Source organism: Astatotilapia calliptera, chromosome 6, assembly GCF_964374335.1.
Source record: "Astatotilapia calliptera chromosome 6, fAstCal68.1, whole genome shotgun sequence".
NCBI lineage: Eukaryota > Metazoa > Chordata > Actinopteri > Cichliformes > Cichlidae > Astatotilapia > Astatotilapia calliptera.
The window spans coordinates 21,085,609-21,146,556 of record NC_137427.1 but is presented as its reverse complement, the minus strand read 5'-3'; the positions used below and the strand labels follow the sequence as shown (position 1 = coordinate 21,146,556).

At 41.9% G+C, this 60,948-nt stretch overlaps 4 protein-coding genes across 6 annotated transcripts; 1 reads left to right on the top strand and 3 right to left on the bottom strand.

Annotated features, from left to right (window-relative positions):
- Nucleotides 1–2,260: 2,260 nt before the first annotated feature.
- On the bottom strand, nt 2,261–22,846 carry LOC113024188 (uncharacterized). Of its 2 annotated transcripts, none has more exons than XM_026171050.2 (9): nt 22,682–22,846; nt 14,114–14,208; nt 13,739–13,820; nt 12,751–13,120; nt 10,860–10,931; nt 7,479–8,623; nt 5,882–6,711; nt 5,488–5,724; nt 2,261–4,108 (listed from the first exon to the last, which is right to left on the bottom strand). In XM_026171050.2, the coding sequence occupies exons 1-9, from the start codon at nt 22,774–22,776 to the stop codon at nt 3,855–3,857; spliced, it is 3,180 nt and encodes a 1,059-aa protein (XP_026026835.2). In that variant the 5' UTR covers nt 22,777–22,846; the 3' UTR covers nt 2,261–3,854. The 2 variants fall into 2 exon arrangements, with proteins under 2 accessions (XP_026026835.2, XP_026026834.2); XM_026171049.2 differs by lacking the exon at nt 22,682–22,846 and adding an exon at nt 17,330–17,499.
- Nucleotides 22,847–42,071: 19,225 nt separating this feature from the next.
- Nucleotides 42,072–46,893, bottom strand: cntf (ciliary neurotrophic factor). Its single transcript, XM_026171047.2, has 3 exons — nt 46,479–46,893; nt 42,970–43,278; nt 42,072–42,887 (listed from the first exon to the last, which is right to left on the bottom strand). The coding sequence occupies exons 1-3, from the start codon at nt 46,596–46,598 to the stop codon at nt 42,714–42,716; spliced, it is 603 nt and encodes a 200-aa protein (XP_026026832.2). The 5' UTR covers nt 46,599–46,893; the 3' UTR covers nt 42,072–42,713.
- A 1,515-nt stretch (nt 46,894–48,408) lies between these two features.
- LOC113024186 (uncharacterized) lies at nt 48,409–50,055 on the top strand. The gene is made up of 2 exons (XM_026171046.2): nt 48,409–48,692; nt 48,785–50,055. Exons 1-2 carry the CDS (start codon nt 48,610–48,612, stop codon nt 49,422–49,424), a joined length of 723 nt encoding a protein of 240 aa, XP_026026831.2. The 5' UTR covers nt 48,409–48,609; the 3' UTR covers nt 49,425–50,055.
- Nucleotides 49,652–58,703, bottom strand: zfp91 (ZFP91 zinc finger protein, atypical E3 ubiquitin ligase). Of its 2 annotated transcripts, XM_026171044.2 has the most exons (13): nt 58,563–58,703; nt 57,882–58,342; nt 57,522–57,559; nt 57,212–57,328; nt 56,817–56,856; nt 55,843–55,953; nt 55,661–55,753; nt 55,387–55,572; nt 54,084–54,134; nt 53,899–53,977; nt 53,710–53,824; nt 51,645–51,744; nt 49,652–51,555 (listed from the first exon to the last, which is right to left on the bottom strand). In XM_026171044.2, the coding sequence occupies exons 2-13, from the start codon at nt 58,277–58,279 to the stop codon at nt 50,559–50,561; spliced, it is 2,325 nt and encodes a 774-aa protein (XP_026026829.2). In that variant the 5' UTR covers nt 58,280–58,342; nt 58,563–58,703; the 3' UTR covers nt 49,652–50,558. The 2 variants fall into 2 exon arrangements, with proteins under 2 accessions (XP_026026829.2, XP_026026830.2); XM_026171045.2 differs by having other exon boundaries at nt 55,661–55,750; nt 57,882–58,619.
- Nucleotides 58,704–60,948: the final 2,245 nt, after the last annotated feature.

The window sequence follows — 60,948 nt, the reverse complement described above, 5'->3', positions numbered from 1 at the left end:
GTGTGCCGAGGCGAGTGCGGCTGTCTGTATGTTGTAGACAGCATCTAACTAGCGCTACAGAAGAGGAATGAGCAGAAAGGCAGTGATGTTTCTACACAACATAACGTTTCTATCAGCTCGAAAAATAATCAGCGAACACACAAACTGTTCCTGTGCAGTTTGTGGCAGTGTGTTGCTAGCTAAAGCTCCATGGAGGGAAAAAAGTGTGAGCTAACTTCACTCAGAGATGGAGAAAGGCGTAAGAAAAGAGGAGAGAAAAAGGAGAGGTTGGATTTAAAGGTAATGGTAGAATTGTCTTTCAGGAAGCTACTTTTTACTTTCTTAATTTGATTGATGTCAGAGACTGTACTTTCTGACGATTTCTTGAGTATTGGGTGTTTTTTAACACAACGTGCAAAATGTCTGTACTTTTGTCACCTTTGGTAGTTTATCTGCTTTCTAGGCCACCTCTACAGCATAAACTTGTAAAATAAGACATCATATTTCAGCTTCACAACCACATCTTTAGTGTGTGCATCTCTTGGTTGTATGTTCGTTTTACCGTTTATGGTTTATGGAGCAACATCCCCATCTAGTGGCTTTAATAGTGAAGTGCATGTGGTGTTTTATGGGATAGAAGGGGATTAATGAAAAAAACAAAACACACCATACAGCATAATAACAGCAGGCACAGCCAGACCAGCTTCAGGGATTTTGGCCCATGTTGACATGATAGAATAACACATTTGTTGCAGATTTGTAGGCTGCACATCTGTAATCTAAATTTCCTATTCCAGTACATCTCAAAGATGCTTTATTGGACTGATATCTGGTGACCGACAAGCCTATTTGAGTACAGACAGCTCATTTTCTTGTTTATAAACAGTTTGAGAGCTTCTGAGCTTTGTGACATGACGTGTTCCCATGTTAGATACAGCCATCAGAGGATCGGTACACTGTGTCCATGGAGGGATGGGCACAGTCAGCAACAATTCTCAGGTAGGCTGTGGAATTTAAACAGTGCTCCGGCACGGTTGCCCCTCCGTTGGTCTTCCTTGGTCTCTTGTGCGCTGAGGGTCTCTGGATGTCTGGGGCTTGGATCTCCTCCATACCTGCTTCATGCCCTGGAGGACGGGGCTGTGGCTCCCCACACCCTCTAGCAGATCATTACATGAAGGAACCTTTTAAAAACCAGCGCGTCCATGCTCACAGGTGTACACACAGGTGCTCACACACACAAACTACACCCTTTTTGGCTCCTACCTCAAAGCACACTGTGCGCTGTCCATCCAACGTGTGGCACAATAATATTCAATATTTAGTATTCACATAGATCATCGCGATGATTGCTGTTTTTTTTGCTTTTTTTCTCTTTCTCAACAGGTGATCCAGGTGATTGATATATGTATTTTTTGTCTGTTTGTTTTGTTGGTTTTTGTTTTTTGCCCTTTATCACCGTTCCTCTTCCCCACTGTTTTTCTTTCCCACTTTCTTTCTCCCTTTTCTTTCCCCCAGTCATATCTGTCCCGTGTGTAGCAAGCGAAAATAAAATAAACAATAAAAGCAAGGATGAATCAAATTTGGGAAAGTAAATCTGTTGGGCATCTTTCTTTACTTTTAGACAATAATTCTGATGGCAAAAGAACCAAACGGAACAGGCGAAAAATAAATAAATAAAAATAAACAGTGCTCTGTTTACACCAGATTCTGACCCTACCATCTGAATGTCACAGCAGAACCTCAAACTCATCAGACGAGGCAACGTTTTTCCAGCTTTTCAGAAAACTAACGTCATACCAACAGTTAAAAACCTTTGGAGCGGCCTAGTCAAAGTCCTGACCTGAAACCAATTGAGTTGCTGTGGCATGACCTTATAAAGGCAGTTCATTGCCAATGACTCATTGCCAGTTATCACAAACTCTTGATTATAGTTGTTGCTGCTAAGGGCGGCCCAACCAGTTATTAGGTTTCACACAGGCCCAAGTAGGTTTGGATTCCCCCCCCCCCCCCCCCCCCCCCCCCCCCATAATTATAAACACCTTCTTGTGTTATCTTTGTGTAATATTTAAATTCATTTCATCTGAAACATTTGAGTGTGACAAACATGGAAAACAATAGGAACTTAGGAAGGGTGCAATCACTTTTTCACACTACTGTGCTTTAGTGGCCTGTAAGTGTAGGTGTTTCATTGAGTTAAGACCCGGTGACATTAGTGTTTCTAGTGTTTCTTTTCCAACAGAATAAAACACTTCAGCTTTTTAAATAACCACAACACAAATCGTAGATCTTTAAGTTTTTATAAGACTTATAAAAAAGAAAAAACATAACACAATAACCAAGGCATGTCATACATTGTGTTTTTTCTTTGTTTCTCTGTAGAGTATTTACAAAACTGCCTTATGTACAGATAGCAACACCTTGTAAATGGAGAAAGCTACATAATGCCTAGCACAAACAACCAGTTAGCTCAATGATAATATATTTGTTATGTACAATGTAACTGGCAAGGCTAGAGCGAGATAAGGTCAAAGATTCTGCAAAAGGTTTAAATTACTTCAAGTATCCATTTTGAGGTTTTATGGAGGTTTTACTCTGATGGACACAGATTTCCAGCAACACTGAAAAATAAAAATCTGGTCGAGCTGCAAACTGTGTAGTGTGGCTGGGAAAGGACAGAGAAAGAGGAGGAGGAGCTCTAGCCATTGAAAAGGACAAGACAGACAATGCAACAAAAGTGGCGCCACAGAACAATCACTCCTCTGATAAATGCCCATTTTTTAAGTAACTTTTAACACAACCAAGGGAAATCTCCTCTCCACACATAAAGTGATATCCAGCTTATTGGCCTATAGCACCTTTTTTTACTGCTTTGAATGAAAATGTGCAATGGGCAGAAAGACACAAAATCATAGCTAAAACATAAGAGTTGCTCAGGGCAAAATATTTATCCGTATCAGTTGACGTGAAAGACAACAGGCTTCACAACAGCTCTTTGTGATTTAACTAAACATCTTAGGTATCCAAATAGAACTTCACAACATTCACAGGCCGTTTAATTGTCGCTGCCATGAAACCCATTGTCTCCATCACAATGAAGATTCATTTCAATTAATTAAAAAAAAAACTTTATAGTAGCTTCAAGAGCATAACTCATTCATCGTCTAGTACCTCACATGGAAATTAAGGTCCAAATATTATGCGAACAGAATTGCACAGTCAGTTGTATGAAAAAAAAAAACGCAGTTGTTTGAGGACAGATCTGGCTATTCTCTTCTCAGTTAGCAGAAGTTAGGTCTATTCTAATTATAAAGCCGCTATGAAGGAAAGTGTGGCCCCCGAGTGCGGGCCATTTGTCCTATTAACGTCTCCGAGTGCAGAAAACACTAATGCTACTTCACAACGTTCATATAACAACACTGTAGGGATTGGTTTCCTCCTGTGTTTACATTTCAGTTTAGTGTATCCATGTAAGAAGAAGGGAAAAAAATGTCCATGTACAACACAGCACAGGCTGTGGTCTCTCACGGCACGTCTCAAACGGCACCCGAGTCCAAGCGCACTGCTTTTTAACAAGACTTCCACTGTAACCGTCAAAACCAGGACCACCACGAATACTCGAGTGTAATTTTAAGACCTTGAAATGGAGCGGCACAAATTTTTCTTTTTGTATGGCTCAAAATGAAATGCCATCAGGTGCCAAATTAGAAGCCACGTCAAAAACAAACCGCACTGCCAGAGAGCGGTGTTAAATTTAGGACCGTCCTCTCAAAATTAGTGCATTTTGTGGGCAGCAGGTACCATTTGAGATTCTGCTCTGATCAGCTGCACCGAAATAAACATCCTACGGGCTCCCAACCCACCCAAAACCCGCCCCCTCAGCAGACAGTGAGGGGCTGGGGTTCGCTTTCACGCCGCTGATTCTTCTTCAGTAGCTGAATGCGGTTGTGGCAGTAGAACTTGATGGCTCGCCAGTCGCGGTGATTGTTGACCAGCAGGGGGCACTGCTGCAGGCAGCGCTCACAGTCAGCCTTGGCAGGAACACGAAGCTCATTGATGTTCTGGGTCAGGTGCTCCTCGACTGCAGCGCGCTCAGCCTCTGACCAGGGACGCTTCAGGACCCCTCGCTTTCCTGCAGTGAACAAAAGAGGAACAGAGTTAGAGGTTAAATGATTTTTTAGAGCTCGTACTCTGAATCAAAGCTTATGGCTGAACTGGAGAAAATACAGAGCTGAGAGCGTTTACATTTCTGTTTTTCTGACATTTCTTTTCCATGTTAGCATAAAAACTGAGGTCCAGTCTAATAAAGATAAAGATCTGGTGATGAAACTCAGGAAGATCCACAGATTTCTGAACTATATGACTAAAAGTAAACTTAATACGACTGTAAATTTACTGCCAGTACAGTTAAATTACAATGTGCTGTAAATTAACTAAAAGAGAATAATCTCACAACTAATTTTTTGGCAAGAGACAAAATATTTCTTTATCAACTGCACACATAACAGACAACACACTGTTTAATGAGGAGTGATGCAACTGAAACACTTCATTACCACTTAAGTCAGCTCTAGAGAAGGAAGCACTTCTATCAGAAAAATAACAAACAAATCAAACTTGGAGAGAAAAAAATGACTGTGGTGACAAACTGAGAGAAACATTTTGTGCCCATCAGATTCCACAACTGCTGTTTATTGAGATCGCTCTTTATTTGGAGCTATTAACTAAGACACTACTGATTTCTATGTAAAAAATTATGTAACTGATTTATTAGTTTACTCTAAATGAGGAGATAGCTTTGTCACGCTAAGTGTGTTGAGTGTTGGATGCCCTCTTGGTTATAGTATTCCCAGAGAATTTTTATAATTTTTATTATTTTAATAAAGTAGCAATATTTGGTGTCGGTATTGTTACAATATTTGCAATACTATGCTTTATCATTCCCCAAACCCCTAAATATATCCATTACTTTCCAATAAAACTGAACTAAAGATACTTCAAATACGAAACATCTTAATTTTAAATCATGCTTTTTATTTGTTCTTGTTTCTAATGTCTCTGTAAAGCACTTTGAATCACCTTGTTGTTGAATTGTGCTATACAAATAAACTTGCCTTGCCTTAATTATTTGCACCTCCTAAACCTTCAACTTCTTGAGGCTCCTTTGGTACATCAAATGTTTGTGACTTCAACATTGAGCTTTTATTTCCTGTAACTCAACCAGTGAATATTCCCTACTGGGATAAAGATGCACCAGTTCACCTTGGGCTTCACTTTCTCTGACAAACAAAACAGCTTGAACCATTCATGTTGTGAAGTTTCTTTCCCTCCTTTTTTCTTCCTCATTTCACCTTTTCATATTCTAATAATGGTGTTATAAATGCATTCGGCTTCAATTTTCTTGTTAGGTGTGAGTGTTTTTATTTTTAAATCGTATACACACAACTATCTCATTGCATTGTGCAAATGCACATAACACTCGACACACAAATAAACCTGATTTAGGCTGACCTGTGCCTCTCCTGCGGTTTGCGGGTGGAGGGTCAAGAGGAAGCGGAGGGGGTGGCTGGTTGTTCTTGAGCTTCTTGGGTCGTCCGACCCTCCCGTTGTTCTTGCCCTTCCTGACATACAGCAGGGTGGGTGTAGGATTCAGAGCCGGAGCAGGGGCGTGCACCTCAGGCTTCTCCTTCACATTCTCCCCTTCAGATTCTCCCTCCGAGTACGAGTCTGCAGAGTTTCCTGACATGACTGAAAAGAGCAAAGAAGAGAACTTCATCAGTCTGATGTTAAAAATGTTTGTTTCCAATAAACTGCAGTCACACTCAATCATTGACAAAAAACTGAAAGAAAAGTTACAATCCAAGGACAAAACATCACTCATTCACGAGCGGTCCATCCATCTCACCATCCAGTTCCAGACAGATGTGGTTCAGGCTCATTCCTCTGAACAGTACTCCATCCCTCTCTCCACACAGCACGACCCGGCCCACTCTGCCCATCAGGCCTGGGTCCTGGCCAATACCAGCACAATTCTGCGTCACGTGGTACTCCCTCTCAAGGAAGTGTTCGAGCCTCTCCACAGCGCTGCCTCCAAGCTGTCCGGGCTCCTCTCCTTCCCCGAGAAGCAGCAGCTGAGTTAGGATCGCTACCTGTCGACGAACCCTGGTCTGGGTCAGGGCGCGGGGATTGCGGGTACCGCTGGAGCGAGCGAGGCTGCGCAGCAGATCGGTGCCACGCAGTGGCGTGGCAGGAGAGTGGTAGGGTCGAGCAAAAACGTATGGGTTTGCAGGGTCAACTCCTACATCCTGCCGTGTCTGCAGGAGAAGCTCCAGACAGGGCTCACAGTGAGGAGGTAGGATGAGGGGTTGGACACGTCCTCGTTTACCCTGGACTCCGACTCTGGGGAGGTGAGGAAGCACCATGCGCTCAAAGGGCGACAGGGAGGCCTCTAATGGGGTAAGAGCTGGAGGGGCACCAGGTGGAACAGGAACAGGGCATTGAGGAGTAATACGGGCCCGATATTCACTGATGGACAGCTTAGAGACCTCACACTCACGCCGCCGGTTATACAGGATAAGGAGCGCCAGGCTGGAGTGGCAGAGGAGGCGCCAGGCCTCGGCAGACTGCAGCTGGCGAGAGAGAGACAAGAAGGCCGAGTGCTGCAGCCGGCGGAGGTACAGCACCAGAGAGGACAACGAGGAGAGCAGGGGCAGCATGTGGTGACGCCCCGAACCACTGCAAAAAAAAAGGAGTAGGTAGGTAAAAAAAATAATAATCTATACAGCATAGTGTGGCGATACTGTATCAATACAGGAAACCAAATATTGACTTGGACTGACTGCAGTCACTCTCATAAATATTCTTGAAGGTTTGCAGGTAACTTATTTGTTCTTTAATTTATAAATGCAGAAAGGCTCCCACTATAGCATCAGCCTGAATGAGCCTTTGTCAATGAGGACTACTTGAGGGGACTCAACTCAGCTGGCTGCCATATGGTTGTACCCTGCTTATATTAATATAAAACAGGAAGGTGGCTGAGCACAAATGTAAAGTTCTAGTGAATACAAATATCTTTCTGCGTAGAGTGCAACAGACACATGATTGTTTTCTTTTATATTTATAGATTTATAGAAATCCTAGGAAAAAAATGAAGTTAATTGCTATGTTAGCTGCCGTATATGGCTGAGATCAGACTGACTCCTCTTGTGGTAACATTGTGGCAGGTTTTAGTGACAGTGTTGGTACATTTGAAAATCTCAGTTATTTTTTTTTATAAATAATGAAAGTAAATGAAAAATTTAATTAAAAACGGAGGCCGGTGTTATCAGACAACATAATTAATATTTGTTATTATCAGTGTAGTTAGGTGGCATCAGAGGCAAATAGTTTGGAGTTTGTTGTGAGTTCATCATCGCTTCATGTCAGCTTCTGAATTTTGTTTACGCAATGCGTTCAGTGTGTAACGCCCTTAACTTTTACAACTCATTCACTGACTAAGTTACCTCAGCAAGTCCTTTTCCTTATCTTCTGTCCCACTTTCATCTTCTACCTCCATCACCCCATTTTCCTCCTCCTCTTCCTCCTCTTCCTCATCCTCCTCTTCTTTTGGTGGCTGTATCTCTTTGGCCAACTTGGTGCTGAAGGACTGAGGGCACACCAGCTCTACTTCATCCTCGTCTATTGGTCTCTTCACCTCCACAACCTCCACATCCTCTTCATCTTCATCCATGCCTTCCTCCTCCTCTTCCACCTGCCTTTCTTTCTTAAGCTTCCTCATCGCTCCCTTCTTGGACTGCGTCAGAGCCACAGGAGGCGGGCTCCTCTTAAGCACTGACACCGGCACTGCATTCTGTCCTCGTGGAGGAGTCAGAACAGGAGGGGTGGAGTTTCTACTGCAGGGAGCAGGGGATTGGTTACCTGACATGAGAGTGGGCGGAGACATGGAGAGATCCTGAACGCTGCCTGGTGATAGATCTGAATCGCGGCTCTGTCCTGTAGCGTGTGACAATTTCGAGCGTTGCTGGGTGTGCGTGTGAGCTGAGGCCGGGTTCGAGTTCTGTGCCTGCAGACGGGGCATCTGCGTGTAGCGCTCGACGAGTGCGGAGCAAACATCGGGCTGATGAGCATGGTGTTTATCTAAGTGGCGGCCCAGGGAGCGGAAGTGGCGTCCACAGTACTCGCAGGTTTGGCGCATGGAGTCTATGGAAACTCCTCCTCTGGAGACATTCGCGGTGACACTGCATGTAGTGTTGGAAGCCAAAGGACCTGGAGGTTTGAACACAGGCTTGGCTGAGGACACAGAAGTGGATGAAGACGAGCAGGGTGGGGAAGACTGCGCTGAAGAATGGGATGAAGGAAACAGACGGTTGTGATGAGGACCGCTCGATGGGGAGACTTGCGGCGGCCTCCCCGGTGGGGTCCGATGGGGGGTCTTTTTCTTTGAAGGAGTGCCTCGACGTTTCTTTCGCCGGCGTATCGCACGCCCACGCGGGCTAGAGTTGTCCTCATCTCCAGCATCTGAGTCACTAGCATCAGAATGGGAGATGGGCGAGGATGACGGGGAGAGGGACCACGACGGGGTGACATATTCCTGCTGCTGTTGTTGCCGCTGCTGCTGCTGGGTGGTCAGGGGGAGTGGTTCCTCCTCCTGCACGTGAAAAACAACAACAAGTGTTAGCCTGCGTTTTTTTTAACAGTAGTAATAAAATTACCACAAAAGTTGTCCACTTTCAAATAACTGAAGTCTTCTGAAGTTCATAACCTTTGTTATTTCCTTCCTGAACCCTTTTTCTTTTCCCTTTAGACATATGTGTTGTACAGATCTGCAAAAATATTCCTAACTTTTATCCTATCCACTTTGAATAAGTGCATTATAGTCAACAGAATTTTTAATAGGCAAGACTGATAAAACCTTGAGGATCAATATGTGCAGGAAAAAAACAAAACAAAACAAAACTACAAGTTGCCAAGCTGAGATGCTTTTAGTTCATGACTGCAGCTCTTGTTTAACTGCTGTAAAACACTGAGAGCTACCAAGTCACAGCTGTTTTCCAAAGCTGTCCACTATATCACTTATTGGCAGAATTACTGTTAGAGATCATACCAATGAAACTGAAATGTCACTGCTCACATAAATATATCCCAACTAAAGGCATGTTTAACTTTTGTTAGTCTGATTAGTGAAACGCTGTCATGGCACAACAGCCTCTTTTCCACTAGTTTTACTCACTTGACTCTACTCAGTTTTTAGAGTTCCCCATTAACTGGTAGTACCTGGTATTGTTTTAGTACCTTCTCATCCGGGGTTCCAAGTGAGCTAAGTTGAGCCAAAACTGTGACGTCAGTGAATGAGTCATAAGAGTGACTTCTTTACAAAAATCAAACCTGCCATTTTTTAAATCCAGCAATGAGAGGAAGTTGTTACACACGAACTAAAACAGTGGTCCAACGTAGAGCTACAGAGGTTTAGCAGCAGGTGTACCATCAACTTGATGTCCACCACTGTTGCCTTTGCGTTGCATACAAATGACGTCACTGGACTTATTGGCCGTGTTGCTATAACAACCCCACCCACACTGAAATGTTCCTCTATTGCAATGGAAAACAACTTGGGCAGGATGCTGAACCTCAAATTGCCACTGGAGTGAGAGTATGAGATTCATAGAAAAAAGCACCTTAAGGCATAAAATAATGCTCTTTATGAATCAGTGAATGGGTAAATGTGGCTTGTAGTAAAAAATGTTTTTTATTTATCAGTTACCATACACTCCACTATGCTCTTATCTTACTTATCTTACTGTGTTTTTGCAGAAAATGCTATTATAGCAATGAAAGTAAAACATGTGAACATCAAGGAGTAATACGACATTGCCAGTTTATTAATTTATGAGATGAAAATATAAAAAATACCCATTTTGCTTTCGTTTAATACTTACAATGTATAGAGAAAACTTTATAAGCCTAATTTAACAAAAAAATTTCATTCATATTTAGAAAGTAATTTAGGGATATGTGAAAAGACAACCAAGAAATTACTCTAATGCAGGGGTGGGCAATCTCAGTCCACGAGGGCCGGTGTCCCTGCAGGTTTTAGATGTGTCCTCGAACCAACACAGCTGATTTAAATGGCTAAATTAGCTCCTCAACGTGTCCTGAAGTTCTCCAGAGGCCTGGTAATGAACTAATCATGTGATTCAGGTGTGTTGACCCAAGGTGAGATCTAAAACCTGCAGGACACCGGCCCTCGTGGACTGAGATTGCCCACCCCTACTCTAATGTAATGATCCTCTGGTTTTAATGTCATTTTTAAATCTTTTGTTCCTGGCAAATCACATTTTCTCTGCCCTTTATATGGGTGTGGCTGACAGATCTAAATACTACACTACCCACAAGTCCCTGGTGCCTTTGTATGGAGGAAAAGGAGATTTTAACTTTTAACTGTTGCTAAACTGCAGAATGACATCACCTAGAATTCAACATAGAATTTAAAAGTTTATTCATGCTGACTAGTTTTGCCACAACAACTTGTTTTGTTTACTTATTGATCTAAAAGTTCAATAAGTAAACTTAAGGGATGATTTTATGAAGACAAGCTCTGGCTTTTAAGCACCTTCTAAAGCACCTTCATATTTTGTAATGCTTGAAGTTACGATTGAACAGAGATTTTCATGTTGGGATATGTGCTCAAAAAGTGTCTATTTAAAAAAATTAATGTTGCTTTTCCTTTGTAGACTTCAAAAACAGCCCCTCCTACCCAGTAACTACATGTGCTGCGCAAAGTCTACTTGTCACATCTTTAAAAATTACAACGCTGTGGGGGTTTTTGTTTTGTTTTTTACATCACTGTTTGTGCTTTTAGGAACCAAGTGGTGTTTTTCTTTTACCTTTTTGATATTGTTGGTCTCGGTGTCAGAGCTGCAGTCATGTTGCGCGGGAGAAACAGTACCACGAAAACCCTGCGGGACACAGACCACTCACATTAAAACAGCCAGCACGCTGCACATTAATGTTTGCCATCACAATCAGACTCAGCTGTCACTCAGAGAGCACAAGGATAGCCCTCCACAGTTGGCCCAAGGCGCAAAGGTTGATTATGACGCCAAAAGTCTCAATAACGAGCCAAGCAAAAAGAAGTTCAAATAGACTTGCATTCAAACACTGTCAGCTTCTCATAAGAAATTAAAATGGGATTATCAATCATGCTGGAATGCCGGGTACAGAGCAAATCAATTAACCAATAACAAAAGTCTAACAGAACGTGAGCCGCCTTGGCTCCACTGCAGCCACTGATGTCAATTTCTCCATTTTTGTCAATTTAATCTTCCTAAATGGATTCTGGTATCATCATCCTGTTGAATAAATTGATCTGATCTAATGAGATCCATTAAAAGAACAGATGTCATGCAATAACCATGGCGACTGTTGCTTAAGCACTATAGGTAGAAAGCGAGCTGGAGCTCAACCATCACCATGGTAACCCCATGCCTTGCTTAGCTTGTGTGTGTAACATTAATGTGTGAGCAGTGTGTGTGTGTGTGTGTGTGTGTGTGTGTGTGTGTGTGTGTGTGTGTGTGTGTGTGTGTGTGTGAAACAGGGATACGTGTTTGAAGCTGATCCAAGAATGTGAGTACATATGGTTGCCTATCTGAAGCCATCAGTGATATTCAGAGTGTGAATGGCTTTCCTTGACCTATCCTCAACCAGCGGTTGGGTTTGGATTTAAAACTGAATTTCCACCTGAGCTTAAAAGGAAGTTTCAGCCAAAGAGTGTATATAAAAGATGGCTGTGGTCTCCACAGCTGAAAAGAAAATGTGCGGTATATCTGCGTTATTTCTTATGGTCAGCAGGGGGAGTCACTTTTCCAGTTGCGAAAATAAGTCCAGTACTTCTAAGTACTTCTCATTCGATCCATAACCTCAGTAAACATTATCTTGATAAATTTGTGGTCTCGCTAGTTTCAGGTCTTATTAAGATGAACATGATGGCTCATGTTCTATATTATGGTCTATCTGACATTTGATTGACAAGACGCAGCTGCATGAGTGTGCAGTGTCCGTAGTTTCTCAGTCAGATCCACCCCTCACTCATTACGCACATTGCTGAGCTCGAGGCTTTAAAACAGTGACTATAAACCAAACAAATAGGTGATGTCACAGAGGCTCAGTCCATCCTTTACATACAGTGTGAAGCTTTTTCCTAGCAAAAAATGGGCTCTTTGGGGGTGACTACGTGTAAGAAAGAGGATTGGCCCATATATAATAAGTCTGTGTTACCTTATTTAAATGAAGTCTGCCATGCCTGACCACTAGATAAATACAAATCTATTCCATTCTTAACTAAATTACTTTTTTAATGTGGTGGTTTTCCTTTGGGGTGAGCCCAGATCTTTTTTGGGGGGGAGTTTTCTTTTATGTAGGCATAAAAACACTGTTTTGTTATAGGTTTGGCTAAGTAGATGATTGAGCTGTAAAGAGAAAGCAAACATGAGCAGCTACGTTCAATCAAAACAAAATGTCCTGTGGCTGCACTGTGCTGTGGTCTATCCTGGCTACTATTGACGAGGAGACCTTTTTAAAACTAATTTCTCCCTGAGCGACTGATAAACACTGGAAAAAAGCAGTCAATCCTTGAACCAAATTTTGGCAACAAGCGCTAACATTTCATCAGGTTTTCTGCATTGTTAGACTGTCTATAGGATCCCTAACATAAGCAAGCACTAATGTGAGGTTAAGGATGAGAAAAAGTCTCGATGTAATATGTGCCATGACACTGACCAGGTTCTCGCCCCACTCGGTTAGGCTGTAGTCCACAGTGATCTCCTCGCCCTTGGTGATGTCTCGAATGGCAATAACCACCAGTCGCACCTGGTTGCCGCAGTGGACCTCTCGGATACGGCAGTTAGGGGAGGGAGGGAAAGAGCTGGCTGTCGGAGCCGGAGCGGAGGCTGTTGGAGCAGCTGGAGCTGTGGACGCAGGGGTCAGAGAGGGGGCCTGAGCTGAAGCAGCGGAGGCTGGGGCGGGGGCGGGGACAGGCGTTGGTGTTGCAGCTGAGGAAGCAGCTGGAGACAGAGCTGGTGTAGAGGATGAGCAGGAGCCGTGCTTGAGTCCGGGGGAGACCTTGTCATGAGCCTGCTCCGATGGACCACTGATGAAGGAGGTGGAGGATTGGAAGTAAAATTCACCTTTATTAAAATAATATTGTTTTTATTATTCTGTTCTGTCCTTATGCTTTTTCCTACTTTCTTAGGACTGGAAAGATGTTGTGTTTCTGCTTTTCTAGCTGTGTTTCAGAATCAGAATCAGAATACTTTATTAATCCTGAAGGAAATTAGGGTTACAGCAGGCAGCACGCTAATGGCGCATGCGCACTTACAAAGGAACCTTCTGACCAACTTTACACAAACATCACATTGGGGAGACATGTCAGAAAGGTAGGCTGGTAGGAAAAAACAACGAAAATACATAACATGAGGTAAGAGGAGGAGAAAAAAAACTCCACTCAGACTGAGCTCCTAGTGCTGAAACAAGTAGCTGCTTTACAGAAAATGAATATACAGTAATTTTTATAATTCATCAGTCATTTGAGTCATGTATAAAGTTAAAAAAAAATACAAAAAACAGTAAATATGCCAGGAGTTCATCCACCCAGGGTTTACAGATGCTGCTGCTCTGATTGGTGAATTCTGAGTTGAATTAATGAAGGTTAGTCACCATTTATTTTGTCTAGAAGATGGAAAGGAAGTACTATTTAATTTACACTCACCAGGGATGAGGAGTAGGCTCTGAATTGTAGAAAGGACTGTCCAGCATGGGACGTTTATTCTCTCCTGCCTCCTTTCGTTCACCTGAGAGCACAGAAACTGTCAGTATAAAAGGATTACAAACATGTGCACAGGGAAACACATGGGCACACACACAGGGCATCACCCCATCTCCTGGAGCAGCACATACACAAGTGCACATAGCAGCACATACACAGTCAAGCACACAGACACATACACAAAACTAGGTCACATGCTCTGCACCCACACCAGTCACAAACACACACCAACAGATGCAGATACATATATCACACACAAACATGAACATGCACATGCACAGGTCATTGCTGTAAGAATAATAATACACACACACACACCTGGGCTGAACCTGTGTTCAGACACGCTCTCCTCCTCAGTGGGCGTTACAAAGACTTTCATGGGCGTCCCTTTTCTCTTCCTCCCACAGCCGCGTCTGCAGAAAACAAACAGACCCACAAAAGCACACAATTATCATTTAATCAATTGGCCTACTGGCCAAACTTCACATCAATCAGATATGATCAATAAACTGATAGCCACCTAATGAATCAATGCAGACCACATTGGAGGGCTAACTCCAATATCAGCAAACAAAAATGCACAGTAAGTAGAACATGGTTATTTAAACAGCTCTTCACCGTGTTTGACTGGAACAACAGGAAAATCTAGTAGAGTTTAGGATTTTACACGATCTGCACCGACTGACTAAGGAAGTCGCTCAGTCCAAGTCCAACAAAACTCTTGGCAAAGAGGATATAATCGTCTTTTTCTCACAATTCAGGTTCAGAAATTAAAGAGGGCTCAGGGAGCAACAAATATGTTTTAATTAAGAGGCAAATACATCCCCAGTAATTAGCAGCTAGCCATCCTTATATTATATTCATTATACTTCACTGACCTTCACAGCTTTCCAGATACTGGTTGGTATACATGTTGTGCCTGTGTGCTGTCACTAGGGGGCAGTGTCAAAAATATGTGGCTTACCCCTGTTTGTGCAGCCCTTGGACACAGACAGTGTGAAAGACTAATTAGTAATTAACCAATGAGCACGAAGGTTCACAGTCAGACTTGCACCTCTCTCGTCACATGCAGGTTCAAAACATTGAACTGGTGATGACGAGAACAATCAATGACATCACATCCAGCTTTCATACTTTCAATGGAGAAGACTTCAGTCACAACATACAAAGAGCTCTCTGTTGTTCAGTGAAACTTAGTGCTGAAAACAATGAAAACTGTCCACTGCGGCAAATGGATGTGTTTCTAATGCTGCTTTTTCAATCTTTGATTCTTCTGTAGTGGAAGGGGGCCACAAAGACAAAAAGTAACACGTACAAAACGTATCTCATGCAAACTGTAAATTATTAGACCCTGCATTAATCACTACGGTCTTGTTGTTGTTCTTGGCTCATTAGCACCACCTGTTGATCAGTGGATTAGTCTGATGCCAGCACTGGGATTGTCCCATCATGTGCACAGCATGCACATTACCACGCACCCAGAACTGCACCAACAGCACTTTTAGGATTCAAAAACTTTAGGGCATACTTCATATCAGAAACAGAGTGAAAAACTAACCACAAATTACAGATGTAAGCCACTTTCACACATGAACGTAGGACACTTTCTCATGTGTAACACACAACAGCAGATAGTCTTCACTGGACTGTTTCTCACTACTTGAAATAATCAATAATCAATCACTTGCCACATGCGGGAAGAAGGACATATTACTCCCATTCCACAATCCTATAATTCAAAGTGTGTGAATGGCATTAAAATAAAAAAATGGTAAATGGCCTGTATTTATATAGCGCTTTACTAGTCCCTAAGGACCCCAAAGTGCTTTACATATCCAGTCATCCACCCATTCACACACTGGTGATGGCAGCTACATTGTAGCCACAGCCACCCTGGGGCGCACTGACAGAGGCGAGGCTGCCGGACACTGGCGCCACCAGGCCCACTGACCACCACCAGTAGGCAACAGGTGAAGTGTCTTGCCCAAGGACACAACGACCGAGACTGTCCAAGCCGGGGCTCGAACTGGCAACCTTCCGATTACAAGGCGAACTCCCAACTTTTGAGCCACGATCGCATTAGTATTATCCGAGACATTGTTCTGTGTGTTATCAGACATAACGCAGAGTCTATAGTAGAAAGCTATCGAGACTGCTGCATTCTTACATGCACCTCCATCTGGGCTGCACTGCATGTGTGAAAACATGAAAATTTACCAAATTTAAGTCACAAATTTTCACAAATGAACTTGCAACACTTTCAAATATGGTCAGGGTATTTTAACCAGCCGTCCTTTCTCACGTGCAGCAGGAAACAGACGCATTCACACTACTGATAATACGCTGTGTGGTTTTAGGTGAGGCAGCGTGGAGCATGCAATAGGCAGCACACAACGCCTGCTCATTGGGGGTAAACGGCTGCAGACTGAGACAATGTTCGAATAATCCGGCTACACATAAGACTTTGTAGTAAGGAGCTACTAGGTTAAAGACCCGCCAGTGTCTGATCCCAGTGCCTCTGACATTTGCGTTCTCACATTCACCCTGTCTGATAAATCTGCGTTCAGGGCTGCATTGCATGTGTGAAAATGGCTGTAGCATGGGATGTGTGGTTTATTATTGTTTAAAGTAAAGGAAAAAATCCCACTGGTCAAAGTGATATTTAATTTGAATAAAACTTGCCATTAAATGAGAAAATACCACATTATCCTAATCAGCCCGCCACTTTCCTCCCCCAGAAAGAGATTCAGTAAATAAATAAATACAGTTTAAGTACTGTTGAGTGTCAAGGAGCCATAATAAACTAAACTGAGACAAATCAACATACAACACATAATGACTGTATCAATCATAGTAAGAGCCTGCCATCTTGTGAGTGTTTGGACTCGAGACACCCGGATCAAAACTAAAGAGAGTGCCATTACCCCCATGGAGCCTGAATGCCGCCACCTGTGAGAGCCCAGTATGGCCGTGTGAGATTTTCTTCTTCAGTGTAAATCCAACGCCAAAACAGCCAAACTCACAAGAGCCAAACTGATTCTGCCTCTGCAGAATCTGGGCTAGTTCTGTTACCACACATCTCAATATTGTTTTCCGTCAGTCTATTTTTCACTCACATGACATTGGAGGCTTTTAAAACTAGGCCATAGGAAGATCGTGCTTTGGATTTTGAAGTGTTCATTACTGTCAGTGCGTGCATGTGTGTGTGTGTGTGTGTGGGTCTGTGTGTGTGTGTGTTTGCATGCAGACAAGAGAGTGAAATAAAAAAAACAGAAGAGGAAGGGGAAAAGGGCTAGAAAGGAAAAAACTGAAGCAGTAGGAAACAGAGAGGGAGAAAAGTAGGAAAAGGGAGCAAATGAGAAAAATAATACAGAGACAGAACAGAGGGAGGGGAGGACAGTCACTGAGGAGATATCAACCAGACCCACTGTCTTTCTATTGATCCACTCCACTCCCATCTCATGATACTGTGTGCACATGTCTGTGTGTTTATGATAGTGTAAAACAAGACTGAGCGCCTTCATTTGCACTCACATATGTAGATTTTCTCCCCTCCTCTTGTTAAGCTTCCCTGTGCCTGTGCCTGTGCCAAACAAACACACAAACCCTGATTTGCAAATAAATCTGAAAAAGAAGAGAAACAACCCGGTAATCACCAACAAATCACAATAGAGCGTTTCAACGTGCATGAAAGCCGAAACGTCTCCTCCACAACAGTTGTGCTCTTCAACTTATCACAGAATTTAAAAAGCCACATGACCGTGCGGCCGACCAGTCGTTACAATAATAACATCCTCTGTGAAAACCAGCAACCCACACGCGCTTTGTGACAACACTCTGCTGTGTTATGTCGCACACTGACAATTAATACACTTAGCTTAATAACCAAATATTCAAAATTTGAGCCAGACAAACATGTTCTCAAAACATATTCGATCAATCGGACATAGCGTAAAAAACTAGCTAGGCTTTTCATATCATAAGAAAGAGTAAATAAATGATCTAGGTACACTGTATGAATAGCACCTGTACTCTCAGTATAACAGAGTTACAAATTTAAGACTTTTCTGTTTTTTTGTAAGCATGAGAACTCGGCCATCTGCTTTAATCTGAATACATTTTACAGGAATTGCTATGCTTGAAATCAGAGTGCGCTAGGATTGTGCAATCAATTAAACTGTTCATTCATGAAAGCAATATAAGTGAGATAAAACGACTATTGTGGCGCTTTGCCATCTTCTTTACTTGTACCAGCAAATTCATTCCTTGGCTGCAGCAGTTTAGCTCGCTTACATTATAGTTGAAATTTGAACAAATCCACTATTTATTCAAAGTCAGTGAGAACTCCTAAATAATTCCATTGATCTTAATACTGACCAAAATAATTGTGATTGTGATTAAATTAAGGAGCCACAATACATTATACTGCACTGACCTGTATTATAGTATTCATCTTACAACATCAAGCCCCTTAAGGCAACTGTTGTTGTGATTTCGCGTTAAATAAATAAAACTGAATTTAAAAAATTGCAGAACACTTGCAGGTTATGGATGTACAGAAGGGTTAATTTTTTTGTTAAAATGGGGAGTGAGTTAACACATAATAAAAAAATGAGTAGAAATCGCACTTTATGTGCCCAGCTGTGATGGCTAACTCTGCGTTCACGCTGTAGTTGACAAACAGCCAGTATTTTAAAAAAAAACAAAAAACAGGTTGTGCGCTCCCAAAAAAAAAAACTTCAATCTGGCCTCACGTGGTGCCATTTCAGACAGCAATTATGTGGATCGCAGGGCGCGCTGAAGCAAACAAAGTCAAAGAAGCAAATATCGTTACACCCCTGATACTTGGTAACTAAACCGGATGATTAAATAACAACATGAGAATAACAACAGCATGATGAAGTTATAGCTTATCAGAATATGACTGCAGTCATGGGGGACTCTGCAGTGATGCCTACATACTGCCAGAAACCACTCGGGACAGACAGGTTTAGCTTCCCAACAGGTTAGCAGCTTATTTCCAGAAAACCAAAGTTTTTCTCCATTTATATTTTGCTGGATTATTTTGGGTCTTCTGAGCGTCTGCCTGTGTATTCGGTTCTGGTTCACTGAGTTTCTGGGAACTTTCTCGCCAACCAAATCTGTCTCACCTCCACTTCTTCGGCGAGTTGACCCTTCGATATCTCCCTCCATTCCTGTCTCACCCTCTCAATCGATTCTCTCATTCTTCTCTCCCTCCTTCACTCCCAACACACACACACACACACCTCTCGCCAACCCACATGCATGCACAAGTACACAAACAAGTCCATACTCAAGACCCACATATGCGTGAGCACACATACAGACACAGAGCTCATAGAGTCCACATGTGCGCGGACACACACACACACACATACACATACACACACTCATCCCTCCCCCTCCCTAGTCCACATGCATGCACAAACACACACACCCACACACATACGCAAACAGGCGCTCACACACACGCACTCACACACACACACCCCTCCCTCTCAGGCTTACAGGCACGCAAACACACTCACTCTCTGACACACACACACACACATACACACAAAGTGCACACAAATATCCTCTCTCTCTAGCCAAGCTCACATGCACGCACACACACATACCCCTCCCCCTCTCGCCAAAGCTCACATGTGTACACACACACACACACACACACACACACACACACACATAGAAAAGCTCAGTGAAGCACACACACACTCTCTCTCTCTCTCTCCCCAGCGCTCAGTTTCTCTCAAATAACCAAACCCACAGTCTCATGTTCCATCTCTGACACACACACACTTTTTCCCTCATTTACACACACACAAAAGCAAGCACGCACACATTCAATCTGTACATTACAGATTCTCAAACTCATGCATATCTGCTACAATTTATTTTCTCCTCCACTGTACGGCACGCATACACACATGTTCCATCAGACCCATTATTCTTTCTCAGCCACAAACAAACAAATACTACGTGTGCTGGCAGATGCAAAGACACACAACCTCTTGTCACGCAACTGTTTCTGCGCTCCACATACATTTGGATTATGCACAATCTCACACACACTCATGCACAAACTCACTCAATAAAGCCTCACATATACTCTGTCCTTCATGCAGAATATTTTCTCTCTCTCTCCAACACACACTCACACACACAGAATCCTCAATAATAAAAGAGATACAAACACACACACACACTCCTCCCCCTTCTCACATATACCATACCACCCACACAAGGCAGGCACACACACACACACACACACACACACACACACACACACACACACACACACACACACATCAACATACTTTTCCTTTGAGCATGCACGCACATACACACACTGTCCTTTCCTCTTTCATAAACAAAGTAGATGCATAAACACTCTCCTTCCCTCTGTATGACACACACAAACATACTGCCCTTGTCTAGGAGCTACACACACATACAGACACACACACAAACCTTGTGTCTGTCTCCCCCTTGACACACACCCCTCCCTTTCTTACTGACTGCAGAACAAACACACACACTCACAGACGGACGAACACACACACACGCACACACACACACACACACACACACCCCTCCTACCAGAACAAATACACAAACACAGAAAATGCACACACGCAGCATATGCAGCTACCAAGCCTTCTTTTTCAGTTTCCAAGACACACACATACACAGCACACACTTAAACTCACCCTCCCCTGCTGTTTCAAAAGCTTGCACGCATGCAAGTGAATGCGCACACACACACATATACACACACGCATGCACATCCTCACCCTGTCACACACCCTCCCTTCTCTTTTCCTCTCTCTCTCTCTCTCTCTCTCTCTCTCTCTCTCTCCTGCTCTCTCTCTCTCTTAAACACACACACACTCACTCACTGTGTGCTGTCTCTCTGTGTGCAACACACACCCTCCATCTTCTCTAGCTTTCTCCTCTTTGACACACACACACTCTCCCTCTCTAACCCCCATCCCACCCCCCCACCCTCTGCTCATCACCAACACACACACCTCAGTTTCTTAAAGACACACACTTTCTCTCCCTCACTACTTTCTGCACCATCTCTGACACACACCTCCCAAAAATAATGTTTACTCTTAAGACAACATGCACAATTAACACAATCCTAAACAACTAGCCAACACACACACTCTTTACCAGTCACACATGTGATTGTTATCCCTACTAAAAACACACTGAAACCCACACACTCCTTGGTTTCACATAAACACAGTCCTTCGTGCTTGCTCTCTCTCTCACACACTTCCCTACACTGTCTCTCTCTCTCACACACACACACACACACACACACACACACACACACACACACACACACACACACACACATGAACACACAAACAAACACTCACATTCCCTCCCCCACTCTCCTAACACACACGTATGCGCAAACACACTCTCCCCTCCCCTTCTCTGTGCCTCTAACACACTTCCCCTCTATCTCTGTCTCTCTCTCTTTCACACACACACACACAGTTACACACCAAAACACACACATACACTTTTTATATGCTCCTCTCACGTACACACTCACACACACATGTCCTTCACAGTCTCACAATCCTTTCTGTCTCTGTCCCTCTCTTGTGCCTCACCGTAGACACACCTTTCATGCCCCACTCTCTATTTACCCCCCCCCCCCCCATCACACACACACAAATTAGTTTCTATTTTTCTATTTCAGTTGCACACACACTCACAAACAACTAGACACACAAAGCACACACACACACACTCTGAAAAACACATTTAAAACACATTCTCTCTTCTTTCAAACACACCCCTGTCTTCCCAACATACACACACTTACTCATTCCCTCAACCACCAAACACACACACACACTCCTGTTCTCTTTGTCACACACTCCTTGCACACTGTGCTCCCCCTCCCACTCCTCATCTCTGTCTCACTCTCTCTCTCACACACACACACACACACTGTCACGCACACACTCTCTCCCCCTCCCATCCCTCACACACACATTCCCTCCTCCTTCCTCTGCTCTAACACACACACACACACACACACACACACACACACACACACACACACACACACACACACACACACACACAGAGCTGCTCCTTTCTCTCTCACGCTCTCTCCCCTCCCTATGCGTGTGTGTGTGTCTTTCTCTCACACAATCACACACACACGAGAGCGCGCCCTACACACAGGCGCGGGCGCGCACTTACACAGAGAGATAGACACAGGGCAGCTTTGACAGTACACTAATTCCAGCATTTTTATAACTTTGTGACAGTGAGCAGTGGGATTGTGGTGCTGAAAACTTTTGTTATGTACACTAACACAGAACGTACTATTAACCTCCATCTTTCCCCGCGTACCTGGAAAAGTAACAAGTGTGTGGTGCATGCGTTGTTACTGTAGCTGAAACTGTGTGTCTGTGCTAATTATTCTTCACTCTGTCACTTATCGCTCGCACACACACACACACACACACAGCTTCTTCAGTGGGTAAATTCACTGTCAGACACAACAGTCGCACGCTCGCTCACGCACGCGCGCACACCCCTTTTTGGAGCCGCTTTGTAAGGTGGAATTAACGGTGGAAAAAACAAGGTAACAACGAAACAAACACGCGAGTTTCTCGTGTAATTTCTCTCAAGTGGACGTTCACTCACTGACAAACTCGACGAATGAACTGTAATTGTAACTTTACTTGCATCAAAACACCCTCACGCGTACATGCGCGCACACACCCACCCGACTCTAGCTGTCACGGGTAGGAAAACAGTATGTTAAAGCAGTTTCTTTTTTAAACTATTAAAAGCCTGTATTTCATAGTTAACGGGCTCTCTCACCCCCGTGGTGCTGGTGCTGGTTTCACTCCCTCTCCGTCGCTATCCAGGCTGTGCGGGTCCCGGTACTCGAAGAGTGAGCGTACAGTCTCCGCCATGTTCACGCCAGCAATCGCTGATCTTCGGCCGCCTCACCGTTCAGCCTCTCGCTCTCTTCTCCAGCCTCTCAACTGGCTCACACCAAGGTTATTCCAGACGCTCCCACAGCAACTCGGTGAAGGGGTGCGACGGATGCTAAAACACGACCTGCTGTGGTCTGTCACGGCTCCCCAGTCGGCAAACATCGCACCAAGACACGACTTCACTAAACTAGTGTTTAAATTTCCTCACAACAAGAAAATGTTAAATATCGTATCGCTCACTAAATAGGGTGATGTGGGCCACCCCTACGGGAAAATGGATGCGCCCAGCAAGCAGATGAAAAAGTAGACCGTTTCTCAGAAGCGTGATTAGCTCTTGAAACGAGAGAATTGCAAAATAAATTAAAAGAAAAATATCGTTTCATGTTATTTATTCAAACAAAAGAAAATACAACATACTTATGAGACTGTTTTACTCACTTTTACACTCCCTTTTTATCTACGGGTTTACAAAAGAAACTATACCGCAAAGTGACCAACTTCTGAATGGATTAATAATAATGCTACTACTACTATTACGAATAATAATAATAACAACAATAATAATATGACCTTTAAAATTTAAGTGGTATTTATTATATTTATAAAGAAATTATTAAATATAATTATTAGGACAATAATGCTATAATCTCAGCAGAAAAAAAGGTGATTGCTAAGAATTTATTATGATATAATCCCATCTTGTCTGCTGGGGTTTCACACACCATCATCTCTGAATCCATGCTTTGGCATTCAACTAAATTTTTAACTTGGCTTCTGTAGCTGTGCATTTACTTATTTATTTATGTATTTATTTATTTATTTATTTGACAAACCACCATGTATACGTCCTGTGTAAAATAATTAATAATTATATATTTAGTATATTTGGGGGAAAGTAATATAAATCTAATATATATAGATAGATGTTTGGATACTTCCTTTACTCTGATTTCTGTTGGACGACCTTCACATCATAATAAAACAATACATCGTCCACAAAGTTCATAAATAATGGAAACACAATGCTGCGAGTCAGTCATAATTAGGTAAATAATTGAAGAAGGAGTCATCCATTTTAATTTAACATGATTTCTTTCAAAATAACAACCAAATAGCATATATTTGAACTGAGTTATTACAACACTGATAATTACATGGACATTGCATAGCTATTGCAACACAGAGACACATTACTGTGTAAGACTCATAGCTTGATTAGCAGATAGCACTTTAAGTACTGCTAAAATGTGTGTTGTTATATTAACATAATCTGTATTCCACTGTAAATGAACCATCTGAAAACTAAATAAACAACATTTTTATTGGTTCTCAGTTTTCTTGAGCTTCTTTTATTAATATTTTATATTAATATTTTGGACAAATTTGATCAAAGATGCAATTTTTGTCCTGTGTGACATTCATTTAAAGTATTAGTGCTGTCTCAATAACAGATGAAGAGGCAAGATGTAGACAAAGACAGCTTTCATTTCTGTGCAAACTAAATAAAAACATAATGCAGCACATTTTAAATCACTTTAAAAAATGTCAAACCTTTACAGGATTCAAGACCTCTCCGAGGTGTGTCCTGCTTTACTCCCTATGATATCTGAGAGAATCCCTCCTTTCTCCGTGCCCAATGGTTAAACATTAACAAAAATGTATGGATGGATCCATGATGCTAGAAACTCATTTTTAAAAGTTTGAACAGTGGCATGTTGTGTTGCATCAACTCTTTTAGCAACAAATTCCAAGCGTTTGATTTATATTTATCTTAGTTGTTTAATAGCTGTGGGACTAACTTCTCTTTTCCATGTTATAACATTCCAGATGTTTTCACTGGGTGACCCATCTGGACTGCAGACCATTTTACCACACTTTTAATAGATGACAGCATATGTTGCTCAAAAAATTGTATGCACTATTTATAATTAATGGTACACCACACCCTCACTGTGTCCACTGATGCAAACTTTCATAGTCTCAGTATCAACACCTTATTTAATGTTTTTCCATTTAAAAACAGCTTTTGGTTGATTTGTTTATTATTTACATTTTACAAAATGTCTTCTTTTTTTCAGAAACAGAGCTGTAGCTATTGAAACAATTTATTAATGTGCCAAATAGTAAGTAAGTAAAATGGAAGAAAAAGGTTTTATAACATTCATACATGTTGCTCAATAAGATCAATAATATGGATTATGTTATTATCTTAAGTCTTTATGAGGATCGTTGTATTCTGATGCCAGATCACCCGTTACTTCCTTTCAAGCATACATGGGGGAGGGATTGCCTGATAGATGGAAACGGCATGGTGATAGTAAACTCAGAGGTCCATTCAACTGAGCCCAATCAAACAAAATAAGTGTAAAACTATTCCTCATTATTTTTGTCTTTGTAACATACTGTGCATATGATGCTCGTTGACAACAAGGTAGCTTTTCTTTGCTTTCTTGTCGACTTTTTAAAAATTATGATTATTTGCTTGTTTTACCATTTATGAGCTTATTGTGTTGTCAGTATTTTACAGGCTAATCTCTGTGCTTCAGTGTCCCACAGCAGTCTTTACTGGTTGACCCACCCTTAATCATACAGATAATAACAAATTAAATATTAAAACCTCTGATTTCATATTATTATAGAGAATAATTCAATATTCTAGCTCATTTTAATAGTTAATTAATTGGCATTTAGACCCATGTGGTGGACCAAAGTATTAATGTGGATTATTTTTGCCTGCCATAAGCACTAGCAAAGTTCACAGGGTGAGCAGCAATCATTATTTTGGAGCTGTGAAGATATTTTCCAAAACTGCACAATGAACTGTCAGTGTGATTTGCATCAGTTGTGGGTATGCAAAAATATCAGCACATCTGGTAGATGAAATAAAAAGGGACAAAGAGAAAGCTTGTAAGTTTTAAAAAGAGTTTTGTGACCTGATTTTTGACTAATACGATGCTGTTTTTCTATTCTCAATGATTTAAAGCAATATAAATAGGTTTTTGTACAACATTTCCTAACATAGGCCTATCTCAGTCCATTGAGGTTAGCTGTTAAGCCTTTTTTAATTTATTGCTCTTCATCATATGTCTCATCAATTCAATCAAGACAGACATAAAAACACAATTTTTCCCTTCTAACTACCACAATGAGCTATCATCACCTACTGAAACCACTCACTGGGTACATGAAATGAAACGTGTGCCACCTCATGTCTTGTTCCAAGTAAATTTGTGAGCGATAACAGTTAGAGAGGAATTTGGAGAACATTTGGAGAATATTTTTCTCAGAAAATAAAGCCAAAGCAAAAGCAAATGCTTTTTGTCCTGTGATTGAAAACTCAGCATGAAAATGGAGGAGGGAACTGTGAAAAATCTGTGGGAAAACCTACCTGGCACTGCCACACCCCAGGAGGAAAAGAGGATGTGCTCAAATTATTTCACGTAATCCATTCTTCGTATTCGCATTTGTTCATCTTCTTCCGCAGCAGATCGCAAAAAGGCATCTTGCGTGACATGACGTTACTATTAACCTTTGTTATGGACAGGTTTGTCTTTAAGCAGCTCCTGACACCTAACCTCACCTGGAGGACACAGAGCTGAGAGGCAAAGAGCTGCTTGTGATGAAGGCTTTGAACACGAAGCCGGTGTTGATTCAGTCTAACTGCTTCAATGGCAGATTAGATGGTTGTGCTTTCGCTCTGCAACTCTGAGTTTGTGTGTCTGTGTATGTGTCATCGCTCCAAACTGTGGTCCTGGGATTACATACTCTAGCAGAGACTGCCACAAAGGCTGTTTTGAGTACTTTGGCGGGTGTTTAGATTTTTGTCTGTCTGTAGACAGATTTTATTATGATTGCGTCACAGTTGTGCAAGATGCAGTCATGAGCCTTGGCAAGTGCATAACTGAGACTGACGTGTGTCTGTAAAACAAACTACAGCAATGTTTATTTATCCAAGAATTTCTATGTTAAGAAAACTGAAGATATTAAATAAACAACTCTTCAATGGGAATGTACCTTTAAAACTAGCAGCTTCTCCTACTTTGAAGCTCTCTCTGCGATATATAGCAGTAATCAATTAGCAAACCGATACAGTTTATCTCATGTGCTTGGCCATTTAATAGGTCCAATTAGACCAGAGTACTTAAACGAGATGTGATGAGTGTATGAATTCACAAATAATTATTTTTATTCTCTAATATAGAAGAAAGATCTGCATGCATCATCTGGACTCTACAATAAGGCAGGTATTTTAACCAACCTCTTCACCACCACCAACACATAATGGTCAATGTTAAAAAAGTTCAAAAGCTATGCTATTTAGCACCTATTTGAACGTTTCTCTGAGGAAATTAAATAGAACTATAAAAGGCAGCCGCAATTATGCAATAAAAATTAGAGTTCTACTACTAATTACCCACTCAGAAAACTAAAGTGAGACAAACCACTGTAAAATAACAACACCCTCAGGTTTATGGGTATCCCTTAAAGACAACAGGTCAGACTGTTTGTAATGCAACACACCCAAAAAGCCATCACTAAATTTGGGAGAGAAAACATACAACATACAAAAGAAAAGCTGGATATCTAACATATAACACAATAAATGCTGTCACAAAAACAGACTCCAGACCCACCAGATGGCATTACAGCTCTACCACAGAGATGTGCACATCATAACAAAATCGAAAAACAATATACACAGGAACAACACAACCCACTGACCTTAATCACAAACAACAGTCAAAACTATATCCAGGATAACCTCAGGATTTAAAACAATCCAGACTTCCTTAAAAATAGTTAGGATAGGTGTAGATGAAGCCTATCAGTCACCTCAGTCAGGCTGAGATCTGAATTTTGACTGCATCACTTGCCTCAATGCTTTGCTGCTATGTTTGGGATCATTGTCCTGTGTCATGATCCAGTTTGGACCAAGCTTTAGCTGTGGGACAGATGGCCTCTCATCTGACTCTAGAATGTTTTAGTATACAGAGGAATTTATGGTTGACTCAGTGACCGCAAGGTGCCTAAAACAAGCCCAAATTATCATCCTTCCACCACTTTACGGTTGATATGAGATGTATATGGTGATATGACGTTTTTAGTTTTCTCCAAACGTGGTGCTGTGCATTCTGACCAAACATCTCCACCTTGGTCTGGTCTGTCCAAAGCACATTGTTCCAGAAGTCTTGACGTTATTTGTTCAGATGCATCTTTGCAAGCCCAAGCTGTACTGACACAGCCTTTTTCTAATGTACTGCCATTAACTTTAACATGCTAACTATAGAATCTGAGTATACAGGGAGAGCAGAATTATTAGGCAAATGAGTATTTTGTCCACATCATCCTCTTCATGCATGTTGTCTTACTCCAAGCTGTATAGGCTCGAAAGCCTACTACCAATTAAGCATATTAGGTGATGTGCATCTCTGTAATGAGAAGGGGTGTGGTCTAATGACATCAACACCCTATATCAGGTATGCATAATTATTAGGCAACATCCTTTCCTTTGGCAAAATGGATCAAAAGAAGGACTTGACAGGCTCAGAAAAGTCAAAAATAGTGAGATATCTTGCAGAGGGATGCAGCAGTCTCAAAATTGCAAAGCTTCTGAAGCGTGATCATCGAACAATCAAGCGTTTCATTCAAAATAGTCAACAGGGTCGCAAGAAGCGTGTGGAAAAACCAAGGCGCAAAATAACTGCCCATGAACTGAGAAAAGTCAAGCGTGCAGCTGCCAAGATGCCACTTGCCACCAGTTTGGCCATATTTCAGAGCTGCAACATCACTGGAGTGCCCAAAAGCACAAGGAGTGCAATACTCAGAGACATGGCCAAGGTAAGAAAGACTGAAAGACGACCACCACTGAACAAGACACACAAGCTGAAACGTCAAGACTGAGCCAAGAAATATCTCAAGACTGGTTTTTCTAAGGTTTTATGGACTGATGAAATGAGAGTGAGTCTTGATGGGCCAGATGGATGGGCCCGTGGCCGGATTGGTAAAGGGCAGAGAGCTCCAGTCCGACTCAGACGCCAGCAAGGTGGAGGTGGAGTACTGGTTTGGGCTGGTATCATCAAAGATGAGCTTGTGGGGCCTTTTCGGGTTGAGGATGGAGTCAAGCTCAACTCCCAGTCCTACTGCCAGTTTCTGGAAGACACCTTCTTCAAGCAGTGATACAGGAAGAAGTCTGCATCCTTCAAGAAAAACATGATTTTCATGCAGGACAATGCTCCATCACACGCGTCCAAGTACTCCACAGTGTGGCTGGCAAGAAAGGGTATAAAAGAAGAAAAACTAATGACATGGCCACCTTGTTCACCTGATCTGAACCCCATTGAGAACCTGTGGTCCATCATCAAATGTGAGATTTACAAGGAGGGAAAACAGTACACCTCTCTGAACAGTGTCTGGGAGGCTGTGGTTGCTGCTGCACGCAATGTTGATGGTGAACAGATCAAAACACTGACAGAATCCATGGATGGCAGGCTTTTGAGTGTCCTTGCAAAGAAAGGTGGCTATATTGGTCGCTGATTTGTTTTTGTTTTGTTTTTGAATGTCAGAAATGTATATTTGTGAATGTGGAAATGTTATATTGGTGTCACTGGTAAAAATAAATAATTGAAATGGGTATATATTTGTTTTTTGTTAAGTTGCCTAATAATTATGCACAGTAATAGTCACCTGCACACACAGATATCCCCCTAAAATAGCTAAAACTAAAAACAAATTAAAAACTACTTCCAAAAACATTCAGCTTTGATATTAATGAGTTTTTTGGGTTCATTGAGAACATGGTTGTTGTTCAATAATAAAATTATTCCTCAAAAATACAACTTGCCTAATAATTCTGCACTCCCTGTAGAGTCTGAGAGGTTTTTTGTTTGGGTTTTTTTTGCAGTTTTTGCAGTTTCTCTGAACATTGTACACTTTGTACTTGGGGTGAATTTATTGGGATATTCGTTCCTGGGAAGACTGGCAACTGTCTTAAGTGTTTTTTCAACTTTTAGATAATCATTCCTACTGCAAAATGTTGAACTTTAAATTGTTTACAAATGGATTTATAACCCTTTGTATACTAATGGACATCAACACTTAATTCTCTATGATCATAAGATCATGCTATGCGCACACTCTTAATTCTTGTAAAAGCAGTAATCATGTACTTAGTTTTTCACGCATTTCTTCTGCATTTTGGATTTTTGTTAACATGTCATATTTATTGTTGTATTTACCTAAAAAGATCTGCTAAGGAATGTATGTCAATTTCTTTGGATACGAGAATGTGTAAAGTAAAATTTTAAGTCTTGTAATTGTCTTTTTAACTCAGCAATAGAAAAACATTGAGGAAGACTTTGTGGATGATCCTCCATTTTTGCCAAACACCAGCTTAAACATGTAAAAAGGAAGTAGATCAGACCTAGCTCTTAAATTATGTTTTCATTAAATATATGAAAATTTAATGGAATATTAATGATGCTGATTTATGCATTTGAGCCAAGTCTAGTCGGGCTTCCTGCACTGCTCACTACGGAAGTCTTTTCCCTTGTGACACACAAGACACACAGGTGAAATGTACACATCCTGGTGGGAGCAGGACACTGCAAATAACTGCTCCGTCTGTATTTAAAAGTGGCAGTATACTAAAGTAACATCGCTTTAAAATGTGGCTCTGAAACAAGGATGTTTCATATTTTGACATGTCTGCTACCAGAAATCCTCATGGTTCTTCTTGTAGTATTGTAGGTGGGAGGGATGGTGACACAAGGAGGGGAGCTGAGGAAAGGGTTCAAGCTTCTGGCTTAGTTCAACAAAAAGAGGTCAGCTAGATGTAAAGAGATAACTGCAAATCTCAGAAGCACAAATCAAGCAAATGCAGTTTTAGTGAAAAGAATAATGTGCAGATGCTTGGCAGTAAAAGTGTAAATGGGGACACTTGGAGGTAGAGACAAGCCAAATGAGAAAGCTGTATATATAAAGCTTTGTTATTTGATATTTTATTTCATATGGTTCATGAAAGCTGTAGAGTCATGCATATGTGGTGTAAACTTATATGAGTGAAAGATCCATCCATCCATCCATTCGCTTCCGCTTATCCTTTTCAGGGTCGCGGGGGGCGCTGGAGCCTATCCCAGCTGTCATAGGGCGAGAGGCGGGGTACACCCTGGACAGGTCGCCAGTCTGTCGCAGGGCCAACACACAGGGACAGACAACCATTCACACTCACATTCATTCGCACATTCACACAGATGTCTTATAATTTTAATTCAATTAAAAAAACATATTTTGCATACCTTTTAGGTGCTGTCTGGGTTTATCTTGATTTGTATCTGTTAAACTGGTGTTTGATTTAACCTCCAGGACCTCATTTAGATCAAAATACTCAATTTTGCTCTACAAGGGCCTGATTTCCACTTATGAGGACATTATGCTGCTACTGTTCTATCAAAATTTTAAATGAATATTCTCATATGTGGCTCTTATTTTTCTTAAAAACAAAAATAAGGTTAAAAAAAATTTGGTAATTCTTTGTTTTTACATTCATCCGGCCCCAATATGCCCAAATATCAAAGAGAAATTAAAAATGCATGCCGTGGAAGAGTTCGGGTCTTAGGAGGTTAAAGAAAACGTAGATCACTGAATCAACAGAGAAGCTAAAGTAAAGTGTGACAGTGAGTATGCAACACAGTATGAAAAATATGACTAAATATGGCATGACACGAATCAACTTTCTTAACAAATAAATGGACACTTGAAGAATTCATGATAGTGTTTAACAAGGTACTGGAAACATTCCTCATAGATTTTTTCGTGTGAATTGTAGCCTCAGTTTCCTGTTCTTAATTCAGTTCAATTTAGCTCCCCTTAAGGTGCTTTATATTGTAAGATAAAGGCCCTACAGTAAAACAGAAATGTTGACAAGAGTTGCACCTGGTGTGATCTTCTGCTGCTGTAGAACATCATCTTCAAAGTTTGATATGAAGTGCATTCTCTGATATTCTTCAGGATATTTTGGTTGTCATGAGAGGTTAATTGAATTACTGTTGCCATGCTATCAACTTGAAGCAGTCTGGCCATTCTCTTCTGACCACTGACAAAAAATAAATAAAAATAAAATCACCCAGAGGACTGCCACTCACTGGATATTTTCTCTTTTTCAGACCATTCTCTGTAAACCCAAGAGATGGTTGTGTGGGAAAATCCCAGGGGATCAGCAGTTTCTGAGATACTCAGACCAGCCCGTCTGGCACCACTTAAATGACCTCTCCGCCTCATTCTGATGCTCAGTCCAGCAGGTCGTCTTGACCATCTCTACATGACTAAATGCATTAAGCTGCTGCCATGTGCACACACACAAACACTTAGATTTTTGCGTTAAGGTGCAGGTGAAGAGGTGTACCTAATAAAGTGGTCAGTCATCTCTGAATCTGTTTCAGCCACATGGTCGATTGTGTAACAGGTTTTTTGTTTTTAATTTGTGAGTTTATTAAACTGATGTTACGTTACAGTGCAGCAGTTGCTACTGGAGACGGTGCGGTTATGGCCTTCTATCCATCATCATGCTAAGTAATATTATATTTGCATCTAAAAGATAATCAATACTGATTAAACTCCGTACCGACATGGGCTTTCATGCTGATGATACAAATATAATATCCTCTATGAGTGCACCTGTGCCATGGGATGCATTGTTTTTAATCACTTAATTTATCCGCTTAATAAGCCCCCTTCAATATATTACATGTGTGAACGGGAGCTTGTCTGCTTCTTTGCCTTGTTGTTGGTGTTTTGGGTCTCTTGCCAATCATAGAGCTGACTGTATGTGGTCTGCGTCGGCACTATTACTGCCATATCGCCCCTTTCTTGTGGAAAACATATCATGTTAGCCTAGCTAAATAGGAGGGGAAAAGTTAGTCCTGCATACAAATTCCCCAGTGGTCTGAGCCAAGTAGCTTAATTTTTGAATACTTAAAATGCCCGTTTGTAAGTTGTACAAGCACACTGGCAATTTATTACAGTAATAGTTCAAGGTTCAAACACATTGTGGCAGGGAATAAGCAAAAATCATGCCAAAAATTCAGGCACAAAAAAAGATCAAATTAGAGTACAAACATTATCAACTCAGAACTGGGGACATAACCTCCAGTAGGAAATCACTGGGAAAAAAACAAGGAATGGCTGGATGTTTGCACTGTGTATAAACACAAAAGGAAGTTGATTCCTGTTTTATAGAGCACGATTTGGGAATATCCATGTAACTTCACTCTTAACTTGGGGTTAAAGCTAAAGGCTGTTCACTTCTTACATATGCCAAACATCACCATGGTAACTTACCCTGTAGACCTAACCTACTCTGGAGCAGATTGCTTGAGATTAGAGATCAACAGGTATGACATCACCTCCTAAACAAGCAATTTTCCAGAAAATAGCATCATCATTTCTGGAGGGCCCCTCGGATTCATTGAGCAGGCAGCAGGGGGTTCCACCTTTTTATTGTTCTATAAGCATTAATATATGATCCTAAATCCATGTTTATATCAAGTTTTCATGTAGAATAAGCCTCTTTTCTCTCACTCTGCCAAGACTGCAGCTCAGAGAACAAAACCTGAAACATCTACAGCACATCTAAACATTTGACTTAATGGAATAATTCTCCTGAGCACTGATATTCTGTTAACTTGCACAGTTAGCGTTTTCAACAACTCTCTTTGTTAGCTTCAGATTTTTTGCAATTTATTAATAAAGCGGCTCTTTTGCAGTCTTACTGAGCAAAGCACTTAAAGCACTCACACATTCATATAGCACTCTTAATACTATACTACTGCACAGTGCTTTTCCTGTTACAGGCATTCATACCATTGGTTTGTTTGTTTGCAGCAGCTGTGTTGCTTTCAATCTGTATTATGTGTGTAACCTCATCATGTTTTTCTAAGAAAATGGCGGATGGATTTAAAATCAGATGTGTTGCTCCCAGTGACTGGCCACATACTGCCAAAACCACCCGTTATTGAACATGCTCGAAGCTAGGTGGATGAACCCTGGGTTGCTTTATCAAGGTCAAAACCACCTTCATGTGACCGCTTAGCCTGGTGCTAACATTAGCGAATTCAGTTGATTGAGAACATGTGAACCTGACGAGGGACAAGGAAGGAAAAGCATTAAATATGGGAAGTAAAAATGTAAGGAATGTACAGGAATTGATGATTTCAAAATGAATTTTCCCTTTGCATAGTTTATTGAAAAGCATGATTTAATCTGAAATAGTTGGTACTGTCATCAGCTACAGCTGTTTAACAAGAAGCCTAATGCAAGGGTGTCAAACACAAAGCCCGTGGCCCTGAACCAGCCCATCAACCGGTCCAATCTGGCCCAGTTGATGTCTTTAGAAAATGTGAAAATTTCAAAGACTAATTTCTGATCTTTACCTCTTTTTTTCTCACTTTTACTCTCTTATTTTTCACAAAGACCTAATCCATGACCTGTCATATGACAAAGTAAGAAGGTAAGAGCAAAATCTTTTTTTATTGTTAGTATTAGTTTCCTTTTCCCCCCAATATTTAAAATAGAATTTAACTTTTTTACACAGTAAAGAACAGAGACACTGTCTGTGAATTCACAGATATTTTTTTTTTTTGTAATTACAGGATAAAATACTTCATGTCCTTGAATAGATAAGCCCAATGAAACATGCTGCGCCGTTTCTTCGATTTACTTTCTTTACAGTGTGTGAAAATTAAGAGGTATTTTAAAATGTATGGTTTCTGGGGTCATACTGGATGTGATACAACCACCGGCTGCTAGGGAAGCATGTATTCCCTGGCTGGTTGGAGTGGTTGATGGAGGTGGGGGGAAATTGTTTGAAAGGTGCTGCATTAGAAACCACCTAGTGTTGGCATTGGTTGCTACCAGATTTCAACTGCCTTTTTTATGTTTGTCTGCGAGTACTAGCTAACTTTTAGCCGACTGGTAGTAAACTTTGAAATGAATGCAACGTCAATTGGAAATGGAAAGGACTATGTCCAAGTGCTGCAGCTAATGTGTTTGAAAAAGTGCAACTTTTACTTTAAAGGCAAACGGTTTCCATTCCCAGCTTGTGTCACACTTTTCACAGTTTCACTACAGCTCAGAGAGTAGCTGGTGAGGGGCTGTAGACAACACCATCACTTTCATTTAAACTGCAACATGCTGACAACCAAAGCAATCACAAGGAGCATTTTGCCAAACAGTTGGAGGACACACGTTTTTTCTAGCAACAGGTGGTTGCAAGAGGGTTGCTGACCAGTCTGCAGGCCTGCGTGACTGACTGAGGCCCAAAATGAGTTAATGTCATGTTTTTAATGGTCACATGTCTGCAAAAGCTCAGCAACTGCGCTCGCCGCCTTTATCGGCGACATGCGGTTGCATCTCTAGGGAAGTTCAGGTGTAGGGTTTCAGGAGGGATCACAGTGTCAACATACCCACAGTGTAGATTTAACACAGAAGTAAAAATCCAGTGTTACCAGTCAGTCTACATTCCCACTCTCACCTATCCTCATGAGCTCATGGATACAAGCAACAGAAATGAGGTTCCTCCAAAGGGTGGCTGGGCTCCCACTCCACATCAAAAGGAGGCAGTTAAGGTAGTCTGAGTTTGATCAAGATATGTCATATGCACCTCCTAGTTAAGGTGTTTTCACTTGGATAAGCAGCAGAAGATGAATGGATGGATGGATGGATGGATGAGTGGACATGTCAGGAATTGGGTGTGTAGTTAAACGTCTTTTCGCAAAAAAAATAAAATGTTATTAGCCAATAGCTTTAGTTGAGATGAAATTAGGCTGTATGTGCTCCACGAGTTGGCACTGTGGGCTAATCAGCTGATAATACATGATCCCTTATCCACAATTGCCGTACAGAACCAAAGCTGACATCACAAACAAATTTAACAAATATGAGAAGTTAACACAAACAAGCCAGCTGCGCCTCTGCACCTGTTAACCTGCACGAGCACCTCCGGTGAACACTGATGAAAACATTTTTTTAAAGCAGACTTACTATAAAAGTTTGTTCTAGAAAAAATGAAAAGTGCCACTTCCCAGTATTTACAGACAGTGATGAAGATCCCGCACAGTTAGAGTATAATTCCTGAGACACACGGGAGGATTTAACAGTCATCAAGAGGCTAGAAGATGATGCAGAGCTGAGATAAGATAAGAAGAAGAAGAAGGATGTGAGAGGAAATGTATGGAGATCTGGGAGCTGCTGAATGAGTTGGGTTTAATTGTAATTCTGCTCTGTTTGCGTGTGCACACTATCATGAACACTTCATCACCCGCACCAATACCTCCAATAAGTGTGCGTGTGTTCACGTACACACAAACATGCGAGCACACACATATGTACTCACGCTGACACACACAGCTACACAATCCTTACTAAAGACAAACATTCACAACCACGTGCAAGCTGTGCACATGTACAGCAACACACAGTTATACAGCCCTTATAAACTACACACAGACACACAGACACACAGACACACACACACACACACACACACACACACAGAGCTCCAATAAAGGACACACACCCTCTTCCACAGCACACACTGCATTCATTTCCCTTTCATTCAGCACAGGCACATATTGTGCTGCTGTAACACACACACACACACACACACACTCACATGCAGACACACACAGACACACAAACACCATTTGCAGAGCTTGCTCCTAGCTCTCCCCGCACACACCCCTCCCCCTCCGTCTCTGTCAGACACACACACATACACATGCACACACACATCACACACAAGCATGCACACACACAATCACACAAACACACACAAGTGCACGCACATTCCCTCCTACGCAGCCGTACTCTCACACACACACACACACACACACACACACACACACACACACACACACACACACACACATTCCCTCTTTCCTTTCACACAAACACACACATGTACACGTCTCCCTTATACACCCCTCCCCCATTCTTTCTGTCACACACACACACACACACACACACACACACACACACACACACATGCACGCACACGTACATATCCACACTCACTCACTCGCTCACTCACTCACTCAGTCACTCACTCACTCTCTCACATAAACACACACACATTCCCTCTCTTGCTCTGCTTCTCTCACTCACACATAGCCACACACACATACACAACTGCACACACAGGCATACACACACTACTGCACACACATTCACAAGCACACACCCATACACACATTCTGTCTCTCCCCTCCCTCTCTGTCTCTCTGTCTGTCTCCCTGTCTGTGTCTCTTGCTCTCTCTCACACACACACACACACACACACACACACACACACACACACACACACACTTGCTCTCTCTCTCTCTCTCCTGCCCTCTCCTCTTCTCTTTTTTCATCACACTGTCTCTCTCAGACACACATACACCCAAATGCACACGGATGTGCAAGTACACACAGACATGCGCACAAGTACAGACACACACACACACACACACACACATTTTCCTATCTCAGACTCATTCTATCTCTCCCTGTAACACACACACACTCTAACACACACTCTAACACACACAGACACGCACACACACTAACACACACACACACACATACTCTAACACTGGCACATACTTTCTCCCTTGCTTTCTGCACACACACACATATGCATATGCACACACACGCACGCACGCACACGCACGCACGCACACGCACGCACACACACGCACACACCCCTTCCACAGGCATCCTGGCTGCCACTCCTTCCCTAACAACCACACACACACAAACGAGCAGATGAACACATACACACACATGCACATATGCATAAACACATATAAACAAAAACACACCCTTTTGCTCAAACTCACAGTCAAACATCGACACACACACGCACCGAAAATCTCGCTAATAATGTTCACATTCAAAATGCAAAATAGCAGACATTTTCTTCGTTGTCTTCTTGCACACACACACACACACACACACACACACACACACACACACACACACACTGCTCATCACCAACATTTGTGCACCAATCTGTTGTTAAGTAGCACGAATAAAAGAAATAACTGAAATTTTAGCCAAGATCAATTTACTGCAGCCCACACACACACCCTCACAAATCCGATCAGTAACTTAAAAAAAAAATGTAGTTTTTACACCAAACTATAAACAAAATGATGCAACTGCTGTAAAGCAGTCATGGCGGCCCTAACTGGGAGCTAAACAGTACTGAGTTTGTCAAATTAGAGTTCCTGTTGTCCGACTGGTACTGTAAATTTTCATTCAAACTCCCACTGTGAGGAGGTCTGGTTTCTATTAAGCTGTTTAAAGCCCCTTTTAGACATAAAATAGTGTAAATGATGTGAGTTTACTGTAGCTCAAATTGAAATAAATGGTATGGAAAATGTATTTTATGCATCATTTCATTCTATGTAAACTCAGTGTAAAAAGAAAAAAAGACATCCATCCATCCACACTCCTGACCACCTATCCAGTTAGGGTTGTGGGAGGGCGTTGCTGGAGCCCACAGCATGTGACACCATCTTGGAAAGGCTGCCAGTCCAATACAGGGCTAACACACTGAGAAGCAACTGTTCATGCTTACGCACGACCAATTTAGAATCACTAATTAACCGAGCACTGGCAAACTCCAGATTATAGTGTTCTTACACATAATCCTGGGTTGTTATGTTTGACATACTCAGGCACAAGGCTCGGCAGAGACTTCTGGAGGCTGCTTTTGGCAAACTTGTAAGACACTGGTGCAAACCTGAAAGAGATCATGGTAACAAACCTGGTGAGGCAAACTTTGACTCATCTGTCAGATGGTTCCTCCCCTGGGATTTCACTTCGGGCTTATTGAGACTTACTGTTTAGATGATGTACAGTCAGCATCCATTTCATCAAACCCTGCTAGTACCAGGCGGGATGCCCTTTTTGCCTTCAGAACCACCCTAACTCGTCACAGTATAGATTAAACAAGATGCTGGACATTCAGAGTCCTCAGAGTTTTTGGTCCATGTTAACATGATAGCATCACACAATTTCTGCAGATTTTTCAGCTCCGTATCAATAACGAGAACCTTCTGTTCCACCAAAGCTGCTATTTGATTGAGATCTGATCTGACAGTGGGGGCCTTTTGAATACAGTGAACTCACTGTCATGTTCAGGAAACCAGATGATCTGAGCTTTCTGACAGGGTGTGTTATCCTGTAGAAATAGCAATGAGAAGATGAGTACACGCTGTCCATAAAAGGACAGACGTGGTCAGCAATAATAGACCACCAGCCTGGACCATTGATATGAGGCAGGATGGATGCATGCTTTCATGTTGTTGTTTACTCCAAATTCTGACCAGACCATCCAAGAGAAACTGAGAGTCAAAGAATAATCTCTATAATCTCTGATGCACTTTTGGTGCGCCTGTGTGAAGTTTCCTGTTAGTACCTGATAGAAGTGGCACCAAATTTATACTCATCTTCTTCTTCTTCCTGCTCCTTTTAGGGGTCGCCACAGCGGATCATCTGCTTCTATCTCACCATATCCCCAACATCCTCTCCCGTCACGCCAACCCTCTGCGACTCCTTGTTCACTAAATATTTTTCAAGGTCATCCTCGTTTTCTCCTACCTGGTAACTCCATCTTCAACATCCTTTGTCAATGTCCAAACATCCCTGGATTATTTCTTTAACTTATCCCTCGACCTAAACTGACCCTGCGATGTACTCACTTCTAATCCAGTCGATTCTGTTCAATCCTCAGGAAAATCTTAGCATCTGGAAATCTGGTCTTTTTTTTTTTCAAGAAATTTTTTTTTTTTAAATGTTCTAAATAGTTGAAAAAGTAGGCCTGTGAATATATGCAGCACTCTAAGATAGAGCACTGGATTTTGGAATAAAAGAATCATTAATAAAAGATGAAGAAAGTATCCCTTAACTACAGCCCTCCCTATCATCCTTTAATATGTCACTTTCTGTTTACAGTGTTAAAGCAGTGTGTTCAAACTAACTTGTTTCCCAGCTGCTGTTGGCTGACCAGAAATGTAAATGTCAATAACATTAAAGAAAGTGATGAGTACGGTACATCAATTCATTTCATAGACCATCAGAGATAAAGGAAGTTGCTCATGCATTGTTTAAATGCATGCGCATTAATCCAGCTAATGAAATCCCAGGAAGTTTTTCAGTGTGAAAAAACGTTTCATCACTCATCCAGGTGACTTCTTCCAACCACATAAACAGTACAGCTGCATTAATGATTAAAAGCTGTCCCACTACATGACACATACACAGACTCTCATGACCACTGATCAGCGTCCATGTGAACCCTTCACAAAGAGTCGGGGAATGGCTCCCTGCAGGATGGTTTTATAGAAACGGCCTCCTTGACTCCCCACTCAAACAGCGGTGCTTGTTTTGACCATTATGCAACTGAACAGAGTCAACTTTCTGGAATTAATCATACATTCTTTATTACTACAATCTTTACAGCATGCACTATAGCTACAGTGTGTTTGCTGTGTATGAAGCCGTGATGGTAACCCGATCCTCCCTTTGTGTTTTAACCCATTTGTCTGTAGCTCAGTTGGTCTCCCCCAGAGGTTAAAAAAAGAAGAAGAAAGACAGCGCCTTGTGGTGTGACAAACTGTATTTGTAAAGATCAAACACTGATAAAAGTGTAAAACCGAAAATCAGTCAATCTTAAGAATACACAAAAACAAAATAATTGGTGTGCAAGGAATGTAACCACGGTGCTTTCCATGAAAATGTTAGCAAAGGAAAGACTAAATGTAGTGGTACGTCAGTCCATATCAGACAGATTATTAGGAACGGCACAGACAGAATAAAAGTTTTAAATATGAAGCCATTGAATCTTGAAGTCAGTGTAATACTTTCTAAAATGTGCTGCCTAAACTGACTATTTCCCTTTCAGATATCAAGGCACAGGGCACACAGTCATTGCCACCAACCTTAACTAGAGCCTTCTTTCACTGTGAAAAGCCAGCAGTCAGCTTTTGCAATTACTCAGTTTCTTATACTGGATTATAAAGAATTATTCGCAAGGACTGCGTTATTTAAACTGGACTCTAACTTTTAAATTACATCCCGTTCTTTAGTTTTTGGCCAAATTTGATATACCTCTTCTAACCTCTAATAGCTCTTGGTCTACTTCAAACCAAACCTCTAAAATTTAAAGAACTGAGAACAGAAGACAAGAGAATAAATGAAAAGAAAAGTCAGCCTTGTGAGCTCCAGCAGCAGTAATGACAGAGTAATGAGCAAGAGGAAACATAAACTACATCTCCAACCCATACAGTGTACACAGCAGCCATATTTCATTATCAGTGAATCACATAAAAACACTGCTGAAACTCCAAAGCAGATAATCAGAATGATTTTGTGCTGTGTGGTGTGCGGGTAACAGATGAAGCCAATAGGTTGAGTAAGTCTCATTTTCTCAGGGCCAACATTTCATCTCCGAAATTAATCAGATTTCAAATGACCAAATGCATTTAGGTCTCCTTCCGGTGCAAAAATGTAGTTGGAAAAAAAGCCCGTGAACAGTCGAGGTGCCCCGAACATCACACGGTCTTGTTTACTCCCAGTGCACCTGCCGTCAGTTAACCAGCCCACAGATGCTAAACACAGCAAGCACAGAGCCAAGCGAAGAAAACCTTTATAAAAAGTTGAAATAGAAATGGTGCCCTTGTCGTTAGAATAAAAAGAGTGCTTTTGTAAAATACCTGCTAAAACTCTTCCATCAGCCTTTCTGTCTAATTTATCCTCCACATCATTATGGATAAGTGCCTATCTAGGCAAGACTTCCCTATAAAGGATCCCATTTACTTTATCTTCTCTGTTTCTTACCCCGAGCCTTCATACATCTTTAAAGACAATCCGAGTCTTCGGCTAATTTAATTAGCAGCCTCATCCAGGTTAGGCAGACAGGTAAGGTAGGATTTGGGCATCGCTTCTGACTCTGATACTATCTGATACGTGATCAATTTAACCAGTTACTGTGTATGTGACTGCAGACGCAGTCATAAAGAGCCATGTGCCTGTTGTAAAGTACAACTGATGCATGTAGATCATGTAAAACAGCTACTTTTGCATTAAAACAAATAAAAGTTGCACCTCAAATGATCTGTATTATGGTTTTAAGGCCTTGTTTCTTTTTATAGCACGAGTTTGCAAACTTTTGGCTTTTAGGAGTATAGAACATTTATGCTATACTCCTGCTTTAGAGCCCGAGTCATTGATGAGGTTAGACTGATTTATTTCATTGCTAATAAAGTGCTAAAAAAACCCCACAAACGTAATATTAAATTAAGATACTTAACATCAGAGGAAATTAAGAAAGAAAAGGAGGACTCCAAGCAGTTGCACTATGTAAACACTAGAGGGTGCTGCTAACATATTTTTTCTTTCATGCACTCAACATCTCCAAGAAATGATCTGCATGTTATGATAGCCCCAGTGTTTACAGCTAATATAAATTAAATGTGCCCATTGCTGATCACATGTTTCGTGTGCTGCAGGGCATCCAAAGGAAATCGTTTCAGTTGTATCAAAGGAGACATGTAAGCAAGAAAGAAAGAAAGAAAGAAAGAAAGAATAGAGATGTGCTACACTCTGCCATAAATGTCACAGCATGGTGTTTTCCTCTCTCTCATTCATATACATATATGAATGAACAGTAACCCAGTTTTCTCATCTCCCTGTCAGTAGTAATCGGTCTCTTGCAGCTGGCTGTTTCTATTTCTGTTCCCCGTCTTTTACTTTGTTCCTGACGTTGACTGGACCCCTTGCTCTGCAACTACCTTCTCAATACCTTCACCAATCTCCGCCATTTATCTCCCTAATCTTTTTCCTTCCTCATCGACCCTTCCCACATCTCCATCTCATCTCCGAGTGCTTCTCCTGTTCCTGGCCCGCGTGGTCCTTGCTCCTTCCTTGACGATGACCGAGGGCAGGTCTTTCAAGGTGTTGGCAGCCGTCTTGCTCCAGTAGTTGACCTCTTTGTAGACCCGGTACACCCAAAGCTTCAGGTCAAGCAGACCGGTTGGGACATTTACCTGCCAATGACAAGAGGAGACAACCGTAAACCATGCTTTAGTTTCAGTCCAACACTTTCACCTTTACCACCTCAGGACCTACCTCCAAGCCCTCCACACTAGGAGTCAGGGAAGTCGTGCCTTCAGCAGCTTTGAGGAGTTCTCCAGTGCTAAGTATGAGCAGCGGCAACCTTTCTTTCACCAGCTTCCTCTTGTTCTCATACTTGCCCTTCTTCCCACCACCCAGCTCCTCCTCCTCTTTGGCAACAGCTTTCTCTAGCAACTTTTGGCATTGTAGCAACGCCGAGTGGATGCGCCAGAGTTTGTCTCTGGTATCCAGCTGGGAAGAAGGAGGAGGGACAGACACCAGACGACGGTCAGTCACATCCTCGGTGAAGTTCTCCTTCTTTCTCTTGGGAAAGAAAAAGAGAAACGCAAGACAAACGTGTCAGACTTTGTAACAAAAGTGAGGTTTTTTTTGAAAGAATATCAATCAGAGAGAGAGAGATAGAAATAGAAGAAGGGGAAACTGGAAAGTAGTATAAGTGGAGGTCTGTTTTCAGCAAGTCATTACATTACTTTCAACTGCAGTTTGGCCTTTACAGAGGACCACTGACAATGAGGCAACAGGGACTTCCTCCTAATGCAAAAGGAATTTGCTTGGGATCATTTACTAAAGGCTGTCACATTATAGTGGAATTTTCACTTAGTCCAGTTCCAGTAAAGACTTACTAAGTAAACAAGTAAAAGGTTCAAATAACAGACGCACCATAGAAGCAATGGCAAGGTCTTGAATAATCAGGCCCCATATTATCTCACTGACATGGTATCACCCCATTAAAGCACTTCACTCTCAGACTGCAGGCTTCTTTGTGGTTCCTGAGTATTTGAAAGTAGAATGGGAGGCAGAGCCTTCAGCTTTCAGGCCCGTCTTCTGTGGAACCAGCTTCCAGTTAGGATTCAGGAGACGGACACCCTCCCCACTTTTAAGATTAGGCTTAAAACTTTCCTTTGTTATAAAGCTTATAGTTAAGGCTGGATCAAGATACCCTGAATCCTCCACCCCCTCCCTTAGCCTGGTTCTGCTTTAGCTTCCTTCCTGTTAAAAGGGAATTTTTCCTTTCCACTGTTGCTAAGGTGCTTGCTCATGGGGGGGGGGGGGGGGGGGGGGGGGGGGGTCACATGATTGTTGGAGTTTTCTCTGTTTCCTTTGTATTGTTGTAGGGTCTTTACCTTACAATGTAAAATGCTTTGAGGTAACTGTTCCTGCAATTTGATGCAATATAAATAAAACTGAACTGAATTGAAACTGTGATTTAAATATTCACTAAACTAAATATGGATTTTTTTTTTTAAGTAGTCTAAGAATGAATGTCCTTCAAGAAGCCTGGAGAACCAACTCATCTTTCAATGTTGGCTGCTGTTTGTTCTGTTCTCTTCTCTCTGTCAAGATGACCCACATTGCCTCAGTGATGTTGATGTCCGGACTAATCCATGACTGATCGTGTCCCACTGTGTGTATTTTAATCCAGGTATACTTTTACTGCATTGACAGTGTGTTTAGGATCATTGTTAAGCTGTAATAGGCCAACTGGACACTTTCTACAAAGCATAGGTATTGTGGTACAGTGGATCAAAATCTGCTGTTACTTTTCTTCATTCATAATTCTATTGACTTTGACAACATCTCCGACACCACTGGTTGATATGCGGCCCCGAACCATAACAGAGCCTCTACCATGATTTGCAGATGGCTGTAGACACTTGGCCATCTGTAAAACACACAAATGGCCGAGTTGTGCCCCTTTCCCCAATTACCTTTAATACAATACTGACAGTTTTACCAAAAATTTCAAATTCAGATTCATCACTTCATGAGACCTGTTGTCACTAATTTTAAGTCAAGTTCTTGCATAATTTTCCATTGAGAACATTTCAGAGGAGGCTTTGACAAATGGCACGTGGATCAGCTGAAGAGCTAGGTGCATCTCTCAGGTCCTGCGCCAGGTCTTTGCTGAGCTGTTTTGTATTTCATAAGGACATGACTTTCAGTTACTGTTCATCTACTGTAGACAGTCTTTTAGGCCTGATACCTCTTCTTTTCTCCCCCACTTGTCCAGTCAAATTGTGAGGATACACTGCACGCTGTGCAAAGATGTACCGAGTGTTCAGCCAATAGCTCTTTGGGAATCACCTTTTGTGACAGGCTAGTAGTAACAAAATGCCTAGACATGCAATGCAAGTTATCTGCTTAAGACTGCCTTTAAAATAAAAAAAAATAAAAAAATTACAAGAAGGTTTGGCTCCTTGAAAAGAAAATTGGAAAAATCTTTCTGCCATTCTGCTGAGGCATTAATGTGTAACCCTGCAAGTCAGAACTAGCCTGACACAGCGGCCTGAATGTGGCCTGTGTGCTTCGAAAGTCAGCAAAGGAAATTTATATTTACTCCTGGCGTGAGTCAGGCAGTTATGGATACACCAAGAATTGTTTTCAAAGCCAGAAACAGTGCACTTATGGAGTATTAGGAGTTCTGATAAGCTCTGGAAATGGCTTAAGTGGTTTTCAAGAGGAAATTGATGTTGCAAACCTGGGTTTTCCCACCCAGTATGCAAAAGAGTGGGGCAGCGTGCCTGGAGACAATAACACGATAAAAAATAATCTTCAATAGTGTGCATTTGATTCACTGACACTTGCGTGCCAAAGATTTGGAAGAAGATCTGTTTCAGTGTCAGTGCTTTCCAGGTGTGGTATAAAACAAAAATGCAGATGAATATACACAAATTTCTGTGTGACAAGCTAAGACAAGTCCAACTCGTACATAACATGTTCACTGGAAGGTAACCTGCAAACCGTGAGGGGGGGGGGGAAGGAGAAAAGGGGGTAAATTTGGATATTGGTGATAAAGGGAGTCACATGGATGGAAGTGAAGCAGTGTGCCCGGCCACTCCCTTGCTCCTAGCAAGGCCACATGAAAGGAAGGATGGATAAGGCAAACTGGCAGGAAACCAAGAAGTTGTAATAAACAGTCGCTCTCACACCTTTTGGCAAAGTGAGGCAAGCTGGTGGAAAAGAGATGAAGGCTTTGTGCCCAAGCATTGATGACTGTGTGCCAAAAACACCCACCTATGTCATTCCAAACACTTCACCCCCTCTCTGCTCTGCATTCCTACCCCCTGCTGTCCTAGACATAATTTCCTTCTATTTCAAACACACACACACTCACTCACACTCTCTCTCTCTCTCTCTCTCTCTCTCTCTCTCTCTCTCTCTCTCTCTCTCTCTCTCCCCCTTCTTATCTTGCACTTGCACACATCCCTTTCATCATCCTTTTGTACTCTCTCTTACATACATACATACATACACACACTTTGACAGTGTAGCTCCTTGGAAACACACACACACACACACACACACACACACACACACAGAATATCTATTAATTTTCCTTTTAACCTTGGCCCATTTCTCTCTGTCACGCACACACTCTTCCTCAGACTTTCTCTCTCTCGCTCACTCTAAAAGCAAACTGTGACCTGCTGGCAGGCTGCAGCCAGTGTGTGTGTGTGTGTGTGTGGGGGGGGGGGGGGGGGGGGATAAGTTCTTATACTCACAAAGAGTTCCAGTAAGGTGGAGCACTCATAGTGCAGCAGATCGGCTAGAGCAGCGGCCCTTGCCGGCGCGGTTCTGCTCCCATTCGAGCCGTTTATGCCTCTGGTCGACCTCCCTGCCATTGAACCTCAACTTGAAGACGCGCTCACTTGTGGTAGCAGCAGAGCAGACCAGCCCCTAATATACTCCCGGTTACGCCTGCTTCATCCCGATATCATCGGATTCCCGGCTCATTTCAGCCTGCCCATCAGCTCCCACTCAGCGCTGCGTTAATTAGAGCCACAGAGTCAGTCTTGTCTGAGGTTTCCGTAAAACCACTTCGGTTTGTCCGACCTCCTCTGCTTACAGTTCGGTACTTGTATTACAGAGTTTAAGGCCAAATCTCCGCCCTTTCCCCGGGGAACTTGATGCCTGACTGGAGGAATTTAACTGGACAAGCGGGGGCGGAGGAGAGGAGTGAGGAGGAGCTCATCAACTTATTCATGAGCAGCTTATCCGATTTACTGGTAGTGACCGAGCCGAGATAGTCTAAATTTAAGTAGTGTGTGTGTGTGTGTGTGTGTGTTCCCCAATGATAACAAATAAGAGACCAAAAAAAAAAAAAAAAATCAACAGCTGAAACTAGAAGTTGCCATCATCGCTATGGAGACTGACCTCCTAACCACAGCGCTCGAGGACAGGAGCTCACTCCAAATTAGGCCACTTCCGGCTCGTCACATCATCAGGTGGAACTTTAATGATGTAATCACTTGTGTCTAACAGGAGGATTACCTAATTACGCAAGAAATATAGCGTCGTCTTTGTTAGCGCAGTCATAGAAAGCAAATCATATTTTTAAAGGAAAAACAAATCAGAGAAAATATTTTTTCCACAACCTAAATATTAAATTCTAAGAGCAAAAATAAGTGGAATAGTTTTCAGGAGAACTTCCACAGAAAGGGCAGGTCACAGCTAAAGATTTAAGTGTGATCTGCCCTGGGATCTAACTTTCTATATAGAATGGACACTTTATCAGGTATGCCTTACTAATGCCGGATTGACACCGAAAATCATACCACGTTAAAAGTTTAAATCACCCTTTTCCCCTCCATTCTAATGCTCTTCAGCAGGTTTTCTTGACCGTGCTAAAATGCCTAAATGGACTGGGTTGCTACCTTGTGATTGGCTGATTAGATAGTGGTGTTGAAACCTAGTTAAACAAGTGTACCTAACAAAGTGTGCATAGGCCTAACATTGACATTTTCTCAAACTGGTGCCTTGTTTTGCGAGGAATGTAACTACAGTTATTATTCTCCACAAGAAAATGAAATGAAAATGGACAGTCAAGTGGATTTTTAACTACTAAAAAGAAAATGATAACCAAATTATTTATACAGCACATTTAATGCAAGTAGTCAACAATGAACACTGAATGATAAACAATAAAAAGCGTATATACACTTTAAAAACGGAACTAAGAGAGAATTACAAAATAAGATAACCACTCTAACGTGATTAAAAAAAGGATACATTTTAGAATGATTTTAGGTGATTTGTGACAGTGCAAGGGAAGGTTTACAAGATGGTAGTGATACTTGCTATGATGTATGATTTCGAGACGGAGGCACTGACAAAAAGACAGGAGGCAGAGGTGAAGAGAGACAGCAGTTAGAAGATAAAGTTATAGAGCAAAGTCTGAAGTGGTTTGGACATGTGCAGAGGAGGGATAGTACATTGGACAAATGGTGCTGAAGATGGACCTAGCAGGCAAAGGAAAAGAAGATAATCCACAAAGGGCTGGTGTAATAGAGGAGCATGCCAGAAACAGAGTGACATGAAAGCAGATGATCCGCTGTGACGACCCCCAAAGAGAGCAGCTGGAAGAAGAAAAAGAAGCAGCTTATCTGTGTTGGTCAACTGTCATTTGTGGGTTAGTGGCGTCACAGTTGCAGTACCACTCCTGTCCTGCAGGTGGCAGTGCAGTCTAAACGGGAACGCTGAGCGACGGCTAATGACAGCAGCTAACCTTACAGCAATTTCCCTTGTTTTGTTTATTAAAGAAGGAAAATGGACAACTCTCTTGCCTCTTATATTCACAGGTACACCGTTATCGCTTTTTAATCGGGAGGCAGAGCTCTAGCTCCGGTTACAGGTATGAACTCTCTGGTTGGATACGGAGTGTCCTCCGACTCCGACAGCGATGGCGCTGCAGAGGATGTAAACAGTGGCAAAGCTGGGTGAGTAAAAATAAAAATGTATCGCAAACACCACTCGGCTAGCCTGGAATAATAATAACATCTCTTCGTTCTGTTATTGTGTCGTTTTGAAGCTGTGGGAAAACTTGTGAAGAGGAAGCGCCTTTTAAAAAGACCCGCAACTTTTTGCTGGAGTCTGGTTCCGCTTCCAGTGAATCGGAGGCAGAGGACGAGGATCCAGAGCCCTCACCACCACCTACGTCGGCAGCCCGCCCTTCCAAACTGCCTACTCCTTCACTGGACTCCATCACCTCTAAAAAACTGCCCTCTCCAGCGCTAAATGCGTCATCTGACAGCAGCGTGTTTGCCAACCCATTTAAGGCTCAAGCAGACCAGAAGCTCAGCGCCCTGCAGAAGCACGTCCCCCTCACCATGCAGGCCAAACCCTCCCAGATAGGAGGTAAAAGGATATGCATGTCCTACAGGAAAGATGGAAGGTGCAGGTTTGGGATCAAATGTAAATTTGCTCATGACAGTGACCTCCAGAAGCCAGTCATCTCCACTGACTGTCATCCACCTGAGAGTGAAGAGACACCAGAAACTGGAGGCGGTTCATCTGGCGGAAGGTCCCAGAGGGAAACAAAGGAGGAAGAGCCAGAAGGGCAGCATGTGAAGAAGAAGAGGGTCGGACTGAGTGACAGCTTGATTCCTCCTAAAAGAGCTATGAAGCAATATACGATGCAAAGGAACAGAGAGCGAGCCAATATGTCCTGACTCACTTCTAGTTACATTACGTCTTCCAGACACTTTGATTCAATACTACTTATATCCCACATACAGAGTAGGAGCCTGCCTAATAAAATTTAAACACTCTGATGCAAAGAGTTGGGGTTTGAACCACCAACCACACTGCTAATGGCTCTAACAACTGGACTGCTGCTCCTGTTGAAAAGAGGAAACTGGAGGGCTTTCAGAGCACATTCAATAAAAAACACTTTGGATAAATGTTAAGATGTTTATTTACAACTTTTAAGTGGACTGTTTGCTCTAACACAAATCTAATGTGAGAGATCAGAGAGATGCCGCTGACACATAAAGTTTCTACATAGCTTTGCTTATCAAATTACATTAAACAAATCTTATTGACAAATCAGTGCTTGCTGTTGATAGGCTTACATTTGAGTCGCAGTGTTCAAGGGTACATTTCAGCTCCTAAAAGTCTTGTAGAGTTAAACTATAGGGGTTATCATTTCCTTCAAAGCTGCACTAATGTCATTAAAAAAAGAGACAAAATCTGGAATATGCACAATCTGTAAATTTTGGTGTCTTTTCCAAGTTTTGAAATGTCTTTTTTTGTAGATTTAGCTGATTTCTAACCTTGTTAAATAAAAAGTGTCACAGGAAAGCTGGACAATAAATGAGTGTTTCCCCACACACACACACACACACACACACACACACACACACACACACACACACACACACTGAGGGAGTTTATAACTTTCTCATGTGTTTCATGATATAAATTAAACCGATTTATTCCAGTAGGAACTTTGATGCTGCACATTACACATTAGATGTGCTGTATATTACTAAGAGGTATGCTATGTTATTGCATAATAGCAACAGCTGTGCAACAAGACCTCATCAATATATACACACACACACACACACACACTCATAAGTGGCTAGTTACAGGACTGTTAGGTACAAAGGCAACAACATACACATACAAACGCATATCTTTCCCTGATACGAAGTCTAAAAATCTACCAAATGTGACGATGAGTGAGCATTACATAATATACCAGTGAGCCTACATTTACCTCAAACGTGGTGAAACAGTATGTCAGGTCACTGGTAACATAAACTGCCTCTAGATTACGTTCTGTTGGCATCCTTTTTGTTTTACATGAGGGTCTGCTGCATGTGTCTCCCAGTGCCATCAGCTAGGACCTCCCCCTGCCCGGCCTGCTCCCAGATCACACCATCCTCCCCCACCACTTCTGTCTGCTGAAGAGAGGTGGTTGAGGGAGAGGAGGAAGAGAGCACTGGATTGTCCAACATAAAGCTGTCCCCGCTGGTGGAGACGGGAACCTGGCTCTGGGTTTGCGAAGTGGACATTAGAGGAGGGCTCGGGGATGCTGTCTGCAGAGGCTGGAGCTGCTGAGAGGCTGCTAGAATGGGGATCTGCTGGATGTGGGTCTGGGACTGGCTGACAGGCTGGAAGGTCATCTGCAGGATTTGTGTCTGGCCCTGGCTCTGCTGCTGGGAAGTGTATGACTGAAGAGGCTGGAGCTGCGGTTGATGCTGGGTCACCACTGAGTTGGAATGGAGGGTCAGCTGTTGGATTTGGGGCTGCTGGGGCTGCTGGGCAGTCTGCACAAACTGGACGGGCATCTGAAGCTGGAGCTGGGTCTGCTGCTGGTTCTCGGCCGGTGATGGGGGGTCGATAGGGGACAGAGCAATTGTCACAGGCACCTGCATGGTGTGGAGGCTCTGATCTTGTCCCAGCAAAACCACCTGGTGACTCACCTGCTGGGTCACATGACCCATCTGGGAGACCTGAGGCACATGCTGCCCATCCTGGCCCAGCTGGTCCACCTGGCCATCTTGCCCAACTTGGTTCGCATCCAAGCCAGTGACCTCTGCTTGCGCAGGATTTCCCGGGAGCTCCAAGAGAGAGGCAGGGGTTGTGATGAGAGCGCCGGCATTTGCTGCCAGCGCCTCAGCAATTAGCACCTCCGGGTGGCTCTTGGCCTTGTGTGCCACCACGCAGTCCTTCTTCTCAAACTTCTTTCCACAAATAGAGCAGGAGAACTGATAGGTAGCATCAGCATCGTGCTTCTTCATGTGCCAGTTGAGAGATGCCTTCTGGCGACAAGTGAAGCCACAGATCTCACACCTATTCACACCAGGAAGCAAGAAATTTAATGAACCACTGAGCTGAAAATAAACTGAGAAAACAAAACGTGTGAACAGAGAAGTACTGACTGTAGGGGCTTTTCTCCAGTGTGTATCATGCGGTGCACGGCCAGATTGTGGGAACTCTTGAAGGCGCGAGCACAAAACTCACAGATGTAGTCCCTCTGGTCTAGTTCCCAAAAAAAGACTCAATTACAGATGGATTATCCATGTAATTTCATTGATTAGAACTAAAAATAAGCACAGAAACTAATGCATTGTTTTATACCATCATGAGCAGACGTTTACATGCACTCATCATGGACATGAATATTCTGGTAATTTGAGCTTTTTAATGATTTTTCCTTGAACTGTTCTTTTTCCAGGGTGGAATGATTGTACAGCACACATCTTTAATTACTTTAAAAAAACAAGACTTGGGTGCACAAGTTTGAATTTATTTTGGATTTTCTCAAATTCACACAGGGTCAAATATATACATACACCCTGACTAACATTTTGTTAAATGTCCCTTAACAAGTTAAACACATTTGGTAGCCACCAACAAGCCTAATAGCTGGTTATTTGATATATTTCTTAGAAGAATTAGCAGAGGTCATTTAAATAGCTGGTTTCCTGGTACAGACCCAGTTTAGTCCACAAATATTTGGGTTAAAGTTGGGGCTTAGAGAAGACCATTCCAGAAGCTTAATGTTAGCCTGCTTTATCGATCCCAAAACCAGTTTTGATGTGGGTTTCACATCATTGTCCTGTTGGAACACCCAACTGTGTCCAAGTTTCATCTGTTTAGCTGATGACTTAAAGTGGAAGAATGTGGCAGTAGTCCTCCTTCATTATTACATCCACTTTGTGCAACGTACCAGTACCACTGACAGCAAAACAGCCACAGAGCATGCTGCTACCACCACCATGCTTGACAGTTGGTACAGTATTCTCAGGTTTCAAAGCCTCAACTTCACTCCTCCAAATGTCTAACTATAAAACATTTCTCCTGAAGCCATTTGGCTTGCCCATGTAGGCAGCTGCAAATTTCAGCCACATTTCAAGGTGTCAAATTTGGAGCAGGGGCTGCTTCTTTTCTTGGTCAGCGGCACCCTCTTGCCAGCATAAAAAGTATATCTGTTGTACTCAATTAGAATAACCAATGAAACGATAATAGGCCTTGGACTTGTCAAGTTGAAATACACTGTAGAACCTTCAGCAACACTTATTAAAAGATTTGAGTGTTGTGATGGCATCAGCCACACAGGGGTAAATTAGTCCATTTTTCACTCGATTAGTTTTCTTTGCAGTTTTCTTCATTAATATAATTCATTAATCATTTGGTTAAACCTAACACTGGTATTATGAGGCGCGCACATAGTAACATTGTGTGGTTTTTCTAAAATGTTTTGTTATATTAATTATGTTTCTCTTTCTTTGAGTTACCTGGGTTTGGGCGGTGGCTGTTTCCTGTCTGGGCAAAAGGCGTGGCTGAGGACTCTGGGGACAAAATGCCTGCTCAGCAGGACCAACCATGGGCTTACCAGGAGCAGGGGTGTTTTAGGTTTAGTTAGGTTATTCTGTGCTTAGTTAATATTAGTGTGTGTTTTTGTTTCCCCCCCCCTATTGTGTTCAAATGGTTTGGCCAAATCATTATAAAAGCTACCCTCATGTGTCTTTGTAATTAGGTCAGTTTGTGAGTCAAGTTGTGTCTCACTTTGTTTTGTTTAAGTTTCTGGAAATTACTTTTTGTAGAGTTATATTTAGTTGACCTGTTTTATGGGCCTGCTAAGTATGGTTTTGAATTTTGTTAATTTTGGACTTTTTGAGGGTTAAAATAAAGAAAACCCTTTTTGAAGATTTTTTTTGCCTGTGTCCTCTTTGCTTTGGCTGCTTGGTCCCTCACAGTGTATGCTTATATTTGAGCCTGTTTTTTAACCTGTGTGGATCAAAGAAAATCCAAAATAAAGTCAAACTTTCGCAGTCAGTTTTTGTTTTTTTAAAGTCATTAAAGTTGTATGCTGTACAATCACTCCACCCTGGAAAAAAATAGAAAAAAGTTCAAAGAAATCATCAAAAGCCCAAAATTATAATGACACCCGTGCCCATGATAAGTGGATGTAAACCTCTGAAAACAAATGTACATGCGTACCTGTGTGGTGCTTTGCATGACGCAGCAGCTGCTTCTGTAGGCGGAAAAGCCTCCCACAAGAAGGATGAGGACAAACATACTTCTTCTTGAGTAAGTGCTGGTACTTTATATGGTGCTGGAGTTTAAAGCAAAGAACAGATTAGTTACTGCTGCTTTGTGTTTGTGTGTGTGCGTGTGTGTGCGGCAAACCTGTAAGTAGCGAGGATGAGCCAGCACTGTCCCACATCCTTCCATTTCGCAGCGCACATACTGAACTGGGGGCTTCTTCCTGTGTGAGCGAAGCCAGTTACTATCTTATACTTAACCATCTATGTCTATACAAAGTTCATGACTGATTTCAGATAACGAAGCACCAACACAGACATCAACTTCACCTTCTCTTTGGCAGCCGTGGGGTTTTGTCGTCTTTTTTCCGCCGACCTCTCCTAACACAGCCAAGACAAAAAAATGTAAAAAATGACATAATTGTGTATACCGGGAAATCAAAGCCATGCTCTGCTATATGTGAACACAAAGCCATTGTGAAGTGAGGTACGTTTAAATAAGCACATGTTAAATTTAGAAGGAGGAGCAGCTGGTTAGTATTTTAAAACAGGCAGACTGAATGACTCCGTGTCTTATTGATGACATTTCCAATCACATATGTTTTCGTTCTATATTGAGTACACAATGCAGCTGCACTTACAAAGCATGTATTGTTTGCTGATGCAGTATGCATACAAATGGACCACACTACTTGAAAATCACTGCACTTTGTATTTTGACCCTTGTCATCACTCAGGCTGTAGTGCAACAAAGCAAACAAAAAAACAAAGTCTGAAATTTTTAAATGGTTGCATCAGTACTGAAAGCATTTGACTATGCTTTCTTGTGCACTGCGCCAAGCACTGTGGGTCAAAAGGGCTTGAGAAGCATGTTTACCCTTCTTTCAGAATGTAAACAGATGCTCTCCCTGTGTGCTAAGTCATTACTTTTTGCCTACTCTCTGCCATAGTTTGTTTTGATCCTGTCTCTCTATACTCCCCCTCCTCAGTAGCAGCAGATGGCTGCCTCTGCCTGAGCCTGGTTCTGCTGGAAGTTTCCTTCTGTTAAATGGGAGTTTTTTCTTCCCAGTGTTGCCAAGTGCTTGCTCATAGGAATTTGCCTGATCTGATTGTTGGGGGTTTCTCTCCAATATTGTCACTGGTATTGTTGGCATACCATATTTCTACACTATGTACCTAATCCTTTTTCTGGGATACTAAATGCTGCAGCTTGCCTTAGTCCAGACCTTTGAATCCATCCACTTGAATGAGTTTACAGATTCATCTAGCATCAGATCAATGAACACTGCAGGAGGACTTAAAAAAAAAATAAAAAAATAAAAAAATAGCGACTACTGCTAATGTCAAGCGGTGCTCCATGATGGCGATATTCTATGAGGCGAGCGCTCCTTTGTTTTTAGCACCCAAAATCCAAAACTCCTCCAATGACAAACAGATGAGCATGTCTGGCAAAACCAGTATGTTGCCATGGCTACACATTAGCATTAACTTAAAACAGTGTTGGGTTTAATTGGATAAATTGGACTTCAGTGATTGGTTAACAAAAGCTGATTAGGAATGGAGGATGTGTAGATGCGTTTGCAGTTCTGTCTGGTTTCAGCTCATGGCACTCACAGTCTGGTACTGCACTTACTTCCTGGGTCCATCCGGATCTTCCACTACTTCCTCTTCAAGCTTTACTTCCTCCTGCATGCTCTCTACATTGTCTGAACCTTCCACTTTTATCTCAGCAACCTCCTTCTCTTTCTTCAGTGGTTTCTCCTTTTCTTTCTTCTCCTTGGGTCTAGGAGGAACTCTGCGCTTTGGTTTAGGAGCATCCCTAAAAAATAAAACAGGAGAAAAAATTCCAATCAAAAAACAGTAATTACATATGAACAACCCAATCCCTCTCATACAAAACCACAAACCTTTCAACCTTCGGGTCGTAGCTTTGATCATTTAAGTCGTCTCTAAAGGGAACATCTTCCTCGCTGCTAAGGACCTCTTCTTCTTCTACACTGCTGAAAGCGGAACAATAAATTGCAAACTGTTTTTTTTTTTCTAAAAACGTTCTGCACTGGGTCAAATGATGCATTTGACATAAGCGCACCTCTGACTCTGTGGCTGGTAGTTGAGATTGTCTGGGTCATCCTGAAAAGAAGGATCTTCATCATCCAAGCCTGGTTCAGCAGCGCCGGTGTTTTCCTCCTCTTTCTTTTCACTGTAATTAAAAACACAGACCAAACTCTCCTTAGTTACACATTTGACTCTTTTTTTTTTTTTACATACATTTTAAACTGAGGGAACAAACCCAGAGTCAAGCTGAGTAAATACGGCGTGTCAGGCTGATTTCTTCTGTTGCTGCTTTTATACTTAGCCTCAGACTGCAAAGGTACCAGTAGCAAAACAACATAATCATTAGAAAAACATATTTTCCTACATAAAGAACCTGAGATCATGTGCACAACGAGATACGAGCAATAAATGTGACTTTTTAAAAACTCAGATACAAACGCTATTCTACACAGTAATTCATGACCCATGGAAAGCTAATTCGCCCTTTCAACCTGTTCTCCGTGGAAGTCCCTTTCTGATGACTTGCACACCTGCACTGAGAGCTGGACCCATTCAACCTCAGTTTAATTCTGGAGGAAGAGGACAAAGTAACAGGGAGCAAGATGTGGTGTGGTCACAGTTTGGCTTCTTTATTCTCTCTCTGACAGGACAAGGAGTTACAGTGCAACTATAATTTGACAATATGACCCCAGGTGGTCACTTCAAAGTGCACAGCCTCCCAAATGTTCAAAGGTTGCCCCTTCACTGCAGGCTCTTCCTCTGAAGACTGTCATTTGGTTTGGAGCCAGACACTCCGCTTTTATCATTAGTGATTTTCCTTGATATGAAAGACAGTTCAGCTTGTCACTGAATTTCACAGTTTACTCTCTGCTCAAGTTTTAAGCCCACAATTAAGTGGTCAGAACAGGACTTCCAGGGAGCAAGAAGGCAGTATTAAGAGGAAGTGGCCAAAATTAAGCCATTAAAGCCTGCAAGAATCACATCGTGGGTCACCAAAAGTATACTTACATTTCATACTTGTCTTTATCATCTACAGCTCCTTCCACAGCTGCATGACAGAGAGAGACACCAAAAGCGCTTTCAGCCACTAGCAACGTCATACAAACAACATTTATAAAACAGTAATTTAACTGCAAAAAAAAAAAAAAAAAAAAAAAATTGCATTCTAGATCAATTATTTGGAAGCATTATAATGAGCCAGAAACGACAGAATCCAGATGTTTCCCCCCACAAGGAATCAATAACCAGAGATACATGTTCCCAGATGTTTTTGCAAGTTCTATACAAAACAAACAGCGATTGCCCAGATGTTTTTGGTTCTTGTGTGTCTGCATGATTTGGTCTCCGAGTTAAAAAGGCCCCCACGCTAAAGCAGAGCAGCTCACTGTCAACAGGTTGCTCACCAGCTGGATTCTCCATTCCAGGTTCAGTCTTACACATGGGCTTGGCAGAGCTGTGGACAGCCCTGCCAGATGGGGTCTTGGCATGAGTCTGGGCTGAGGGGCGTCTGGAGGGAAGGGCTGGAGTGAGAGAGAGCAGTAGCATGCAGTGAGAGTGTAGAAAAGTGTCATAAAGTGTGACACGGGCCTGACATTAGTGAACACATCAGCGCTATCTGAATCAAAGACATAACTACAGGTAAATAGCATGTGCTTATACTTAAATGTAAAGTGAACAAGGAGGATATAAAGCGGCTTTTATGCAGTTGATTACCTTGGGCATCTGTGGCAGGTTTCTTGGCGTCCTCTTGTCTGCAGAAAGAAGGAAAAACATTGACTTGACGCATTTTCCTGCACAGCACCACAACATCAACATGTTTAACAAGATAATGCATTTCTGTGTTGTAGCACTTTGTAAAATATAGCCCCCTTTAAAATCAGGTAAGTTTTACTCCACCCTTCCCATACAGACAGCAGAAAGGGGACGAGCCACGATGAAGGCGTGCTTTTGACAGGAACCGACTTCACCGACACAATGTGCAAGTAAGGCGGGCTCCTTATAATCAAATGTGGTGGCCAAGTTGAAATAGGGATACTCGTTAAAGAAACAAACAAAGAAAAAACAAAAACGTACTCTGTGCCTTGAAGGCTGTATCCCTCAGCCGAACCTGCAGTATCTGAATTTTTCTTCCGCCTGGAGTTGGAAACTTTCCTCCGCTTGGTCGCACCGGCGTCCGAGCTAGGTTCGTCCTCGTCGTCGTCGCTGCTTTTGGTGTCTTTCAGCCAGGCTGGTACTGCCCTCGTTGACCTATCTCTTAAAACCCGTCCCGAAGTCTGCGGGCTCGACGTACCGCCGTTAACGTCCGCTACAGAAGCGGTGACGCCAGACCTAGGGCGGCCCGCTCCCCGGTCCCTCAGCGCCCTCCGTGGCGTACCAGCTGTACTGGTGCCCGGGGTCTCTTCTGCGGCCTTGTCCTCCGTCGGATCTTCACCTTTATTTACATTCCCGGTTCGGTCACCGGCTGGTTCCATCACCGTGAGGACACTTAGGACCACCTCAGATTCCACTTAAAGTCAGGCAGGTTTACTTGCAAACTGAGGAAAAACGGACCACATCTGCTTTAAAGCCGTTTTGATTGCAGGCGGCCTTTATCCAACAGTAGTGCATTTTCAGTTGGTTTCGTCGCAAATTAAATACATATATATATTGATTAGAAACTACAAAGTTTTCTTAATTATCTATTCAGCAATAAACCAATATAATTTTAAAGAAGCAGACACTATTTTCTTCTTCTTAAAGCTATAGTAAACCTACTTATTCGCCCGGGCCTTGAGCACAACCATTTTGTGCGCTTTGTTGCGTCTCCTTTAAGCCAAATATAAACCGAGGCTACGTTCAAGAGCGGCAGCGCTTTTCAGCAGCTGCCACAACCATCTGGATGGGCCTAACCGCCCGTTACAGATCAACTGAGCGTAACTGCTGTGTTTACAAATCTGCGAAAGCAGCCGCAGCAGCCGCGCGACAGCAGCGTGAGGACGTAGGCTGCCACTGCATCCTGGGAACTGTAGTAAAAAGAAAATAAACGCAGTTTGGATGCTATTTAAGTGTGCTCCTTTTTTTTTTTGACGCGATTTTTATCGGTTTTGGCTTAAATATTGACATAAGTATAAGACATAATTAATTTGAAACGACACATACTATAAAATTAATAGAAAATTGGCATAATATTTATTCCCGTCCTTCCACCTAAAATGACAATACAATTTGAAATAGGCCTAGCCTGGGGTATTTTGTGTAACATTCTCAATTAAGTAATAAATTGCCTGTTTGAGCTAAATTATTACAATTTATTTATATTTGTGTATAATGTTTCTTTGTTTTCTTCATTGCTAATGTCCACAATAATCTGCGTTAATAATAACTAAAGCTAACATGGCTGCCACTGAAAACCTGCACTGACTGGTCTGAACAGAAAATGATGGAGAGCAGTTACCACCAGATGGCAACATCATAACACACAAGCTTGACTTTCTTTTGCCTTTATCTACAACGATAAAGCAGGTGACGCTGTCATGTGCTTGCTAAAGTGGTGTGCTGGAGATATTATTATTGGGAAATAATAAGTCACTTAAACTTTTATTGATACACTAGCCTTGAATGCAAGCTACAGTGTGGGGCTGGAGCTGGTGGGAAAACTGTATTTCTTTTCAGTACCAAATCAATAATTTGGTACACTAAAAGTGTCATTATTTATTAAACTGGTGCAGGAAGCTGCTACTGCATGTATTATTAATGCCAGTGTAAAGTCATGATAAAGACTGCAAAGGTTTGTAAATGGCAGTCATAGTAATTAAAATAAGATTGTCTTAAATTTAGGTAATGTAACTTTAGACAAACTATAAAACATAGCATATTACACTGCGAGTGAACAGTGCACCCTTAGCGCTTACAGAGAAATTAAAAGGATAAGTAGCAGCCAAGTGCTACTAATCAAATTCACTGTACTGACTGATCATCAGCAAGTGTGAGCACCATCATTAAAGCAGAGGTTTTGGCAGTTTGCTGGTCTGGAGCATTAAGGTGTGTGTCATCATAATGCCACAACCCTCACAAGAGTTAAGTGCCTCGGTTAGCATGTTAAATGTTAAAGTTCATGATGTTACAATTACAAAAAGACTAAACAAGTAGCCCTTTTTTAAGTGCCGCCAGAAGAAAGCCTCTTCACTCTAAAAAGTACATGGCAGCAAAGCTTATGTTTGCAAAGTTGCATCTGAACAAACATCTAATACCAGCTGTCAAGCACGGCGGTGGAGGGGTGATGATTTGGGTTTCTTACAGCCACAGGACCTGGGACCTGCACTCCGAAGTGACATGAAGAGTGTGGTGCTGGCAGCAAAGCAGCTAATTTTACAAAGAAATTACACTATTGAAAAATATAAAGAGGTTAAACATAAGAGACAGCAATGAATACAGCAGTGTGTGAGCAAACACTGCAGCATGATGTAGTTTTAAAAATGTGCTCCTTAAGTGATTTGGTCATTAAGAGTGTTAATAAAGTTCAGCCTTTATGAAGTCTGGAATTAAAGCTGGTGAAAAGTTAACATACATTAATATCACAACTGATTGACAACAATCAAGTATTTTATTGAGTTAATGTTTAAAATACAGTTAAATTTTGTATTCTTTCAGCTGCAGCCTCAGGCGTTTTTAAGAGTGGGAATAAATATAAAATTATAATTCAATCAAAGGCTTTGTCTACATGCAAGTTTGATACAGTGTTAGCAAGTACAACTAGGCGTCCGGCTTAAGGATCATATATTAATGCTTCCAGAACAATAAAACTGTTGTAAAACTGTTTGCAGCCTACAGAAAAAAAGAATAAAGTTGTGTCTAAGAATCTCCATATTATATTACTGAAGTTTGTAAGGGAAAGGCAAAGACATTAGACACTATTAAAAAAGTTTAAATGATGACACAGTGTAAGATATCGTGTTTTTGTTTGAGGTTGTAATCATCTAATTTTAAGACTTGCTAAAAACCAAATGATTAATTTCTATGTCCTGATAGTAAACCTTATATTGTTTTTCAGATGATATGCTGTGTGTCACTGGAAAGAAAGAAATAAGTGAATTAGGTTCACATTGATCTATACTTATCGGAATTATTTTTAAGGAAGTGTGGGTTATTTTAAAATGCTGGG

Coding starts and splice junctions, on each gene's coding strand:
- cntf (XM_026171047.2), bottom strand. CDS start 46,598: ATGGCAGGGAGGTCGACCAGAGGCATAAACGGCTCGAATGGGAGCAGA. Junction 43,279..46,478: donor CCACCTTACTGGAACTCTTT/GTGAGTATAAGA, acceptor TTCTTTCCCAAG/AGAAAGAAGGAGAACTTCAC. Junction 42,888..42,969: donor CTAGTGTGGAGGGCTTGGAG/GTAGGTCCTGAG, acceptor TGTCATTGGCAG/GTAAATGTCCCAACCGGTCT.
- LOC113024186 (XM_026171046.2), top strand. CDS start 48,610: ATGAACTCTCTGGTTGGATACGGAGTGTCCTCCGACTCCGACAGCGAT. Junction 48,693..48,784: donor GTAAACAGTGGCAAAGCTGG/GTGAGTAAAAAT, acceptor GTCGTTTTGAAG/CTGTGGGAAAACTTGTGAAG.
- LOC113024188 (XM_026171049.2), bottom strand. CDS start 17,484: ATGCACGTTGAAACGCTCTATTGTGATTTGTTGGTGATTACCGGGTTG. Junction 13,821..14,113: donor TGAACACAGGTTCAGCCCAG/GTGTGTGTGTGT, acceptor CTGTGCTCTCAG/GTGAACGAAAGGAGGCAGGA. Junction 6,712..7,478: donor AAGGAAAAGGACTTGCTGAG/GTAACTTAGTCA, acceptor TTTTTTTTGCAG/TGGTTCGGGGCGTCACCACA.
- zfp91 (XM_026171044.2), bottom strand. CDS start 58,279: ATGGAACCAGCCGGTGACCGAACCGGGAATGTAAATAAAGGTGAAGAT. Junction 56,857..57,211: donor TGGAATGGAGAATCCAGCTG/GTGAGCAACCTG, acceptor TCTGTCATGCAG/CTGTGGAAGGAGCTGTAGAT. Junction 55,754..55,842: donor TACCAGCCACAGAGTCAGAG/GTGCGCTTATGT, acceptor TTCCGCTTTCAG/CAGTGTAGAAGAAGAAGAGG.